Source organism: Vitis vinifera, chromosome 4 (assembly GCF_030704535.1).
Source record: "Vitis vinifera cultivar Pinot Noir 40024 chromosome 4, ASM3070453v1".
NCBI classification, from domain to species: domain Eukaryota; kingdom Viridiplantae; phylum Streptophyta; class Magnoliopsida; order Vitales; family Vitaceae; genus Vitis; species Vitis vinifera.
The window spans coordinates 7,754,394-7,826,482 of record NC_081808.1 but is presented as its reverse complement, the minus strand read 5'-3'; the positions used below and the strand labels follow the sequence as shown (position 1 = coordinate 7,826,482).

At 34.8% G+C, this 72,089-nt stretch overlaps 1 protein-coding gene and 1 pseudogene across 1 annotated transcript; both read right to left on the bottom strand.

The window, feature by feature from the left end:
* Nucleotides 1-18,325: 18,325 nt before the first annotated feature.
* On the bottom strand, nt 18,326-57,657 carry LOC100263954 (uncharacterized protein At1g32220, chloroplastic). The gene is made up of 10 exons (XM_002263783.4): nt 57,460-57,657; nt 43,153-43,270; nt 42,957-43,045; nt 35,922-35,977; nt 35,782-35,837; nt 33,720-33,813; nt 26,590-26,669; nt 19,620-19,662; nt 18,840-18,931; nt 18,326-18,688 (listed from the first exon to the last, which is right to left on the bottom strand). Exons 1-10 carry the CDS (start codon nt 57,513-57,515, stop codon nt 18,509-18,511), a joined length of 864 nt encoding a protein of 287 aa, XP_002263819.1. The 5' UTR covers nt 57,516-57,657; the 3' UTR covers nt 18,326-18,508.
* Nucleotides 57,658-68,946: 11,289 nt separating this feature from the next.
* The window catches only part of LOC100253537 (conserved oligomeric Golgi complex subunit 7-like), a 12,265-nt pseudogene continuing 9,122 nt past the window's right edge, over nt 68,947-72,089 (bottom strand).

Genomic DNA, 72,089 nt, shown 5'->3' with positions numbered 1-72,089 from the left:
TATACTGGGATTGGATATATTCCATGTTTGTCTTGTATATTGTACTCTCTCAGTTTATATAGACATCTTCCTTTTTGTGTATTTTAGCTATTCCTTTTTATTTCCTCTAATCATCACTCTTATGATTTTTCTTTTCTTATGCAACATGTGGTTTCTCCTCTCTATTCAGAGTACCTTACTATAAGGAGGTATCACTTCCTCCCTTTTATTACCATTTGCTTTTAGAACATTGGGGACAATGTTCATCCTAGTTGGGGGGAGAGTTGAGGAAGTAAATTGTTGAATTTTTTTGGTTAAGTTATTTTGCTAACAAATTTTTTGCAAACTCTCCTTGTTTTCTTAAAGTTAAATTCTCAAAAATAAATAGGAGAAATTAAATTCTTATCTTATTGCCATAGTCTTAGAGTTTGTATTATGCTTATTAAAGTTGATAAATTGTTGAAGCTCCTTTTGATTTCAATCTTAAGTCTTCCACTCTAATCTTTTCACACACTGAACACATTAGATTCCAGTTATAAGATGGAAAACTTTTTCACCCCCTAAACTTAGGAAATTTTTGACTTGGTGCCATTGACCTCATTCTATTAGTGTTGGGACACCTTATAAAAGGCCAATGTGTCTTATGAAAAAATTTTGCTTCACTTGCTTTGAAACCCGAGCAAGGTCCGAGGGGTATATGGTGAAAATCTTTAAAACCTGGTGCCCTAAGCCTTCAATGGTTGGGAGCCACCGACCTCACTGCTCGTTACATGGGTGGATGGGTGGAGTATATATGACTAAAAAAAAAAAAAAAAAAGAGGTGCGTTCTTAGCCTTCTATATATGAGTTAGTGTTGCTAAAGTTAGAGAAAAACCTTAGTTGGGGGGAGAATATAGTTTGACACACTATAACTGGAAACTAAGCATCTTAACACTTAGATTTTTGTGGAAGATTAAGAGTTGGTCCTTTGGGAGTGGAAATTATTTTGATACTCAAATTTGCATAATGCCCGCTTTTTGAATGTTGTGATAGGTAAGTTATTTGATGACTCTTGTTGATGATTGAATTTTATATCCTTGACTATTCACAAGAGAGTTTGATCCAATCATGCCACTTGGTTATTTTTTGGAGTGATCAGCATGATTTTGTAAAATATTATATTATCTATTCTTCTTTATTTTTCTTTCCTTCATTGCTCAGGGACTAGCAATGTGTCAGTTGGGGGGAGTGATTACTACCCAAAAAGTGCTATTTTACACCTTTAATGCATTATGTTTTAAGCACTTTTGTGTAGTAGTTCTCCATCTTTAGTCCAATTGGCATGTTAAGGACCTAGCAATGTCTTCTAATCATATTTGTGGCTAGTTTTAATGTTTTAACAGCTTTTTGGATCATTAAGACAAGTCAAGCAAAGGAGAGAAGCAAAGAGAAGCAAAGTGAAAAAAAATCAAGATGTAGCAGCTGCAGTCTTCTTTCACACTTTTGGAGCACTTCCCGAAGTCCATTTTTTACATTCTATATACCATTTCAAAGCTCTGGAAGTCAAGAATCCAACGCTTCAAACCGTGCACGATTTGGAGTTGAAATGAGGAAGATATGGCCTTCGGAAGCCAACTGCTCCAGGTTATGCGAAAATTTCGCATTCCACAAGAGGTTATGCGAAATTCGCATAACATTCGCATATGGTTCGCATAACCTATGCGTGTTGCGAATTTTGCTCTGCCCTTTGCCGACTCCACTTTAGATATTTTCCTTTGTATTTTGTGATGTAATTTCCTTTATTATCCTTGTAATTAACCAATCATAAGCTTTAGCTTTTGTAAAGACTTTATAAGGGGTGGAAATCACCTCTTGGAATATATGGAATACGTATTACGTTTTTACACTTAGAATTTTACAGAGCTCTCTCGTTCTCTTTTCTCTTTATTATTTTCTTTTTCTTGGAAGCCAAACAACCTCTAAGGATGTTTGCCAGGAGGATGAGAGGCTAAACTTTCGGTTTCTTGGAGTAAAGGAAGCTAGGTGAAAAGTCTAGATGAAAAGGTGGAAAGCTTCCATGCATTAAATTCAGGTAGTTGGAATTCATAAATGGTTTCTAAATCCAAAGTTTTGCTTTAAACCCTTTAGAATCACTTTGAATGACCAATACATGGTAAGCTTCAGGTCTTTATGGATGCTTATTGCTAGATTCATATTAGTCCATTAGTTATCATGTACGAGTCATTGGAAAGTGATTCAAGGTGAAGACCCATAGTGTCTTAAGCCATTAATGGACCTTGACTACCATTTCTATTGATCTTTTATGGATTAAATCTTCATTGTCAAACCTATACCGGTTCGGGAAATAACTATAGGTTAAATCCCCAATGCGAGGAGAAAAATCTGGAATTTTCCACTTTCTATTCTGAGCTTGATCCTAGCAACCCTTAGCTCCGGGAGACTTTCTTTCTTCCATTTTTAATTAGTTTATGTTAGTTTAGTTTCAAACACTTTCAAAACAAATTTTATTTTCTTTTAAACTTTAAGTTTTTGATTAAGGAAATCATTAAATACAATTTCTAATTTTGAGTATATCACTGGTAGAATGAAAACCCATCCCAGAGTTCGACCCTAGAGCCACTATACTATAGTAGCTTTGCTACATTAGTATGAGGTCATAGGTTTTATAAATGTTTTTGATTAAATGACCCATTTGGAGTTACACGCGAATCAGTGATGTTCCATGCAATTATCGGTGAAGTCATCCAGTCCTTCCATGTTGTTGAAATCTTTTGGAGGAATTGAGAGAACTATTGACCATTTGGGATCAAGTTGGTCTTCAACATAGAAGACTTGCTTGGCTTGTGATGCTAAAATAAATGGATCCGATTTATGACCAATTTTGGAGAAGTCAACTAATGTGAACCCGAGTTCATCCACTTTTATACCATTCTTGTTGTCAACCCAATCACACTTGAAAATTGGAATTCTGAACATGTTGTAATCAAGATCCCATATCTCATTAATGACCCCATAAAAGCAAAGTTCACCAAAAACTGGGTTCTTATCCTTAGAACTGGCAATTTGCATAGTCCCTGCTAAAATGCTAACACCACTATTTTGGGTGACGCATGTCATATCACGTTCCTTAGTATGGTAACGACACCCATTAATGATGTATCCAGGATATTTAACCACCTGGTGAGTAGGGCCATGTGCTAACCACCTAAGCGTGTTGGAAATATCTTGCCCGTTATGGATAGCCTCTTCAACCTGTGTGTAATCAAAACATAATTGGAAACTTGTGATGTTTTCAACATATTAAAATAATTTTTGAAAACTAAGAGATTACCTTTCCTTTAAGCCAATACGTAAAACAACGCATATGTTCTTCTTGCAACCAAATTTGTCTCTTAGATTGTCGAGGGTATTGAGACTTCAACCAATTCATATGTTCCCTATAACATTATAGACAAGGAATGCAAACTTATGATTTCATCATTATGTTATGAAATTATAAAAAAATAAAGGCATATTTTTCTTACTCAATGTATGGTTGGACAATAGTTGTATTCTCTAACACATAATGATGTGCTTGTAACCACGATTTATGATCAATGTTGGTTGAACGACCACCAGTTATAGGTCTACCAAATTTGTTGTCATAATTGCAACTTTTTGGAATTCCAATTACATGAGTCCCTGATAAATATTCAATACAAAATTCGACAGCTTCCTCTGCTAAATAGCACTCAGCAATGCATCCTTCAGGCCGATTATGATTGCGAACATATCCTTTAAGAACTTTCATATACCTCTCAAATGGGTACATCCACCTAAAGTAAACTGGACCACATAGTCGCACCTCCCTTATCAAATGCACTGTTAGATGAAGCACAATATCAAAAAATGAAGGTGGAAAATACTTTTCAAGTAAGCACAACGTGACCACTAACTCATTATGTACTTCATTCAATTTTGGCACATCAACCACTTTTGTACATAATTTATTGAAGAAGATACACAATCTTGATATAGTATATCTCACATGCTTTGGCAAAACAGAACGTAATGCAACTGGCAACAGTTGTTGCATAAGTGCATGGTAGTCATGAGATTTTAGACCAAACAACTTCAATTCCTCTAAGGAGACAAGATTTCTAAAATTTGAGCAATACCCCTCAGGGACCTTCAAATTAGACAACGTTTGACAAACTAATTTTTTCTCATTTCTAGATAGTGAAAAACATGCAGGGGGAAGGTAGGTCTTTTTCAAGTCAACTCTTGGGAAAAGTTCAGATCTTAAACCCATTTCAACTAGGTCAAGTCGAGCATTAAGTCCATCCTTTGTTTTCCCTGGGATGTTAAACAAAGTACCAATAATACTCTCACAGACATTCTTTTCGATGTGCATAACATCCAAGTTGTGACGGACATGAAGATATTTCCAATATTCTAACTCAAAAAGTATGGACTTTTTTTTCCAACAATTTGTGTTCACATCAGATTCAAGAGATTTTATCTTCATTTTTCCCCAAGAAATAGGAATGAGATCAACTTTTTCAAGTATTTCTTCCCCACTCAAAATTTTAGGAGGAATTCTAAAATCTTGTTCACCATTGAATGCCTTCTTTTGTCTCCGATAGGGATGGTTACGTGGAAGAAATCGTCGATGACCCATATATGAGTTTTTCCTACCATGCTTTAATCTTTTGGAATATGTTCCTTCTCCACATATTGGACATGCATAATATCCTTTCACAGTGCAACCAGCTAAGTTTCCATATGCAGGAAAATCATTGATTGTCCATAAAATGATGGCCTTTAAAGTAAAAACCTCACGCAAGTGTGCATCATAAGTCTCAACTCCTTTTTCCCACAAAGTTTTAAGGTCATCTACCAATGGACTCAAGTAAACATCTATATTTTTACCAGGTTGTCGTGGTCCTGAGATCAATAATGATAACATCATAAACTTCCTTTTCATGCACAACCAAGGAGGAAGGTTGTATATGACCAGTATAACAGGCCAACAACTATGTCTACTGCTCATAGACTTATGAGGATTTATACCATCTGTTGAGAGTGCTAGTCTAAGGTTTCGCGGTTCAGAAGCAAAATCAGGCCACATGTGGTCAACTAGTTTCCACGCTGAGGAGTCTGATGGGTGGCGTAGTTTACCATCACATTCTTTATCCTTGGCATGCCACATAAGATGTTTAGCAGTTTCTGAAGATTGGAACATCCTTTTGAATCTAGGGATTGGTGGGAAATACCACAAAACCTTTGCAGGAACCCCCTTCTTAATCTTCCCCCCTTCACTGTTTATCTTCCACCTTGACTTTCCACAAGTTGGGCATGCAATAACATCCTTATACTGGTTTCTATACAAAATACAATCATTAGGACATGCATGAATTTTTTTATATTCCATACCAAGAGCACTGAAAGTCTTTTTGGCTTCATACATGGATAGCGGCATCTCATTATTCAATGGCAACATATCTCCAAGCAACTGAAGCAATTCTGAGAATCCTTTGTCAGACCAACCATAACGTGCTTTTAAGTTGTAAAGTTTTACCAATGCTAACAACTTTGTGTATTTCATGCATCCAGGATATAAAGGTTTTTCTGCATCTTCAAGTAACCTTCCAAACACTTGGGGATCATTCATACAATTAACTTGTGCAGCATTAACCATATCTATTGTATCAGCAACATCATTATACTCGCATTTGTCATAACGTTGTTGTGAGACATTTGAAAATCCTCCACTAGGACCCTTTTCTCCATGCCAATACCATACTCGATAACTGATATCTATTCCATTAAAGAACAAATGCTCTCTAATGACTTGAGGAGTTTGACATAACAGATTTCCACAACGTAAGCATGGGCATTTTATAGAGGTATGGTTGGTTGAATGTGCTAATGCGAAATTGATAAAGTTTTCAACTCCTTCATCATACTCAACTGACCTTCTATCTTTTGACATCCAATCTCGATTTTCCATTTCAATTAAAATAATGGAATATATATCCTATACAAGAGAACTGCAAAACTTGTTAATATTAAGAACAAAAAAATTTAAGTACATCTTTTTTCAACACAATATTGGATATATTTAAATAACTAAATGTATAAACTTAAATAGGCAAGAACAAAACTTAATATGCATTAGTACACAACATAGTTGTCAAAAGTTTGTGAAATAATATACATCAGTATTATAATGATTTTTGTAGTAGTGTGGTGTAGGATGATTGATCATAAATTGGAGCACTAATTCTGATTATGAAAAAAAGGACAGATCCTATTTGTTTATATACCCAAGTCTGCAAATGCAGCAGTAGATGATTACTAAATAAAAAGGAAAGTTCTTGAGAATTAATGCTTGGAATAACTAAGAATCACTAACAATTGTGGTAACTAAAATAAAACATAGATTAATAAAATTCTGCAAAACTAAGAGAACATACCGTTTCTTTGACTCCAATAAATAAATCTACTCCAGCTAAGTTTGATGGTCTTTCAATCAATATCTAACTGAGAAAATGGGAATAGAAATTGGTGAATGTGGATTTAAGTATAGACAAATTAAAAACAACAAATTTTTAAACAGGGAATTCATTGAATAACTTGAGGCAAGTTTCATACTAAATGCACTAACTTGGAATCAAAAAACAATTATAACTGCATTAGATTCATCAAGAAAAAAAGAAAGATTATGATATTAATCTTTCTGCAGAAAAAAAATTATGAAAAAAGCAAAAAAAAAAAAAAAAAAAAAAAGCAGACAAATTGTTTTCAAATCAGATGCTGGAGCCCCAGAAAAGCCAATCATATTCCTTGTAGCTTACGACCATAATTTACCATAAAACATCTTGGAAAATGCCTCAAAATAAGAGAATGATCCAATATTATTGAAGTTCAAATATAATTTCAAATAGAAAGTTTGTAACTTTCCCCTCTAAATCTAATCAAAATTAAATGAAACTAAACCAGAATGTGTAAAACCTTGTATATAACTATGACTTCAGAATCAGTTGAGAAAATTGTTGCTACCGCCTCGTTATCATAAAAAAATTTGCAGCTTTTATGTCTCTTAAGAGAAAACAAGAATCTTCTTTTATTCCTCTAGAAAGATGATCGAAGCTTAGTCCAGCCATCCATCCATAGCTTTGAAGAGATTTGCAGTTTTTCGGGAGACTGTTATCTTGTACAATGTGATGTAATTAGCCAAAAACTGCAGGTACAACATAAATCCATCATTATCAAAAATTGAAAACAGATTTATGGTAATGGATTGGACGGAATACAGTGAAATTCTATCAGAAAAGAGTTCAATTGACTAATAAGTGCCTTTGTTTCTGAAGGTGGGAACAAGAACAGGCGGTTCCTTTGAGCAATAAGATAAGAACAAGTTTAAGTGCATATTGAAGAGAAATGTTGCTTTGTAGACCTGGAGGACATGGAATCCTAATTTGGGAGTTTTTTTGGACACAAAGAGAAGTTGGAGTCATAGGAAGAGGCAAACATTGAGAAAATTGTTGCTACTGCCACGTTATCATAAAAGAATTTGCACCTTTTATGTCACTTAAGATAAAACAGGAATCTTCTTTTATTCCTCCAGCAAAGATGATCAAAGCCTAGGCCAGCCATCCGTCCTTGGCTTTCATAGAGGTGCAGTTTTGGGATATCCCTTGAACTCTCTAAACCTGTTATCTTGTACAATGTGATGTAATTACCCAAAAGGTTGAAACAGAACTAAGCATTAGATCCTTTTGAATTTGAAAATTAGAGTCACATGAAGCAGACACTAATCTTAGAGAGAATGCCATCGTTTTAGTTTTTCCGTTACCGTGCCAAAACTACAGAATGGGATCGTTTTGCATTTTTGTGGGTTTTTCTCTTTTTTAATGCGACATCCATAACAACATTCCCTTTTGACTTAGAGACCCAGAAATTCAAGAAACAGTGTCCTACAAAAAGTGACATCCTTTTGAATAACCATAAATCATACTATTCCAACAAAACAAACTTGGATTCGGGGTCCTACAAAACACTTTCTGAGCGAAATCACAAAATTACAAAATCATGAAATCAAGATAAAGCATATTCCAGAGAAGTTTTCCCAAAATCACAAAATCACAAAATCAAGAAATCAAGATCCATTCAATTTTATACCCACTAATCCATTCCAATTTTCTCATCACATTTAGACCCATTCGGAACTTCCACCACTGGAAATCAAACCTATGATTCTCACAATTACTTATTAAAAATCATTCCTTTTTTCCTATTTTTCACTTTTTTTTTAATGACTTGATCATGTGTTTGGTTTAGATTACAAAATCAATTAATCTACGGTTTTTTCTTCTATGCTAGAAGATTAAACCTAAGTTTTTCTTCCCTACAACTCAAGAAAACACAATTCACAAAAACCATAATACAAAGATGTTGAAACAATTAATATAATGACATTAATAAAAGAGAAAAAAATTATACATCTAAGAGATTTTGGGTTACCTTGGAGTCCACAAAGTAAAGAATGTCGGTTGTGAACGTGAGAGAAAAGGTTGAAGAAGATCATGATTTTATGTATAGGGTTTATATATTGATATTTTTTAGATTGTTGGTGAAATATGGAAACAATGGGATTTTTATATATTATCCATCATTATTACTTCTAATTGTGGGTGCAATATGGAAACAATTGGATTTTTTTTATATTATTCATTATTATTACTTCTAAAAGTGGGCTCATTAAGTTATAATACTTAAAAAAAATTATTTTACATGATGTCACTTCCCAAAAAATGACACTATAAATATAAAACTAATATCATCTAACTACCTCAATTGAAGATTTTTTATATGATGTGTCACCTTTATTAATTATAAACCCTATGGTGTCATTATTTTAAAAGTGACACCATAAATAGTGACACCATAAACTATTTTTGTAGTAGTGATAATTAATTTGGATGTGAACTCTATTAAGTACAAATCCAAGTTATTCTGATAGGCTAGTCTTCATCAATTTTGTCCTATGTCTCGTGCAACCAAGTTACCCACAAAGTTTAGTGATTATGCAAAATAAAACTAATGATTTTATTTTTGTCTAAATTATATTTTTTTCAATTTTACAAAATGGGATAATTTCAAAGTTGAGGTTACCTAAAACTAGAAGAATATGAATGAGATTAAAAATGAAATGAAACCTATCAAGTATGGCCATGTTTTGAACAAAATAAAGAATTCTTTTTACAGTCACTCAAAGCCACAAATTCAACAACAATTTAATAATAAGCTAATTTAGAGAAGATTTAAGAAGGGTTTGATAAAAAAAATAGACTGAAAAAGGAAAAATAGATGGTTCCATTTATTAATTGTATTTCAAGACCAAAACCTCCATATGAGAAATGACATTTTCTATGGTATCCAAACATGAGAAAATTATTTTTTGGCATTTTTTTTTTCTTTTTCTTTGCACTCTTCAAGAACCAAACATGTATATACCTTAACAATCAAGGAAATAACCAAAAAAGACCCCATGAAATTTCATCTATCACTTATAATCACCAAATAAAAATATCCACTACAAGGAAAAATGGCTATGTTGATGGTATTTAACCATCAACATTAGCCTATGTTGATGACAAGGGTTAGTGTCATTGATCTAGGTGTCAACATATGTCTATGATACGTTGAAAGCATCCTACCATCACCATAGGCATATAATGATTTTCTTAAACTGTCAATGTAGTTTAACATTAAAAATATCCACTACTTGACGGTATTTAACCATCAACATTGGCCTATGTTGATGACGAGGGTTAGTGTCATTGATCTAGGTGTCAATATAGGTCCATGATACGTTGAAAGCATCCTACCATCATCATAGGCATATATTGGTGTTCTAAAACCGTCAATGTAGTTTAACATGTATGTGTGTGTGTGTGTGTGTGTGTGTGTGTGTGTGTGATCGCTTGATTTTTCGTCGTTTATCGCATCAAAACATAATTTATAACCTAATTTACTATTCTAGAGTAGCTTGTACCCAATCAAAATGTGGTTTTAGTACAAACTACTATAGTATAGTGGTTTTTAGGTGTCGTCCACTAGGATATATTGTTCTCAGTAATTAAGGCTTGAATGAGAGAAGAAGAAATGATTGTGATCAAGTGAAATTGATTTTAAAATTTATGGTGAAAAATCAATTTAACAATGGTCTCAAATTAAGAAGAAAAATGAAATGTAAAATAGAAGAAAATTAATAGGAAATGAAATTCTCAAAGTTAGGATTTTCTAGAAAACAATTTCCATGGTGAATAGATGTAGAGATCTAATTTTTATCAAGTTAGATTGAAAACCTAAATTTTCATCTAAACCGATTTTTTATTTAGCTTTAGGTCTAGATCTAATTTCTCTTGAAATTAGGTCACTTAATCCAAGATATCAATTCAAATCATATATTCAATTCATCTTAAATTATCTTCCAATGATTCACAAAATGCAACTATTCAATCTCATCAAATCTAGCTTTAAGAATTTAATGAATCTACCTAGTTTGCATTGTAGTAGTCATCCAAAATAATTTGAAGAGAAAAATCCTCAAATTCAATTAATCAATCAATTGGATCAAATTACCTTTGTAATTCAAGCTCATTTCTCTAATTCACCATAGATCTTGCCTCTAGATCCTCCCTCATCTGAGAAAAACGAGATTTAGCCACTCATGCTTGGAGATTTGGTCTCACAAGGCATGTTTGGTTGGCGAGAAAATGAGAGAAAATGAAGGAAAATAGAGAATTCTATTGAAAAAGAAAATCTGAAAAATTCTACAATTAGAAATGTCCAAAAAGTTCATTTAATGAGAAAATCAAGTTTTTATTTATAGGGTAAGGTCAAGTGGACACTTGCCATCATCTAAGAGGTCTTTCGGAAGCTTCTTCATCAAGAAATCTGGAGTTTAATAATATAATGGTCATTTCATATGAGATCCAGCACTTTTGCATGATTATGCGAAATCAAAAATGCAACAGGAGCAATTTACATCTTCCTTGAGCATTTTGCATGACTTTGCGAAATTTTCGCATGATCATGCGAAATCAGCTTTGAAATTTCCCTTTGCAAAGCACAAATCCACTTTCTGGTCCATTTCGCATAGTCATGTGAAATGGAAATATTTAATTTTTAAACTCCTTTTTGTCATTTCTTCCATTTCTTTCTTTTGAATCCACCTCAACCACCTCTAAATCAGCTCCAAATCTTGGTCCAAGTGCATTGATTCTTCCTCATCATCAACATTATTTGCCCTCCTCAATTCTGTTTCTCTTTTGTCACTCAATACTTCAAAAATCACCTTGAAATATCTCCAAAACTTTACAAAACCATTAGTATCTCTTGAAAGGGCAACAATGTATTACTTGGGCATATTAGGTATAATTACTGCTCAAAAGGTATGGAATTTATGAGAATTATTATTTAAAATGTGTTGTTTTTCAGTAGTAATTTGTGTGTGTGTGTGTGTGTGTGTGTGTTGATTGCTATGTTCTCATTAAGGTAAGTCTTTATTGGGCTTTTTTTCAACATCACTAGCAATAGAAGCTAAAATAATACATTACTAAATTTGTGTAATGAGTTAATTCCATGAAATATTTGTTAAATTGGTTTCATAGCAAAGGGCTAAGAACATATGGTATGCAAGTTGCATAAATCCATTTATGGATTAAAGCAAGCATCTCGCTCATATAACAAACTTTGTGATCAAGCAGTCAAGTCCTTTGACTTTGATCAAAATGAGAATGAACCTTGTATACACAAAAAGGTGTAAGGAAGCATGATGGTCTTTATGGTCTCGTATGTTAATGATATTCTACTCATTAGTAATGATGTAGGGTTATTATCATCAGTCAAGATCTGGTTGTCTACTCAGTTCTAAATAAAGGATCTAGAAGAAGCGCAGAATATTTTTGGGATTAAGGTCCTTAGAGAAGGTAAGAATAGGAAACTGACACTGTCTCAAGCCACCTACATAGAGAAATTTTTTGTTAAGTATGTGATGCAGGATTCCAAGAAGGATTTGTTATCCTTCAAGCATGAAATTCCTCTTTCTTAGGATCAGTGTCCTAAGACACCTAAGGAGATATCATTGTTCTACATTTCCGCAATGGGTAGCCTTATGTATTTGATATTATGTACTAGGTTAGATATTTGCTTTGTAGTAGGTATGGTAAGTAGATATCAATCAATTCCAAGCCCAAAACACTAAACAATTTCAAGCATATATTCAAGTATCTTAGGAGAACGAGGGATTATATGTTTGTGTTCCAGAGCGACAAGTTAGTACCTAGGGAGTACACAGATTTAGACTTATAGTATGATAAGGATTCTCATCAGTTTACTTTCGTTTTTTTTTTTTTTTTTTTTTTTTACTCTTGGTGATGCTGTTGTTGGTTGGACGAGTTTGAAGCAATCTTGTATTGTTGACTCCACTATGAAAGTCAAGTATGTTTCAACTTTTGAAGTAGCAAAGGAAGTTGTTTGACTCAAAAAGTTCTTCATGAGACTAGGGGTTATACCCTTGGTTGTACAACCCATGATATTGTTTTTTTAACAATAATGGAATCCTAAAACAATCTAAAGAACCAAGAAACCATCAGAAAGGTAAACACATTGAGAGGAAATACCACTTGATTCATGAAATAATTCAAAGAGGTGATATAATGGTTGAGAAGATACTCTCTATGGATAACCCAGAGGATTCCTTCACCCAAACAGAGATAAGAAGAGTTTTGATAGTCTCAAGGATAGCATAGGTGTTAGATTCATACTTACCTAGTATACTTTAGAGGCATGATGTTTTGAGGGCTAGTAGGAGATTGTTAGAATAAAATCCTTAAAAGCATGACATAATGTAATAAACTTTTAGATTTTATTATTAATTAATAAGGTTTCAGTTCACTTTTATATATTTCCATGCATTATACCTTGTAAGCATTCTGACTTGTATCTATTGCATTGTACATGACTTGGATGAATTAAAAATTACATAGAAGATCTAGGTCATGAGTTCCTAGCAAGTAGATGACTTGTTCATAGTCAGTTCATGGGTTTAGGCAACTCATTAGAGGTTCTAATATACTACCTTCTAATTGGAAGATGGTTGGTCTTGGCCATCGAGATAGATTTCCCATGAGTGAGTGCATTGATGTGTATGGTTGCACATTGGACAAGACTTACGATGAGTCATGACTTAAGGTTATCAAGTAGTCATGACTTTACCAAGTTGCTTCATTGTGTTATCTCTTAACCATGATAGAATATTGAGTTTACACTAAAGTTAGTGGTGGTTTTGACCTATAGGTGAGATTGAAAGTTGATTATATATTCCTATAGATTGGGTCACTATTGATGGAAGCCAATAGTAATAGGTATTTTCAATAAAGGTATCATGATATTTCATAGGATTGAGATAGAGTGTCTCCTTAGGTGATCCTAATAAGATGTATTCATATAAATTATGGTCATAGTAGTTCCTTAAGTGGAACTTGACATAGGCTCTTTGAGAGCTAAGATATGTCAATTAAACACATAATAAAATGATCAATAACTCAAGGATTGTAGTGTTGGCATCTTAGATCTAAGCAACAGAAGCAATACCAATTTTTAAAATACATTGATCTTTAGGGTTAAAGTATTACCCTTTAGGTTTGAATGTTCTTAAACCTTATATCCAAGTGTTGAAGAATCAATTGATGTCATTGAAAGTCTCATAGACCCATGATTTTTCATTCGATGACTCAATTTCATTCCTTAGCACACAAACAATGGGAAGTTTAAGAGGGTGGAGGCTAGGACTCTCTCTTCTCTTTAGGTAGTGGAAGACAAAAAGTGATGGAAACCCTAATCCCTATGGGATATTTATAAGGTTCTTGATTGGGTTTAAATCACTTAAGTCCACATGGGCTTGGGTCATTTAATCAAACCTAAATTATGTCCTAATTGATTAATTAACCCAATATGGTCTACTAATGAATCAAATAGCTCAATCTAGAGACCTTATTCACTTATCCCTATGCAACATTGCATAATTACCAAAATGCCTTTATGCATAAAAGTGAACCTAAAGTCAATTTAACCCTCATAACTCGTACCAATAAGGCATTTGAGCTCAAAACGGGGACCACTGGGCCCATAAGAGTACTAGCTCCCTTAGAATCCATTTTTAAAGTTTATTCAACATCTCATTACAAAGAATCAACCGAACTCCAGTATCCTATGTAAATAACAACGAAACACTATGTACTTGGGCCCATGACCTACTATCCATTGCATTCAGTCTTCCCATGAACTAGTGTCTATAGTCTAACAAAGTGAAAACTATCAAACTTTCAAAACTACCTCTACTATTGTTGTGTTACAAATCATTCTATTGTGTGTTCAATTGACATGTCTTAGCTCTCAAAAAGTCTAAGTCAAGTTCCACTTAAGAAACTACTATGATCATAGTTTCCATAAATACACTTTCTTAGGATTACCTAAGGAAACACTTTGTCTCATTCCCATGAAATATCATGGTGTCTTTATTGAGAATACTTATTGCTACTGGCTTTCATCAATAATAACTCAATATATAGGAAATATATGATCAGCTTATGATCTCACCCGTAGGTCAAACCCACTACTAACTTTAGGACAAGTTCAATATTCTTTCAAGGTTAAGAGACGACACAATGAAGTAGCTTGGTGAAGTCATGACTACTTGAGAACCTTAAGTCATGACTCACCGTAGGTCCTATCCAATGTATAACCATACACTCTAGTGTACTTACCATGGGAAACCTATCCTGATAACCAAGACCAGTCATCCCTCTAATTAAGAGGTGGTGCACTATAGCCTTTAATAGGTTGCTTAGACCTATGAACCAATTGTGAACAAGTCATCCATTTGTAAGGAACTTGTGAATTGGATCTTTTGTGCAAGTGTTAATGCACCCAAATCACGTACAATGCAAAAGATGTTAGGTGAGAATGCTCATAGAGTGTAATGCATGGAACAAAGATAGACAAAAGTGAAATTAGAATATCATTAAACAATAAATTTCAAATTTGTTACATCATGTCAGGCTTTTAAGTACCCTATCCTAACATGTAGAGGTAGTCTTGAAAGGCTAATAGTTTTCACCTTGTTAGACTACAAACACCAATTCATGAGGAGATTAAACATAATGGATAGTATGTCACAAACCCGAGCATATAGTATCACATTGTTAGTTACATAAAATATTGAAGTTCGGTTGATTTTCTATAGTGAGATGTTAAATCAACTTCATAATTGGATTCTAAGGGAGTCAATACTTCTATAGGTCCCAATGGTCACTTATACCATGATGGCACTGATTATAAGGGTTGGATTGGCTCTAGGTTCACTTTTATGCATAAGTGCATTTTGGTAATTACATAAGGTTGCATAAGAGTAAGTAAACAAGGTCTCTGGATTGAGCTAATTGATTAATTAGTAGGCTCTGTTGTGTCAATTAATTAATTAAAACTCATTTTGGACTAGATTAAGTGACATAAGCCTTTAGTGGGCTCGAGTCACTTAAGCCTAGTAGGGAACCCTATAAATACCCTCTTAGGGGTTAACGTTTTTAGAACTTTTCCATAGAACCGTCTTCTACCTCCAAAGAGAGAGAGAAAGTCATAGCCTTTACCATTTTTTCCCCTTTATCAAAAGTGTGACAAATCAAGGTTCGAGTTATCGAGCTAAAGAGTTTGGGTCTACAAGACTTCCTACAATAACAATCCTCATCTTCATTATCTAGAATTGTTTCGGGAACATCTAAATCTGAGGTACGATATTTGTTAACACTTCTTGAATCCTCTTAAAAGTTTAAAAATACAATTTTTCTACTATGCATATGATTTAAAAAAGCCTAAGATAGTTTCACATGTTCCTAACCTAATCTGCGTTTGGGAAATAGAGAGACCTACGTTTCCCTACACTTTAGTAGGGTTACATCTTAATCAAAGTACATCCTTGATGTACTTAAGAAAACTGCAATGTCAAATGCCAAAGCTAATTCTACTCTACTATGTTCCAACAAAATGTTTTCCCTTCATGATGGTATTCCATTCTCTAATCTCACTTCATATAGAAGTACAATCAAACCTTTACAATATCTAACTATGACACACCCGAACATTGCATTTTCTATCAATAAACTTATCCAATTCCTATATGATCTAACTAAAAATCATTGTAAAAGAGTTCTTCATCACTTAAAGGCACCATTGATCTTAATATTCTCTTAAAACCTGCATTATGTCATCTTAAAGGATTTTTTTTTTTTTATGTTGATTGGGTTAGTAGCATTGATGATCCTTACTCCACCTATGGCTATTGTATCTACTTAGCATGAAACTTGCTTACTTGAAGCTCTCAAAAACAAAAAGTTGTGGCTCACTCATCTATGGAGGCAAAGTATCACACCTTAGCTCAAGCCGCAACAAAGATTGTGTGGCTTCAATCTATTTTCATTAAACTAGGGATCACAATATCTCTTCAATCCCTGTTTTGTGGTGTGATAATCAAAGTGCTAGTTCCTTGGCTTTTAATATTGTGTTTTATGCTAAAACAAAACATATCGAGATCCATGTACATTTTGTTCATGAATGAATTGTTGCTAATAAGCTTAATGTTCAATATTAATATTTTCCAACTAATGATCAAGTAGTTGTATATATATCAACTCCTTTAGATTTGTACTTTGTTATGTACATTAACTTATAGGATAACATGATTAATGGAAGTATAAAATATAATTATCTACCTTAATTAGGTGATGTTGGATGCACTTTTTATTTCTTATTTTTAAAAAAATAAAAACTCCTACACAAAATATAACATGTCTTATACTTACCTCATACTCTTAAAATATAAGTTTATACAAAATATAGAGATTCTTATACAAAAAGTAAGTATATAAGTTGTGTGATTGAAAACACTTTTAAAATTTTTCTTAATTGAAGTAAAAAAATTTCAGTCAGTACATTTTTAAAGATTTTCAAACTGAAAGAAGTTCACTTCTTCAAAATTTAAAAATTTAAAAATAATTTTTAAGAGTACAAGGTAAATATAAGAATTTTTCTATTTAATTTGTGTAGGAGTTTTTTTTTTTTTTTTTAAATAAAAAATAAAAAAGGTAACCAAACACATCCTTAGTGTACTATAACATGATGTGATAAAGAAATTAAAAAGGAGGTAGAATTGGCATTAACTCAATGTATGCCTGGTTTAGAATGAAAATTAATAATGAGATAAATAAATATTTATATGGATATAGTTTAAATAAAATTATGAATTGGCTTTCAAATTGAATAGTTTGATTTAGAAAATATATTGTTTCTATTTGTTGAGATAAATATTTTTATTTGGCATTTATACATGAGAAAAAAATAAATGAAATAAAATTTGTGCTTCATATAACCATGAAGCACGTAACTTTCAATTATGGATAAAGTAGTCCTTGAGGCTAACCTCATCTCAAGTTCACGGGATTCTTGACCTCACTCTATTTCTCACATTTTGTCATGCAATTTTTCATCTGCCAACTTCCAATCTTTCAAATAACATTGCTTCTGCCATTTAGGTTAAGCTGCTACTCCTGAGCTCATGTTTGTTACATGGGAACATAAAATTGTAATGAAATTTTTTTTTTTTCATTCTCGTCTTTTCTTGAATAAAAATGAATTTGATTATTCTAATTCTTGTATTCAAATGTATACAAAAATGTGCGATTAAAATAATTATTTATTTTCATTTCAATGATAAGTAACAACCGAAACGAGAATGAAAAAATAAATAAATTAACAATAATATTCATACATATAATTGAAATTTTTTTTTTTTTAATTCTTATATTATATACAATTTAAAATAATCTTTTATTTTTATTTTAAAAAAGAAACATAGTAAGAGTTGTTTTTGCTAATTAAATAAAAACCCATATGGGCTTGTGATTTAAAAACAAAATTGATCTTTAAAAATTAATCCTACTATTTGGTTGTTATAGTTGAGAAACAATTTTTAAAAACAAAATAATAAGTTACAAAAATTTTAAAAATAGTATTAATAATTATTAATTTTAAAATATTACTATATATTTTTATAAGATGTTAATATCCATATTTTGATAATATTTATATAAAAATAATAATTTATGATTATATCATAATATTACTATTCATATTTTAGTAAAAATTATTTATTTACTATTCATAAATAATAATTTTATTTTGTAATAAAAAGCAAAGGATGAAGTTACAGCCTCCCTTAGGAGATACACAATGAGAACCATTAGTAAGAGTATGAATACTCTGTTTATTGCACCAAAAATATCAGCTCAACAAAACTGCTCCCTCCCCTTTATTTCAACCACCAACGGAGTTTTAAGGGTTCTAATCCAACCAGAGAAAAATCAACAGCTTCTATGGACACTTCTGTATTGATGAACAAAAGAAAAGAAAGGATTTGACGGATCTAACTTGACTTTGGCTGGGTGTATCGCAATATCCCATAGACGTCAATGATGCCGGGAGGGAAAACAGTATCAGTTGCAGCTCTGACAGCAACTTTAGCCACCGACTTTACATTAACTGGTGGAGTGAAGAGGGGTCCTACAAGTGGGACTTGGTTCAGTGGTTTTGCATGTTTGAGAACCTACATGGGTAAGTAAAATATGATTAGAAACTGACTAAAAACAAAGAACAGATGATTTCTTCGTTGCTGGCATACTAATGTTTCAGTGAAGGAAGCAAGATATTAATTGGCTTAATAAATAAATCACATAGAGGAAGAACATGAGATTTACCATTTCCAACGGAGAGCCAATCACTCCGAGAGGTAACTTCATGCTCCCAACTTGGCGAGTCCCATATATAAATCCAGGCCTCAAAATTACACCTGAGAAAGGAAAAAAAAAAATTCATGTATTCTGAGTGTCACATTGTAAAGAGAGCCATGTTATATTTATCACTTACCATACCTCAGGTTGTAATTTCAACTACACCCAATTTTTGTTTTTGCCAAAGATTAGAGCCAAAAGAAAAATTACACAGAACAACTGTAAGGCCAACTAAGCTTGATGTTTTTATTGGGCAGCAAAGAAAAATATTCAATGAATCTATAGTGAAAAAATGTATGATGTTAAAATGGATTAGCTGCAGCACATCTGAAGGCATAGCAAGAAAATGCACGCATTTGCTAGGAGGTAAAAGGCAACATAAATTGACAATCAGATGAGAATATGACGTTAAAGATGGTTTAGCCATCTGCAGTGAAGGCCAATGACGAATGGCTTGCACCAACATAGAGAATGAGTTTATTCAAATTGGAAGTCGAGGAAAAACAAGAGAAAAGTGGGTTGAGGTAGTAAGAGAGAAAAAAATGATTGCCAAGGATTTAACAGAGATTCTGGAACTTAATGGAGCTGAATGAGGACCTGGAATTCATGTACAGACTTTTCTAGTTAAGTTGTTCTTGGATGGATACTTCTTTCACTTCTCAAACTTTATAGTAGTCTCCTTTGCTCTCAATTATATCAACTGTCAATTGGTCTAAAATGTTAGGCAGTGTTTGTGAAGAAGCTCACCTCCATATGGAAATTTGGTCAATAGCTCCGTCTCAGCAGCTCTCTACACAAAAATAAGAAAACCAACATTTTCATGAGAACAAATTAAACGAAAAAAGGTAAAACTTCAACTGTCATACATCACTGATCTCTTTCTCCTTTACATGACAAAGATATTATCATGATTGATGTACAGTCAGAATAGAGAGGCAAGCGTTACCACTTGGTAAGAGAAACTAAGGATCTGTTTATAAACTCTTCTTGAAAACAGTTTTCTATCCTAAATAACAAAAAAATTATTTATTTATTTATTTTTTATTAACACAACTTTTTAATTGTTTTTTCAATAAAAATAGGTTGTTTTGGAACTAACTTGAAGTATTTTCATATACCTGTTGTAGAGTGTTTTGAGAAATAATTGAAAATATGAAGAATACTTGGAGAACTTTTATACTGTACATAAGTGCACACTAATAAGCTAAGAAAACTGTTACCTATATTTAAATTCTCTAAGGCTATGTTTGATTGCCGGAAAAGTACTAAGGGAAAAAAAATGCTAAGGAAATTGGTTATCTCATGTTCGATTTTATTATAAAAAATACAAAATAAAATCAAATATAATTAAAATTAGTTAGAAATTTATGCATCTTAAAATTATTTAATCTCTCTATAATCAAGAAAAATAAGTGAAATGAATTTGAAGAAGCATGTAAAAACAATTTATTGACTTTAAAAAATAAATAAATAAGATAAAGAGAGAGAAGCATCCATAATAAATGTGTGAGTCTTCATTTTATATTTTTATTGCTTTTTAATAGGCAAATAAGCATTGTCTTGATAAAAATACACCCAAGAAAAAAGGGGCCCATATTGAGTACAAGTGGGGTATGCAGAAGGCGCCAAAATGGTGAGAGAAAAATAAATAAATAAAACATCCTCAATGACAATCTACTATCTAGACCCTAACCAATAAATGAGGTCCAACAAAAAAATACTGTCAAGAAAAGTTTGTCAACATGAAGAACCATCAAAAAGAGGTCAGGACCATTAGAGAATGGTGCATTTGAGAGTATTCTTAATCAAATAATCTGAGTACACCACACCACCAAAGTATCTACCATTACATTCTTCCCATATGATCCAAACTGACATAGGGGGGCTGTCATCCAAACTTTCCTCTTCCTCCCCACTAAAACTACCATGTCAGCCCTAGAGAGTCTCCCCCACTGAATTGAAGAGAATCCAAGATATTTTGGAAAGAATAAACAAAAGATACCACAGTCCACTTGCTATTCCACACTGGCTAAGGATGCGATTAGCCGATTATTCTTCTCCCTTACGCTTGCAGCAACTAATTGCAAGAGAACACCTCCTTTTCTTAAGTCGATCTAATGTCAGAATCCTTCCCTTAAGCTGCTTCTCAAGCAAACAAGTCTATCTTGGAAGGTGACACAGAGCTACAAACCTCCTTCAAGGGGAAAGCCTCTCCAGCACCTGTCTCCATAGCATGATAGAAGGATCTAAAAGAGAACTACCCATCCATCCTTGGAACCTTTCCAAATCAACCTATCCTCATCTTCTTCAAGTCCCCCTTCCTTATAAAGCCTCCTAAGAAACCCTTTAACACTTTCTACTTCCCTATCTTTTAACTACCATAAGAAACATTGGTTCTTGAGATCCTACGCACTTGAAGGGAAAGCATTGTTAGAAGCTGCAATGGAATACTGAGAAGGGAAAGCCTCCCTCAAAGGAGAGTCACCACGCCAAATTGCCAAAACTTAAAAGTTTTCTCCCACGGCCCACCTCTAGCCTGGTTTTGGCATGGAATGCCCTTCCATCCTCTTCTTATTGCTTTCCACAAACCAAACCATAGCCTGCCCTCCCTCCATTAAAACACCAACCTCCCAACTCTACCACAGATCAAACAAAGACAATTAAAACACTAAAAAGGTTTTGGCATGAGTATAGTTAAATATCATATTACATTTAGCATAAAACTAACAAGATCAGTAAAACTAACAATATCATATAGTAATATAGCTATATATTGTAAGGAAATCCTTTAAAACACAAGGACTTATTGTTTCAATTTTAGCAAACTATAAGTTTCTATTCACACACATAAAATTTTAAATCAAAACTTCTAACATCTAACATATGAATACTTTAGAACAAGTGAAGTTTGCCAATAAAACATGTGTTCATATAACATATAATAATAATGCATCATCATCATTACTAACATATATATTAATATAATAAGAGAAAATCATATAACCATAAACCACCTAAAAAAATAGAATTTTTGAGAACTTTAACATTTTTAGGTTTCAGAACAAGTACAGGTTGGGAAAATAATCTCATCTGCATGCACTCCAACAGTAACATTACCACAATTCCAAGACTATCCACCTCTTCTACCACCAACCAATGAATTTTTTATTTTTTTTTTTTAACTTTGACATGATAAATCAATTGGCTCACATCATGCTTGTCAACTTTTTTTTCTTTTTTCTTTTTTCTTTTTTCACTCCTCCCCCATATTACCTCAAGTGACGCCTCATTTTTTTTTTCTTAATATGTTCTCTCCTATAACCTTCTTAATTTCATTTTTTTTACTCTTTCATCTTTTCATATTTATTGATTTTAATTATTTATGAATATTTTAATCACAAAATAATAATATATAATAAATAATTAATGAAAACAAATTTGATATCTACATAAAACATAATGAAAAAATTTAGAGATTTAAGATATAAGATTTTATATATTCATACTAAATAAAATATTTATTTATTTTATAAATCTTATCACATATAAATTAAATAAAAATATATTTATCATATTATTTTATTGTTTATATTATTTAAAAATTTAAAAATTTCATGTAAAAATCAGACTCAATAATCATGGTTTTAGCTTTTTGCTTACGGTTCTAACTTGATCATGATTCTAACCTTTTGCTTGGTTAAATGTTTTAATTTTCTATTTATATAAAATAAAATATATTTTTCATGCATAATTGTATTTAATATTTTATATTAATTTTCTCTTCTTTTTAATAGGAATTAAAATTTTTGCAGGCCGAAATTACACACCTATCAAGTGTGTAACTTTTAAGATACACAACTTAAATTCCTAACTACTTTAAGATGCACTAACTTAGTGTTTTAGGAGGGTGCACTATTTTTGTCTGACACAAAAAGGTATGCAACTTTAGTCTATATAAATTTTAATTTTAATAAATTTAAGAGAAAATTAATATAAATATTAAATATATCTTTTTATGAAAAAAAAAATATATATATATATATATATATGTATATATATTATTTTATAAAAATTAAAAATTAAAAATCTTAACCAAGAAAAAAATTAGAACCATGGTCAAGTTTTTATTTTATATAAATAAAAAAATTAAATATTTTAACCAAGCAAAAAGTTAGAACCATAGTTTAGTTAGAATCATACAAAAAAAACTAAAATCATAATCATTAACTCTGATTTTCACATAAAATTTTAAAAATTTAAATAATATAAATAATAAAATCATATGACAAAGATATTTTTATTTAATTCTTATGTGATAAGATTTATAAAATAAATAAATATTTTAGTTAGCACGAATATAGAAAATCTTATGTCCTAAACCTCAAAATTTGTTCATTTATGTATTTATGTTTACATTAAACTTGTTCTCATTAATTATTTATTGCATATTATTATTGTGTGTTTAAAGTGTCCATAAATAATTAAAATCAATAAATATAAACAAATGAAAGGGTGAAAAAATATAAAGTTGAAAAGGTTTTATGAGAGAACGTATAGCCAACATATTGAAAAAAGAAAAAAGGTGAAGCATAACTAGAAGGTAATATGAAGGAGAAAACAAAAAGAACAAAAAAGAAAAAAAAAAATATTCGACAAGCATGTCGTAAGCCACTTGACTTGTTGTGTCAAAGCTAATATGTGTGTGTGTGTGTGTGTGTGTGTGTGTGTGTGTGTGTGTGTGCGCCTTAGAATTATGGTAATGTTACTATTAGAGTGCATGTGGGTAGGATTATTTTCCCTAACTTGTATGTGTTCTGAATTCCATTTTTTTAGGTACTATATGGTTACATGATTTTCCCATATAATAATGAAGATTTAAACGCAATTGAAAATTTAAAAATCTATAATGAAAAAGGGAAAAGAACTGTTAACAAATTATTTGTTAGTAAAATTAATCTTCCAAGAAAAGGAAATTTTAGTCCACGGTAAAATTATTGTAAGAAGGATCGATATTAAAAATAATAATAATTTAAGGGTAAAAATCGAGTTTAAAATTGATAACAATTTTAGAAACCACTTAACTTTGTGGCTGTGAGCATTTAAGTCCGTGTTACTTAGGCTCCATTTGGGAAAATTCTTTGCTTTTGGCTCTAACTAAAATCTATCTCACATCTCAAATCTCAAATTTGAAGTACAAGAACTCACCTAAAAAATGGCCTTGAATGGTACTTGGATGACCTTTTTTTCCATCAAAAACTGAGGTAAATAATTGATTTCATTGATGCTAAACAATTTAGATTACATTGGTAAATAAAAACTTTTGTTAGTATATTCTAGGAAATTACATATGCTGTTTAGCCATTAAGCAGCATAATTCTAAGGTCAATGATAGCCTACATCACTACAATTAAAGGTAGAATACATACAAGGAAATAACACAAAAATAATTTGAAGTCATAGGAAATTAATATGGCAAAATGTCAACACCCCCATTCAAGTTGGCCCAAAAATGTTTTCTATTACCAACTTGCTTAGAATTAACTGAAATACAGACCTTGGCAACCCTTTAGTAAGGATATCAACAAGTTGATCCCTCGAAGCAATATAAGGAATGCAAATCTCTCCATTTTTAATCTTTTCTTTAATAAAGTGTTGATCAATCTTCACAAGCTTTGTTTGATCGTGATGGACAAGATTATGTGCAATGCTTATAGCATATTTGTTATCACAATATAGCTTGATATGATCTACTATCTTTATTCCCAAATCTAAAAGGATGATCTTTATCCAAAGAAGTTTGCATATCCCTTGAGCTAGTGATCTAAATTCCACTTTGGCATTTGATCTCGTCACCACAAATTGTTTCTTGCTCCTCTATGTGACAAGACCACCTCCAACAACCATGAAGTATCCACTAGTGGACCTTCAATTGGTGATAGTCCAAGCCCAATTTGCATCACTATAAGCTTCTACTTCCAATTTTCCACCTTTTCTAAATAAAATGCCCTTTCATAATGCTGACTTTAAATACTTAAGGATTCAGTAAGCAGCTTCCATGTGTTTTTCCTATGGTGCATGCATAAATTGGCTTACCACACTAACTAGATAGACAATATTGGGTCTAGTATAAGAGAGATAAGTATCTCAAAACTGACAGAGAAGTATCAGCAATTTGTTGCATGGTTTGAAAGATTAGCTCAATCACTCTTCAAATTTGGTTTTCATCTAAGTCAAGGAGATCGTGCTCTTTTCTTTAGAAGATAATCCATAGGGAATTTGCCGATTTGACTATACTTTTTGTTCGTGTAGACAATGTCATTATAATGGGTGATGATAGTGAGGAAGTTCAGAAACTAAAGGTCAAGTCGGCCAAAGAAAATTATAGATCTAGATACTCTGCATTATTTTTTAGGAACCAAAGTGGCTAGGTCAAAAGAAGAGATTTACCTATTCCAAAGGAAATATGTCCTAGATCTTCTCAAGGGAACTGGAATGCTTGGAAGCAAGCCTACAAAAACTCCTATTGATCTAAACCACAAGCTCAATACAGTTACAGATGGTGCTCTAATGGATAAAAAAAAGGTACCAAAGAATTGTGGGAAGATTAATTTGTCTTTCCTGCCTGAACAAAAAACTTACAAAGCCTATTATAAAGTGTGATTAGTTAGTTCATGCACTACTCTTTAGAAACTCACATGGAAGCAGCTGAAAAAACACTGCAGCAATCCCTAAAAGCTACTCCTGGAAGTGGATTTCTATTTTCTCAAAATGGTCATGTGGACGCGGAAGCATATGTGGATGTTGATTATAGTGGCTCTATGATTGACAGAAGATCAACTTTGGCTATTGTACTCTTGTTGGAGGTAACTTAGTAATTTGGAGGAGTAAGAAGCAACCTATGGTGGCCAGGTCAAGTGTGGAAGCTGAATATGAAGCCATGACACTTGGAATATGTGAGTTGATATGGATAAAGAAATTATTGAGGGGGTTGCACATAGAATCAAAGGGTCGCCCTATCAAGCTATATTGTGATAACAAGACTACCATAAGCATTGCATACAATCCGCTGCAGCATGATAGAATAAATGTATCAAGATAAATACACTTCATCAAAGAGAAAAATTGCTAGTGGAGTGATTTGCACTCCATTCATTTCTTCCAAGTTGCAGCTAGTGGATGTCTTCACTAAAGGAGTTCCTAATCCAGGGTTTGGCTCAATGATCAACAAGCTAGGAATGAAGGACATTTTAGAACCAACTTGAGGGGGAGTGTTGGAAATCAGCTACTAATTTGAACCTTGATTCTAGGGGTATCTTTTACTAGTCTAAGACAATTTAGGAAATTTTGACTTAATCAAACTTAGTAATTAGGTTGACAAATATTCCTAGCACTGGTTTAGGAAGTTTATACTTATTCTTTTCTTAGATTATTTCTTCTATATAAAGATGTATACTATATTGTGAATAACTCTATTGTGGATAATATAACATTCTTTCAATTGGATTCTAAACCAACAAGTGTTCTTTCAAATGGATAATGCTTCCACTTTTCCTAATACTTAAATGAATTAGGAGGGTATTGCCTTGCTACAGAAAACAGAAGAAATTATTCAACTTTTATGATAAATACCCTTCAATGTCAGGTTGATTCCATTCTCTTGTGCCCAAGTTTAGTTTCTATTTACTGACCGATAATTTAGATAGTGTTATGATAGTACCTTTCCCTCATAATATCCTTGCAGTAAATAATTTGCCACACCAAAGTCAGCCGCAGAGATATAAACAAATCTTTTCACACCTGTTGACAAGAATGAATTACTACCAATTACTCAAATAAATAATCAGGGGAATGCTAGAAATTGAAGTGACTAAAAAGAAAAACTATTCCTTTCACCATCAAGCCTAAACCACTCTCCCATCACCCTCTATCAAGCTTGAGGTAAGGTACTATAAGACAACAAAATAAACATCTACATTATGAAGAAGAATCTTGAGGCACCCAAAATTATATTTATAATTGTAGACAAAGAGCTGATATCAGGGAGCCAAACTTTTAACAAGCAAGTGGGGGAAATTATTAAAAATCTTTATGTCCCATTGAGTAGAGAAGGGAATGTAGGTATGGGCAACACAAGTCAAATGACACACGGCTGTGGCTATTTTGTTATATATATATATGCACTCTTTTTAAATTTCTCATGCTGGAATCTGCATGTAATATATCTATGCCCCAGGTCCTTGTTACCAGCCTTTAATGTTTAATATATTGAGAAATTACAAAGATGGTTTTTTTGGGGAGGGTAGATAAGAACAGTCTTGTGTAAAATTTCGTTTATCAGGTAAAAATTCTGGGCCAAGACTCAAAAGGTTTACACCTCTTACAGGTTGGATGATTACAACTACGGCTTCCTTAAGTGGTGCCCAACAGGAAGTTGGATGATTGCAAAGCAACCTCAGCTTGCTGATGACATGTGTACCCTACAAGGCTTATGAAACAACGACCTTAAGAGAGAGATTTGTGAAGAGAGAGAGAGAGAAAAGGGAGAATCCCTAATTATTGTTATTGAAAAACTGTAAGAAATACACATTGGACTTGGGTATATATATACATGCTAGTGGGACCCACAATACAGTAAGGAAAGAAAAGGAAAAGGAAAAGTAAATAACCTAAATAACTATACATTATCTAACACTCCCCCTCAAGCTGGAGCATATATGTTATATGCACCAAGTTTGTTACAAATGTATTTAATTCTAGGACCTCTGAGAGATTTAGCAAAAATATCTGCTAGTTGATCATTTGAATTGACAAAACTAGTCGCTACACATCCTGATGCGATCTTCTCTCTAATGAAGTGACAGTCAACTTCAATGTGTTTGGTCCTTTCATGGAAGACTGGATTGGATGCAATATGCAAAGCGGCTTGGTTGTCACAGATGAGCTTCATTTGTTCATCCTTTCCAAATCTCAACTCCCGAAGAAGATATTTCAGCCATATGAGTTCACATGTTGCCAGAGCCATAGCTCGATACTCGGCTTCAGAACTAGATCTGGCCACTACATCTTGTTTCTTACTCTTCCAAGATATTAGGTTACCTCCAATAAAAACACAATACCCGGAAGTGGAACATCTATCTGTGGGTGAGCCAGCCTAATCTGCATCTGTGTAACCAACAACTTGGGTATGACCTCTGTTCTTGTACAACACACCTTGGTCTGGTGTGCTTTTGATATATCGAAGAATGCGGATTACAGCATCCCAATGGCTATCACATGGTGACTGTAGGAATTGACTAACAACACTTACAGGAAAAGAAATGTCTGGACGAGTAATGGTGAGGTAGTTCAGTTTACCTACAAGTCGTCGATATCTCCCAGGATCTCCTAAAGGCTCCCCTTGTCCTGGTATAAGTTTGACATTTGGATCCATAGGAGTGTCTACCGGTTTACAGTCTAACATACCGGTTTCTTCCAAGATGTGTAAAGCATACTTCCTTTGGGAAAGAACCACACCGAAGCTGGATTGAGCTATCTCAATCCCTAAGAAATACTTGAGTTTCCCCAAGTCTTTATTCTGAAAGTGGGTGAAAAGGTGTTGCTTTAGGTTCTGAATACCATTCTGATCACTGCCTGTAATGAGGATGTCGTCCACATAAACTACCAGATAAATACACTGCCCTGAAGAGTTATGATGATAGAAAACGGAATGGTCTGCTGTACTGCGGAACATGCCAAACTCCTGAACAACAGAACTAAAACGATTAAACCATGCTCGAGGAGATTGTTTCAAGTCATATAGAGAACGGCGTAACCTGCACACTAAACCAGACTCCCCCTGAGCAACAAAACCAGGTGGTTGCTCCATATAAACTTCCTCAACAAGATCCCCATGAAGGAAAGCATTTTTAATATCTAACTGATAAAGAGGCCAAGAACGCATAGCAGCCATGGAGAGCAATAGGCGAACAGAAGCGATCTTGGCAACAGGAGAGAAAGTGTCACCATAATTAGAACCATAAACCTGAGTATAGCCTTTAGCAACTAAGCGAGCCTTAAGGCAATCAACCTGACCATCAGGGTCAACCTTAACTGTGTAGACCCAACAACAACCAACTGTAGATTTACCAGAGGGTAAAACAACAAGATCCCAAGTGTCATTGGAGTGTAAAGCAGTCATTTCATCTACCATTGCCTGTTGCCAGCCTGAATGGGAAAGAGCCTCAAGGGTGCTCTTGGGAAGAGAAACAGAAGATATAGCAGAAACAAATGCAGAATAGGGTGAAGATAATCGATGGTAACTCAAAAAATTGTAAATGGGATGAGGATTACGAGTAAATCGATTACCTTTCCGAAGAGCAATGGGTAAGTCAGCAGAAGGAGGCAGAACCAGGGCAGGAGAAGCTGAAGGGATAGGAGGTGAGTCAGCAGGTACCGCGGCCAAAGAAGGAGGAACAGCGACACGATGACGGCGATGATAAACCTGAAGTGGGCAAGAAGGCACTGCATCAGGTGGGGAGAGAATGGGAAGGGGTAAGACTTCAGAAACAGGAAGAGACTCAGAGGTGGAGAAAAACGGTGAGTCCTCAAAGAAAGTGACATCAGCGGAGAGAAAGTAGCGATGAGTCTCAGAGGAATAACAACGATAACTCTTTTGAAGTCTAGAATATCCCAAGAAGATGCATTTTGTGGCTCTGGCAGAAAGTTTGTCCTGTCCAGGAGTGAGAATATGAACAAAGCAAGTACAACCAAAAACACGAGGAGGAAGGAAATAAAATGGCTGGTCAAGGAAAAGAAGGGAATGAGGAATCTAATCGTGTAATACAGATGAGGGCATACAATTAATCAAATAACATGCTGTAAGAACAGCATTCCCCCAAATACGAAAAGGAACATGACTATGTAGAAGGAGAGTACGAGCTGTCTCAACAAGATGTCGATTCTTACGTTCAGCTACCCCATTTTGTTGAGGAGTATGAGCACAAGAAGACTGATGAATGATCCCATGTTGGGGCATAAATGAAGTAAATGGTGCAGAAAAATATTCCCTGGCATTGTCACTGCGCAACACACGAATAGAAATATTGAACTGGGTTTGGATTTCAGCATAAAATTTCTGGAAAATAGAGAATAACTCTTCTCGATTTTTCATTAAAAATAACCAAGTACATCGAGAATAGTCATCAATGAAAGTGACAAAATACTGAAATCCTAAAGTAGACGCGGTCCGACAAGGACCCCAAACATCAGTGTGGACAAGTTCAAAAGGAGACTTTGCCCGATTATTCAAACGCTTTGGGAACGCGACACGAGTATGTTTCCCAAGCTGACAAGACTCACATGCAAGCGACGACAAAGATGAAAAACTAGGGACCATTTTCTGGAACTTGGATAGACTAGGGTGGCCCAGGCAACTGTGGATGAGGAGGGGAGCATCAATGGAAATGCAAACTACAGGTGAAGGCGAGGTAAGGTGATAGAGGCCTTGAGACTCACGTCCTATGCCAATCGTCTTCCCCGTACTCCGGTCCTGCAAGGTCACAAATTTATCAGAGAAAGTGATATAACAGTTAAGAGTGCGAGTTATTTTGCTGATGGAAATAAGATTAAAAAGACACTCAGGGGCATAAAGGACAGAATGGAGAGGTAGGGAAGGGAGAGGATAAGCGAAACCAAAACCTTTAGCCATAGTTTGGGAACCATTAGCTAAAGTAACAATAGGTAAGGCAGAGGTAGTAGTAATAGAAGAGAAAAGATCCTTATTACCAGATATGTGATCAGAAGCGCCAGAATCTAGAATCCAAGGTCCAAGAGAAAATGTGTGGGTAAGACAAGCAGAAGCATTACCAGTCTGGGCAACAGATGCAACAGAAGCTGACTTGGTGGCCTGATAGCGGAGATAGTCGTCATACTCACTGTCAATGAGGAAAATACCCTGAGATGTGGAGGAACTGGGAGGCTGAGGCGACTGAGGATCAGATGACTGGGCCACGTGGGTAGTGTGGGGAGGCCGCCCATGTAACTGATAACACCGATCACAAGTGTGGCCAAGCTTATTGCAATAGGTGCAATGAGGACATTGGCCTCTACCTCAGTTACCACTGCGTCCTCCTCGAGAGTTAGTTTGAGAAACTAACACAGAAGAATCTGAAGTGTTATCAGATGGCAACGTCTGAGTGGAGGAGATACGGAGGAGGCGAGCAAACACATCATCCAAGGATGTAACGGAGGAACTGCCAAGAATCTGATCGCGAACGGTCTCGAGATCTGGACGAAGGCCAATAAGCGTAAGAACCATGAAGAACTTGTTAATCTGTATGCATTGATCCCCAACATCAGTAGTAAGAGGCATCACGGTCAAGAATTCCTCCTTAAGAGAGGCAATCTGGCCAATATAAATAGATAAATCCATGTCTTGTTGTCTGACATTAACAATAGAAGAAGCCACCTTATAAAGACGTTGGATATCATTCGTGTATAGCCCTTTCGCCTGATTCTAAAATTTAAAGCATGTTTTGTAGGCCCGAAGATGATGCAGAATCTTAGGATCAACTGATTTCCATAACACACTACATAACTGTGCATCTATCTTCCTCCATTGTACTCTGTCAACCTAAGGGATATCCGCCTCCTGCGTAACAAGGTGATCCTCATAACCTTGACTCATAAACCAAAGCTCCACAGAGGCAGACTAGGACAAATAATTTTCACTGCCAACCAATTTCTTTGAAGTAATCATAGGGGATCCAGATATGACAGAGGAAAAAGTGGAACTTTTAGTAGCCATATCTACTTATCTGGTGAATGAAATACGTTTGGATCGAAGAGAGCCCTAATACGGCTTATCGCGGACTTCCTAAGACACGTGCAGGGCTCGAGGTGGAGAGAAAGTCACCGGAGGTCGCCGGAAAGGCGGTTTAGAGGGTCGGCGGAGACAAAAAAAACCCCAAAAAATGCACTTTTAGGGCTCAGACGACACAAGCGCATATGGAGAGTGGTTAGACGGCGTCAGGCGAGGCTGGAGGTGGAAGCACGTGGCCAGAAAGTGCCCCAGGCGCCCTCCGGCACTGGCGCGTGAGATTCAGGCCGCAGGAGAAGAGTCGCGCGTGGCCGGCGCGTGGCTGGGATTCTTCCTCCGGTGCTTTGAGAAAAGTTAAAGATCTCCTCCTTGCGCACCTGATGGCATGGTCGGTGTCGGAAAAGGACTTCACCGGAAGTCGCCGGAAAATGTCGCCGGAAAGGTCGCCGGCGGTGAGGGTTTTCTGACGGCGATACGGTTGATCGGAAGCTTTAGGAGATGGGAAGGGTGACCGGAATGAAACACGGTCACTGAAAGATTTCCCAGAATGGATTCACGGATAAACCGAAAATAATTAGGGTTTTTTCTCCCTAGGCTCTGAGACCATGTAAAGAGAGAGAGAGAGAGAGAAAAAGGAGAATCCCTAATTATTGTTATTGAAAAACTGTAAGAAATACACATTGGACTTGGGTATATATATACATGTTAGTGGGACCCACAATACAAAAAGGAAAGAAAAGGAAAAGGAAAAGTAAATAACCTAAATAACTATACATTATCTAACAAGATTCTTAACTTTGAAATACAAATGTGAAGCATAAAATATGATTGGAGACAAGGTGTTGGATAAGATTCATGCCAAGTCTCTAAAGAATCGCTTCTACAAAGGAACATATTATTATCAACATTTATAAAGGAAGACGGGGATTTGTCTAATAACCAACTTTTGACATGATTAAGAGAAAGATAGAAGAACGAGTTTTGACCCTTTTAGGTGTTTGAACAATTCACCCTATCCAAGGGAGAATATAAAGGGTGCATGATAGAACAGTTGTCTGATAACCATTATTGGTACACTACCTAATAAATTAAGCTTTTGCTTTAATTACTGATTTAACGTGGTACAAATCACTAATTACTATTTGTTTGTCTGTGATTGCTTGATTGGTTCTCCACATAAGAGGAGGGGCCCATTCCCAAATAACTTCAACTTTTTGGGTTGGGTAATTTCACAAAAACCGCATGAGTGCCCTCTGCAGATATTTTGAAATGATCAATCCATTTTAAATAGCCTGGAAACAGAACTACTTCTCAGAAATTTGGAAATACCAGTTATCTAAGGGGTAGAAAATTTTCATATGGGCATTGGCGAGTAATGAAACCTCAATAGTTAATCTTCAAACTCATCCATCATTAGTGAGTAGCATAAAAAAAAAGGATCAATAGTCCCTTACTATATTACAGTCTTAATTGACCAGTTCATTTGCAAAGAAAATGGCTTTTTTGGTGAATGGTTTGGAATATACATATTTTATGGCCGATTTCATAGTCAGAGTTTCTAATGATGTGCTTCTTTTGCATGCAAAATGAAAGAGGGGAAATGTTCTGAATTCAGAACTAAAGCTTTTTGGTGACTGGGAAGTGCCTCCAGACCCCTGAACAGCTGCAAAAAGTGGGCCCAGTCAATGAGCATTTTGGATGAGTGGTGAAGCAATCTAGAATTCTTCCTTGTGCCCAATGTAGGGGATCCAGGGAGAGTAAACTAGAAGAAAATGAATGTTCTTTGAGAGTGATAACTTCTGATGATATAAATGGATATGGAGTTACTTTTAGTACACAGAAAATCGGTTTCATGTATGGAAAATTTTGAAGATACAGAGTGCATCAAAGTCAAGAAAATTAGTTTAGGTTTATCTTACACATTTATATATGATTTGTCTTACTCTTCAGACATTGTTTCTATCTAGGACAGCCTGAGTAATTTACTCACTAAACCAGTTATTCTTCAAGAGGTAAAAGAAATAATAGTTTATTGAACTGAAAAGGGATACCTTTTTCTGCAGCAGCTCTGATTGCATTTATGTTTGCAGTTCCATTGATCTTATACATGTATGAGCTTGAGCCAAAACCACCAACACAAGAGATCTACAAATTTGAATTGCACTAATTAAAATAAAAATAAAATAAATAAATAAATAGAAAAAAAGAAAAAAAAAACTGATATTAAACCAGCACACTTAACTTTTCTCCACTAAAAAATATCCCAGGGCAAAGAATATGATGACTATAAAATTGAGATCACGTAAGAGGAAAAAACAAGAGCCCAAAAAACTACATAGTAGCCTTGCTAAAGAAATTATTGCATTTCACATTGCTCCCCATGCAAGAATCATAAATAGAACCTTCTGCTCTAATGAAATGCCAAGATAAAGGCAACCCTAGTGCATGCAAAAGCATACCAAATACCTTATACCCCAGTCATCAACAGTGAAGATTCAAGTTAGGATCTCTTTCCTTATGGGCATAATGTATTGCCAAGATAAATTTAGCACCCATGTCAATGGGAATTCCTTTTAGTATGGAATGCATAATATCAGCGCAAAGGTAATCATAAGAATTTCTTTTTATAGCATCAAAAGCATGAATTGTCAAGAATACATTCAATTCAAGAATTTTTTTGAAGGACAAATATTTGAAAATGCAACCAGAAATAGTCTTTTATTTAAAACATAATCACTGACTGAAATGAACAAAGCTCCACTCCAATGACTTGAAGTTCAAGAAATTTAAAGGATTTCAATTTGCCCAAAAATTTACCAGTTCTACATTGAAAATATTGTCAGTAATCAGGGAAGGGAGAAAGGGAAAAATTAAAGAAAATGAAAAACCTCAACTCTACTACCATAGGATTAATTGATCAATGTAAATAGGAGCCACCAAAAGAATGTTGCATAATCCAGAATGGGGATAAGAATTGGGTAGGCGTAAGCCGAATTTTATTCAGAAGTCAGGAACACTATTTAAGAAAATTAAAATTTGTAACTCATTAAGATCACATTAGTAGACTCTTGGAGTTAGCAGCCCCACCAATGTGATGGAAGTCGCATATGACTCTACTGATCAGGGATCTCTGAATTGGAGCTAGATCGAGGAATATGGCAAATGATTGAGACTTGAGAACCTTCTAGAATTCTGATAAGTCGTGGAACAGCAAAATGACCAAGACCACCCACTTGAAACAATCCAAAACCTACAAAATTTTCTAGGCCGGAATACAATTGCAATAACCACTTAAGCTATGTTTGGTTCATGGAAAATTTGAGGGAAAATGCAAAGGAAAGAAAATAGAAAGAAAAAGTAAAAGGGAAATAAAAAATAGATTTAAAAAATCAATAAATTATTTTTATATATTACCTTATGCTCATTTCACTAATTTTAACTCTTCTATATAAAGATTAAATTATTTGAAAATGCATAAGTTTCTAACTAATTTTAATTGTATTCAATTTTCTTTCGTATTTTCCATCATAAAACCAAACATCTTATCTCTCTCTTTTTCTTTTTTTCTTTTTTTTGGTCTTTCTTAGCGCTTTCCTATGGAAAAAATTACTTGGGAGAATAAATTTCTTAGTCATTTGAGAAAATTACTTGTGAGGATGTAGAAAATAGACCAATGATAACCAAAATAGACATGTTATAATAGCAATAGGAAAATCACTGAAAATCATGGGAGAGAAAATAAAGTCACTGAACACTCTTCATCCTCACTCACCCCACCCCATCCTCTTTTTTCCTTCTCCAAAACTTAAAGATAAAAAACACAAAAAAAAAAAAAAACGATGACTATGAGTACTACAAAGGAACCTAAAAATCCTTTTTAGTATAAAAGGAACAAAAAAAAAAAATTTTTTTTTTTTGGGGGGGGGGGGGGGGGGACAGTAACAATTTCCAGCATTTATGGAATCAAAAACCGATTACAAAATAAAGACACTTGCAACAAAAGAAGTATATGGATCAGAAATACAAATAAATAAAAATATACATAACAAGTTTGCATCCATTCCATTTGACAACAATGCTAAAGCTATGTTGAAGAGTTAAAGGACTACATACAACAGAAGTCACCCCACTCAGCGCTTCCTTCCATGAATCAGATGAAAGAAGGTTTCCTGCCAAGAGGAAGAAAGTATGAGAGTTTTACAACTTTTCCCATGAATAGCATAATCAAACAATACATTGTAAAGACAGCAAACCTCGATGCCACTCTATGTTGTTAGCCCAAGGATCATTTATAGATGACCTACCAGACCTGAAAAAAACAAAAAAAAAAACAACCACTTCAGGAAACTGAAAGGAACAAGATTATACATATACACAAAATACTAGAGAGAGAATGGTGAGGACGTTGAAGGTCTCTGTGGAGAGGAAGACCTTCTTGGTTAGGTTTGAAGGTGAGTCCGGTGGTATTTGGTGCTCGCTTACAGAGCACAGTAAAGGCTTTGTTTTCACCTTGGGCTTTGAGAAGGAAGAGGCTGGCTGGTTGATTGAACATTTGACAAAGGCCATCGAGCTAAAGAGTTACATGGGTTTCAACAGAAAATACAGAGGAAAATCCAGAGTTCATTTAATGGAGGTATGCTTCAACAACCATGGTAGGTTTATAAGGCTTTTGGAGTTTGCCTCCAACAGAAAGTCAACTTTCCTGGTAATACCTGAGGGCGTGAAGGGCAAGGGATGGGAGCAACTAAAAAATGAGTTGTCTTCAATGCAAGTGGTCCCTCCTCGAATATAGATGAAAAGGGAAGGCAGTGCAGGGATGAAAGCATAAATCACAAACATGTAGGTCCCTTGTACTGGTCCTTCGCGAATTTAGTCAGGGAGGAAGGACCGAGGAGAGGAGGCCTTGTTCCAGTTGGGAGATGGGCGAGAGATGTGGTGTGCAAATGCCCCGCTGATTTTGTTAACTGGGCTGAGGTTGGCCGTGCTCTGGCGAAAAGATTAGGGCAAAAAGGTGTGGTGACTATCGTCCCTTTCTTTGGCAGAAAAGGTTTATTTTTTGTAGAAACTATAGAGGAAGCTTTCTCTCTCCAAGATTTAAGGTTTCTCAAGATTAAGGGAGGGTATACAACCCATTTGAGAAGGTGGCCGCCAAGGGAAAATTCAGAAATCGTGGGGAAGTTCAGAGGAGGATGGATTGAATTATGGGGATTGCCCTTTCATTTATGGTCTAAGCAACATCTAAAGAAAATTGTGGATCAGTGGGGGATAGTGATAAAGATCAACTGGCGAATGTTGAAATTGTATGATCTTCATAAGGCAAGGGTGAGAATTTTAATGAAGGAATGGTAAGTTCTTCTCGCATTGATTGAGGTGTTAGATGGGGGATGGGTTTTTACAATTTTAGTTGCAATGGTTGGAGTTGAAGACGATAAGCGAGGTAGAGAAATAGATGAGTCAACTCGGGAGGATTATGAGCCTCACTCGTGGACAGGTGGCAGAAGGCTGGTTGTGAAAGCTAAATCAACGACTAAAGGACGGTCTTCTGTTGGGGCAACTGGCAGAATGAAAGAGGGTGGAGAAAGTCAAAAGATTGAAGAAGTTTCCATGGGGACACATGGCAAGAGAAGAACGGAAGTGGGGAACAGCTGGTTCCAACCCTCCTTTTCGTTCAATTCGAATTCAAATAAACAGAGAATAGGACCTATTGGGCCAAAGCAGGTTGGTGAAGTTTGGGCCGGAGGGGACAAGGCCCACTCAAATGATGAGAAGTGGTATTGGGCCTCTAATGCAATGCAAGAGAGAAGGGCCCAATCTCCTCATAAACCCAGACCACTGGTGGAAGCAAATTTGGGTTGGGAAAGGGGTGTGAATTTAGAAGGCCTGTTACCGATGTTGGGCCAAGAAATGTGACGAAAACAGCCCATTTCTGAGAAGGGCTCTTTAAGCAGAGAAGACTCCTCTGTATCGGGAAAGGGGAAGGCAATGTCAGAGGTCTCTGTTTCTCAGTTGAGGGGTTCCTCAATGAAGTTCGGTTCAAAGAAGCTATGGACTACTCTTATTCCTCCAATTTCTAGAGGCTGACAAGGAGTTCAAAGTCGAAGCGAGCCTCTAACGTATGAGATTCCAGCTTCTGATTTTGTTGCTCCTCCAAAGGACGATGCTTTCGAAGCAGGAACACAGACGAAACGAAGGTTTAGTGCGAGTCCTCTTACTTTCAGTAGATTGTCAGGGTTCTGAAAAAGTTGTTCGGGGAAAGGAGCTTCGTCGACAAGAGGAGACACGGATAATCAACAAAGGTCTTCTCTTAAGGCTTCTATACTTTCAAAGGGGAAGGAGAAATTGTGCAAATCCTCTAACATTGAAGAAAGAGCAGGCTCTAAGGGTTTCAAGGGTTTTGTTCATCATGGCTCTTCAGTCACGGTTTTTCCTTCTAATCCAGTAACCAGAGAAAAAGGGCTCAACTCTGTGGGGACTCGTGGAATGATCGTAGTGGAAAACTTTGAGGTATCTTATTCTCCACATTCTCACTCTTCTTTGTCAATTCCCCTCACCCCCCTCCCCTCCCTTGGCTTGGCACTTCCACCTCTGAGTCCTTCTGATCCCATTCTTCTCAATTCAGTAATTCAGTCTCAGTATCCTACGAAATCTCAAGTTATTTTTGAAATGTTTTTCAAAAAAATTGACGATGGTGCTTTATGTCAAGATTCTGTTGGCAATCCTAACCTAGATGTTGTGGAGTCCCAATTAGCTCGTCTGAACCAAATGTTTGAGGGTATTAACTCCCTTAAGACCATGCCCAGCACGCCTATTGAGGCCCCCAACCTGGTTACAGTTAGCCAGGGTAAAGCTGAGTTTTCCCCTTTGGGTGGGTTCCAAATAGAAGGCTTTTCTCCCAACAAAATGGCTAAAGTTCGTGAGGTCTTAAATTCTCTGGATATTAAGGTGTATTCTAGGCGGAAGAACAAATTCTCCACTGGTATTTGAGACCTGTTGGAACTGGTATGGAGGTTTAGGGTTAGAGAGGTTTATCCATGAAAATCATTAGTTGGAATACTAGGGGTTTGGGATCTAGGAAAAAATGAAGGGTGGTTAAAGATTTTTTACGGCTTCAAAATCTGGATGTTGTGATGTTTCAGGAAACAAAAAGGGAGGTGTGTGACAGAAGGTTTGTTAGTAGTGTCTAGTCGGTTAGGAATAAGGAGTGGGCTACTCTTCCAACGTGCGGGGCTTCAGGTGGGATTTTGATTATTTGGGACTCAAAGAAACTGTCCGGTGAGGAGGTGTTAATAGGCTCCTTTTCAGTCTCAAGCAAGTTTTTGTTGGATGGATGTGGACCCCTGTGGCTGTTCTCAGTTTATGGCCCAAACAATTCCTTACTTAGGAAGGATTTCTGTGTGGAGCTATTAGACATTTTTAGCCTTTCTTTTCCTTTATGGTGTGTGGGCGGTGATTTTAATGTTATAAGGAGAATTTCAAAAAAATTGGGAGCCTCTAGTTTAACTTCTAGCATGAGGGACATTGGTGGATTTAGAAAAGATTGCGAATTAGTTGACCCCCCTTTACAGAACACCCCTTTCACTTGGTCAAACATGCAAGAGTCACCTGTGTGTAAGAAATTGGACCGGTTTTTTTACTCAAATGAAATAGCTAACATTGATGCCGTTGAGCAAGAAGGGGTTCTTTCTTCTGAACTTTCAGCTCAAAGAGCTTTAAGAAAAGGGGAGTTGGAGGAATTAATTTTGAGGGAAGAAATCTATTGGAGACAAAAAGGTAGGGTGAAATGGGTAAAAGAAGGGGATTGCAATTTAAAGTTTTTTCACAAGGTGGCTAATAGCAGACGAAATAGGAAATTCATCACGTTTTTAAAGAATGAAAGAGGTTTAGTGTTGAATAATACTGAGAGCATCATATAGGAGATCTTACTTTATTTTGAAAAGCTCTACTTGAGTCCTCCTGGAGAGTCTTGGAGAGTAGAAGGCTTAGATTGATCCCCTATCTCAAAAGAGAGTGCTTCTAGGTTGGATTCCCCTTTTATTGAAGAAGAGATTTCTAAAGTCATTTCTCAATTAGATAGGGATTAATGGATTTACCATTGTAGTATTTCAAAATTGTTGGGATGTGATCAAAGAGGGTGTTCGCAGAGTTTCACAGAAGCGGGATTATTAATCAAAGCATCAATGTCACATTCATTGTTCTTTTGCCTAAAAAAAGCCAGACAAAAAAAGTTTCAGACTTTAGACCTATTAGCTTGATCACTTGTCTCTACAAGATAATAGCCAAAGTTCTATCATGACGATTAAGAGGTGTACTACATGAAACTATCCATTCTACTTAAGGTGTTTTTGTTCAAGGGAGACAAATTTTAGACGCAGTTCTTATAGCCAATGAGATAGTGGATGAGAAAAGACGATCAAGGGAGGAAGGAGTTATCTTCAAAATTGACTTTGAAAAGGCTTATGACCATGTGAATTGGGATTTTTTGGATCATGTGTTGGAGAAGAAGGGGTTTAGTCCTAGATGAAGGACCTGGATGAGAGGTTGTTTGTCTTCAATCTCTTATGCAATTTTAGTGAATGGAAGCGTTAAAGGGTGGGTCAAGGCAACTAGAGGATTAAGACAAGGTGATCCTTTATCCCCTTTTCTGTTTACTATCGTCATCGATGTGTTGAGTAGGATGTTGTTGAGAGCAGAGGAAAGAAGTTTGTTGGAGGGCTTCAGTGTAGGTAGGAATAGAACAAGGGTGTCCCATCTGCAATTCGCAGATGATACCATCTTCTTTTCTAACACTTGTGTGGAAGAATTGCAAACTCTTAAGAGTTTATTGTTAGTGTTTGGGCAAATTTCTGGGCTTAAGGTCAATCTAGACAAGAGTAACCTTTTTGGCATCAACCTTGATTAGGATCATCTCTCTAGGTTGGCCTTGATGCTTGATTGCAAGGCTCCTGATTGGCCTATACTCTACCTGGGTCTTCCTTTGGGAGGGAATCCAAAGGCTTGTGGCTTTTAGGATCCAGTGATTGAGAGAATCTCGCGGAGATTAGATGGGTGGCAAAAGCCTTATTTATCTTTTGGAGGTAGGCTAACTCTTATCCACTCATGCCTATCTCACATTCCTAGCTACTTTCTTTCCTTATTCAAGATTCCCACTTCAGTGGCTGCAAAAATTGAGAGATTGCAAAGAGATTTTTTTTTGTCAGGAGTTGGGGAAGGTAAAAGAGATCATCTTATTAGTTGGGATGTAGTGTGTAAACCGAAGGCAAAAGAGGGATTGGGGTTTGGGAAGATTTCTCTAAGGAATCTCGCTCTTTTAGGGAAATGGTTATGGAGGTATCTTAGGGAGAGTTCAGCTCTATGGCATCAGGTCATTCTAAGCATTTATGGGACACATTCTAATGGTTGGGATGCCAACACTATGGTCAGATGGTCACATCGTTATCTTTGGAAGGCTATTGCACAAGTCTTTCAGGATTTTTCCAAGTATACTCGGTTTGTGGTAGGAGATGGGGAAAGAATTCACTTTTGGGAAGACTTGTGATGGGGAGACCAACCTTTGGGATTCCAATATCCAAGACTATTTAGAGTAGTCACTGATAAAAATATTCTCATATCTTCAATTCTCGGTTCTACTTGCCCCTTCTCTTGGAACTTTAATTTTTGTCGTAACCTCTCCGATTCTGAGATAGAAGATTTAGAAAGTCTCATACGTTCACTTAAGTGTTTGCATTTATCCCCATCGATTTCAGATGCAAGATCCTGGTCTTCATCTTCTTCGGAGTTATTTACACTCAAGTCTTTTTTTCTAGCCTTGTCCCACATTTCCGATTTATCTCCAATTTTTCCTACTAATTTTGTATGGAATTCTCAAGTCTCTTTTAAAGTCAAGTCCTTTGTCTGGTTAGTGGCACACAAGAAAGTAAATATTAATAACTTGTTACAATTGAGAAGACTCTACAAAGCTCTTAGTCCTGACATTTGTAAGTTGTGTATGAAGCATGAAGAATCAATAGATCATCTTTTCTTACATTATTCTTTGACGATGGGATTGTGGCACAAATTATTTCAGTTAGCCAAGATGGATTGAGTTCCCCCGAGAAGCATTTCCGACATGATGTCCATCAATTATAAAAGTTTTGAAAAATCCAAGAGAGGGATAGTTTTGTGGCAAACTGCGTGCATTGCTTTAATTTAGGTTGTGTGGCGGGAAAGAAATGATAGGATTTTTTAGGATAAAGCTAGGAACTCAAAGAATCTATGGGATTCCATTCATTTCCTTGCTTTTCTTTGGGCTTTTTGCTCCATGGTTTTTAAGGGCATTCCCCTTAATGTGTTACAACTAGATTGGCTAGCAATGTGTAGCTCCAATGGGAGGGTCAAGCTAAGAGAGATTGTTCATTGTTTTTACCTTTTAGCTTCTTGTTTTTGTATTCTTGTTGTTTAGTTTTCTTTGGTGGGAGGATTCCTCATCCTTCTTTTGTACATCTTAATTCTATCAATATATTTCTTTGTTGTTTCCTATCTAAAAAAGATTATACATATACACATCTACACTACAGGCCCTCTATCCTGGCACACAATTTAGTCTTGTCTACGGCAAACACATGCATAAAAATATATTAATCTGATACAACACAACATGGATCTTAGATATCAAAGATACAAAGACCATGAAGAAGCCAGAAACTTAAAACAAAAGGTATCTGGGGTCTTTTGCACTGACACTAAAATTGATGAGTAAATTTCAAATCTCACACCTTGTACTAAATAATAATTTTGAGTTCAACCTACTAAGAGCATAATAAGGGATCTATTGGAAGTGGTCATGGGACAATCAGTAAAATTATCAAAATGAAGTAAGAAGACATACAACTAGCAGCAAAGAATAAAAGATAATGGCTAGCTTCAAATGGTAAACAAAATGCTGGTGATTTTTCAGAGTTCCACAGTTAAAGTTGAGTTGATGTTATTATTAGAAGGCCACATTCACTTTCAACACATCCTTTGACCATTATATGATCTATGATCAAATAAAAATCGGAGTGTCCTTATCAGAACCTTTTTTCAAATGACTCTTGACCAATAAAATGTTAGTAGAGTACATTACTCAAGATATGACACATTATATGAATCCACCAACCAATAACTCAAGATTTAAGACATTAGATGAAGTGACCAAAGAATCCAAAAGCCCCTTAGCCTCAATAGATGGCCTAGGTTGACACATCTGTTCAGACAACCACCACCAACTAAAGAATCTTAGAAATGACTAGAAATTATTATAAGTATAGTACCTGCTAAGGCTAGCAACAGCGATACCTCGACTTAAAGCTTCTTTGCAAATATGAGAGCCAACAAATCCATTTCCACCCAACACAAGCAACTAAATTGAAGTACATAAAAGCCATACATTAATAGCAGAAGAACACATCCAAGAAATCTATAGGATGAAAAAAAAAATAGCAAATGATAGCCCATTCTGCTGATTACCTTCTCAGTTGGAGGTGGCGGTATATCTACTGTCTCTGCTTCCTCAACTTTCAAGGGTTCATCAACCTTATTAGAATCTGTTGACAGGCATCTCCCATTTCTGAAAGCAGCCATTGCGCTGTTTCAATAGAAAAATCACAACACACCCCTCTTATAAGCAGATGCACAAAATAAACTACAAAGTTCATGCCTTAAAGACAAATCCAAAAAGAATAAGCAAGGGGGGAAAACACAAATATGACTAATTTGGAATAAAGGAAACTGGGGCACCATCTATGGCATCAAACTCTTAGCAAACTGTAAGCATGATCATACATTTAATTGATTTTCATTTTCCAGGATCTCAATCTTCAAACTTGCTTATAGCTAGGGAGTCTAATTCCTTACCTGATATCCTCTTAATTTCCTTTTCTAGCCCTGTACTGTGTACAGGTAACATTTGCTTAAAAAGAAGGATGTTATCAGCCATAACATCATAAACAATAAGCTTCAGAGAAACAATTATACAAACAGATGACATCAGCTCTTGATTAAAGTGCAAATCTAGAAAAATAAAAGAAATAAAAACAGAAAAACTGGTAGGCTATGGCCAAACTCCTTCACCTATGTCAACATCCAATTTCCCACTTTTCACATAGACTATCCACTTATGGCACACACTCCACTTTAACTTGTTAGTTTCTCACCAAATACCTGTAGGTGCCACCATGTGGACAGTGACCCAATGGCATGCATATCAAATAACTCACTCCATGGTTGTGGCTATGTTCATAAAAAAGGGTTTACCGCCCTTTCCAAGCGAGGGTGGCTCCCAAACTTGTTTTGTGACTGTTTCTGATCATCTCTATATTCCCTCAAATGTTACCTCTTTCTTGAGATATAGCAGCTTGATGCTATTGCATAAGCATGAATTATGAGTGAAGATCAAGAAGCCTAACCTGCATTTGGTTCCCTTTTTGAATCGTCATGTTACAGCTCCCATCACAAAGTATTTGGAATTGGTTCAACGTTTTTGGTCTCATAGATAGTGAATATTCACTGGGGCAGGATAAATCTAAGCCTGTTTGACCAGCTCAAAACAAGGGATCCATCATGTTCATCATCAACACATGATGCACACATCACAGGCTGACTCATCCACGTGGCAGGCCAAGGTCTCCTGTTTCAGCAGGCTTAAAAAGGCCTCCAATTCGTAAGAGAGGCCTCCTAATTCATCAAGCTTAAAAGGCCTCCAATTGTTTAAACTAGGCTCTGTTAAGTACAATTTCCCCTTGTGATCCAATATTAAAGACCAAAAGGAGCTCACTTGAAAGGAGAATGTTTTCAATCTTGAAGAGCTCTAAGCCTGATGTGAGTTTCTGTAAACTTCTTGAGATCTCTTCTAAAGGCTCCAACCTCTTTTGGGCCACTGCCAACTATTTACACTCATTTCTCCTCACTCCACTCTACTTGCTTCTTAAAACTTAATAATTCATCATCCTCATGGCAGGCCTCTCCTACAAAGAACCGATAATAAACAACCTATTTGGTATAAGTCATTTTGGCATAAACTATGTCCATTTGACTGCAGCGAATCACTATGTCTTTTAAATTTATTTTAAAAGGATTTTGGTCCTTGTATTGGCTTATGTTCTTGACAAATTATAGTTGCAGCAATTTTTTTTTTCCTGAAAAATAAAAGAGTGTATAAAAAGGAGCATCACAAAGTATATAGGAAATATACACCAATTGTCAAAAGGTGGAATCAATCGAAAAGAGGGGCTACAAAAAACAACATCTGCCCTCACCAAGAACCCAAGTAATCAATAAAGCTTATTAAAGACAAGGATCATCATCTATAAACACCTTAGCCCACAACCACAGAGGAAAGAACCTAAGACACACCAAAGAGAGCAAAAAGCAATTTTCATATAACTCGTCTTTACACAATGAACAAGGATGTGGTCAATGAATTTTTCTTCATTATGAAAAAAGAAACATCTATTTGCTACAGACCACTCCCTCCTCTTAAGGCCTTTCCCAACATCACCTCTCATGCAAAGAAGCCCACCTTAGGCGACACGCTGAAGTTCCAAATGACGCTCATCGGAAAGGAGACTAACCTCCTGGCTCCAAAGCATAATAGAGGATTTTAATTGAAAACCTTCCACTCTTTGACTCTATCTAAAGCACCTTATCTTTCTCATCCTTAAACACCCTCTTCTCCTGAAGTCTCAGATCCCTTCCACATTTTCCACCTCCCAGTCGTTGAAAGGCTTAGAGAAGCAAGGAGTCCAACCACCCCCTTCAACCGATCAATTCCAAACATCTACCATCCACACCTCTTTTGAAACAACTAAAGCAAATAAAGAAAGGAAGGTAACACACAATGGTTTGTCTTTGCACCACTTGTCCTTCCAAAACCTCACCCTCCGAACATTACCCACTAAGAAAGAAACCATACTAATCAAAAGATCCCAATCCTTCCTTATGGCTTTCCATAACCCAACACCATACCCATCCCTCACTTCATGAGAGCACCACCCTCCTTCTTCATCCCCATACTTCCCACTTATAACTTGCTTCCAAAAAGGGCCTCCCTTTCATCAGCAAAATGTCAACTCCATTGCAGAATAAAGCCTTGTTATGCGTTGATAAGACACCTAAAGCCTAAAGCCCCCCTTCCTTTTATCTAAACAAACAATTGGTCACCTTACTAAGTATGGCTTTCAAAAGAGAGCCCTACCACTCCAAAGAAAACCTCATTGAATCTACTCCAACCTCAATTTGATCGACCTTGGCATGCAAAACAAAGACATAAAGCATATAGGCATACTAGAAAGAGTGCTTCGAATAAGAGTAATTCTCCCTTCATCTGAGATATATTGTCTCTTCCATATGGCAAACCTTTTATGAAACTTCATTTCCACCCCACCCCAAGCCGCCACTGATTTAAACAAGGCTCCCAAAGGAAGACCCAAACCATGTGAAAGCCTTCACTTTAAAGACAGCTTTAGATTTCCACATGAACTTAGCCAGATCGTAAGGAACAAGAGGATGAAAGTGAATGTAAAGGGCTCTAAAGAAAGAACTAATTGAGAATAAGCCCGATGAGGTCAAAGACCAAACCCTCACATTAGAGTAAAAAGGTAACAGATACACATGGGCTACTCAAGACAATAATTGAGCTAATTTCTCACATTCTTGATTCTTGAGATTTTAGCAAAAGTGAAAATTCCAAGATGGGGTGGGGAATAACGACACCAAAAAAAAAAAAAAAAAAGTGGAAATAGAAAAATCTCTCAACCTCAATACCTTAAAAAGATTTGTATATTGACTATAAATGGATAAATCATCACACCAAGTATCCTCCCAAAAATGGATTTTTTTGCCATCACCTATGCAAAAATGCATGTAACGATAGAAATCAGGTAAGATTTGGGCAACCACCTTCTATGGACAATAGTGTGACCACCTAACACCAATATTAGCATCCTAACCATTAGAATGTGGCCCAAAGATTCTCAAATGGCCTTGTGCCATAACGCATGTTCTCCCTAGGAAGCCTCCATAGCCACTTTCCTAAGAAGGATCTATTTCTCAAAGAGATCTTGCCTACACCTAAACTCCCCTCCTTTTTGGATTTACACACCACATCACACCCAATAAGTTGGTGGTCTCTCTTACCTTCCCCCACCTCCGACCAAATAAAATCTCTCTACAATTGCTCAATCTTATCAACCACCCTAAGTGGAACTTTGCATGCTGAAAGGAAATACATAGGAATAAGAGACAAGCAAGAGTTCACAAAAATTATTTAGCCCCTAAAAGATAGATATGTTTTCTTCCAACCATCTAATTGTTTGGAAATCCTATCAATGATTGGATCCAAAAGGAAACTTCTTTTGGATTGCCCCTTAGGGGGAAACCAAATAGGTTATGGACCATTCAAACACCCCACAATCTAACAAGGAAACTAAAGCCTAAAATTGGTCCTAATTCATATTGATACCCAACGGAGTGCCCTTGTTCAAATTAATCCGGGGCCTAAAGACCCACCCAAAACCAATCAAAATTAATTTTAGATTTTGCAAGTCGAGTAGTTTACTATGTCAAAAAAAGATGGTACACCTGCAAACTATAAATGGATTACCCTCACTCTAAATCCACCCCTTAAAAATCCATTTAAAATCCCACATTGCTTTGCTCTCAATATCAATCTACTCAATATATTAGCCACTAAGGTTAAAAGAAAACGAGAGAGCTAGTCACCCAATCTTAAGCCTCTAGAAGCCTTAATCCATTCTTTTGCACACCCATTAATTAATATGGGAACATTAGTTGTCAATAGGCATCCATACATCAAAGATCTCCACATCACTCCAAAACCTTTTCTTTCTAAGACATTATTTAAAATATAGCATTCCACATGGTTATAAGCTATTTTAAAATCAATCTTAAATTGCACCCTTTTTTCTTTTTCTTTTTTTTTTTGATAGGAAACAACAAAGAAAATCTTAAATAGCACTCTTCTTCCCCTAAATGTCTTGTTTCATCTTCCAATTCATTAGCCACTAATACTTCATCTAGTATTTGTATACCTTCAATGAATTCTCCCTAAGAGAAGTGAATGGTCTCATGAAGAACTCCACCTAAGCACCAAAACAACACTTTAGCAATGATCTTACAAATGCTAGTTAGCAAGTTGATGGGTTTGAATTCAGAAAATCTAAAGGCTTGACCCTTCTTAGGCACAAGAGCAATGAAAGTAACATTAGTGCTTCTATTAATTGTCTTACTATCAAAGAATTCTTGAAAAACATTCAATAATTCCTCCTCAATAGAGTCCCAACACTTTTGATAAAAAGCTATATTAAAACCAGTTGGGTTTGATTCCTTTTCCTTATCCATTAGAAAGATTGCTTCTTGAATTTCCATGTCTATAAAAGGCTTCTCCAATCTATTAGCACTCATCTCGAAAAAAAGGGCCCAATTCAAACCTTCAAACCTCCAAGTCTTCATTTGATTTACCATATTTGTTGAAGACTCATAAAATCTCATCTAAAATGTCATCTTGGTCATTCAACAAAACCCCATCCTCATTCAACAACAATTTAATCACTTTTCTTGTTCCTTCTATCTTTGGCTCCCCTATGGAAAAATTTTGAATTACAATCACCTTCCTAAGCCCATCTAATTCTAGATTTTTTCCCCAACTCACCTCTTCTTTTAGCAACAACTCTCCAATTCCACTTTCATAATAGCACTTCAAGGGGGGACTGCCTTGGTCATCTTCACTCCTTTCTCCACCTCCTGATAGCCAACCATCAAAGTAATCACCTTCATGATCATCCATGGTGGTAAAAGGTAGTAAAAGGTAGAAAACAATGTTAGTAGCTTCTCCTGGGGGTAAGTGTTGGTTTGGTGTTGAGTTGAAGACGTTTGAGATTGGCATAGAGGAGTTCAAAGGAAAGGTGTGTGGGAAGATTTGTGAAAGATGTCCCAAGTTCTCTTCATGGATCAGATTCGGAGGGAAAGGTTTGTCTTTACACTAGAAGGGGTGGAGTCTTGTTGTGGTCTAAAGGAGAGAGCTCCTTTCTGGAAGTTTTGGTCGGAAGGAGATAGAGACTACAGTCTGGAAATCCGTAGTAATAAAGCAGGGAGATTCTTGTTTTGTGTTGTGAGAGATGCGAAGAACAAAAGATTCACCTTGGCTTTTCCTGAAGGAAGAGGACTTGTTGGGGGCTGGAAACTTCTTGCTAGCAAACTGAGAAGTTTGGGAGTCTCTCCCCTTCAGGGGAATGGAGCTCTGTTGGAAAATCTCATGCCATCTCAAGCTTCGCCTTGTAGATTTGAGGAAAAAAAGTGTCAACTGGACAAAGACATGGCAACTCTTCGGGATCGTTCTACGCCTTATGATGTTGTTTGGTTAGAAATTGAGAAAGAGGTCCTTGATAGAAATGAGGAGTTGCTGGGCAGGTGTCTCGTGGGTAATTGGGAAGGAGACACCGGCCGCCTCCTTGACCTCGTCTCCTTTGGACTGTGGGCGAAAAACTCTTGGCTTTTGGAAGGGAACCTTTGGCTGTCAAACATGGGAGGAAACCTTTGGTTTCTGGAGTTTGATTTTGCAGATGAAGCGGAGAGGGTGTCTAAGTCAGGGGTGAGACATTTCAGAGGAAGAAGTTTCTGTTTAGAAAGATGGAATCCCTCCGTTGGATGTCTTGAGGGAGGAAGAGGGGGTGCGCGCCTTGTGTGGGTCAGAATTTTGGGCCTTCCTCTGCATCTTTGGGGAAAAAATCTCTTCAAGAGGTTTGGGGATTCTTGCGGGAGATTCATGGTTGTGGATGAAAATACGGCTGAACGTCGGAATCTTCAGTGGGCCAAAGTCCTCGTCGAAACTAGAGAATGGCAGCATCCAAGCTCGCTGTAGGTGGTAGCTGGTTCTTCTTGTTTCGCTTTGCAACTGTGGTGGGAAGAAGGGCCTGCATCTCCACTGTGCTTCCCTCTCATGGTTTTGGTGCGAGGAAGCTTAGGCATGATGAGGTGGCCCTTGCACGCGCTGAGGGGAGCATGGGAACCTTGCCCTCTGCTTCAAAAGCCTCTCTGCCACCAAAAAAGTTGTCCCCGCCTATCTTGGGGAGTGGTGCCCTAACTCGTACAAGACCGATGTTGTTGAGAGCCTTGCCCAGGCCTGCAAAGGTGCCTCTATGGACTTGGGCCAACGTCCAATTGCAAGGGCCCTTTCAAGCTTAGCCTGTGCTAAGGCTTTCGGACCTGGGCTGGAAAAGGCCCTTGTCTCCGCTAAGTTTGGGCCTCCTTTTAAGCCTAACGCCCCTACCCCTCCAGCAATTTAGGTCAAGGAAGCCCTAAGTGCCCGTCATGTCCGAGGAAAAGAGCCTTCGCACCAACTCCTTGCATCGTTGGGACTCCTCGGATGGAAGCGACGACGTCGCCTGTAGCGGAGATTTCTTTCCCCGCCGAAACCCACAGCTCTCAAGGTAAGCCATCTTTCCCACCGAACTCTTCGAGAGGGGAACACTCTTCTCCTTCTACTCCTTTCTAGGCTCTGGGGATTGAGAGGAAAGGGGGATCCTTCTCCGATCTTATGGAATCGTCGCCAAGGGAGGCTAAAGCTTCGCAAAATCCTCTGTCCATGATGCTCAGAGATGGGTCAACGGTGGTATTGACTGATGCCTCGGGTCCTGTTTTGGAAAATGAGGCGTTGGATTTGGTGGATTGTGATGTGGCGAAGCAAGGGGAATTTTCAGCAGAACTTCCTTGCACAGAAGGGTGGTAAGAAGAGGATTTTTCCAAACTAACCCACTTTAGCAAAGTCTTGGGAATGTCTGTCGAAGGCATGAAGTTGAAATTATGGCCCTGCTAAAGAAACTGAAGTTGAAGACTGGCAGTAGTACCCTTTGCAAGAGACGTAAGAAGAAAAAATCATGCTCTACCCGTTTTGAAAGAGAGTTAAAAAGATTGGAATGCTCAGTTAGTTATGGGGGGACATCAGGGCTAGCTAAAAGAACCGGTCAGAGCTCTTGGGAGTTGATTCCAGTTGATTAATGAGAATTAAAATCCTTTGTTGGAATGTTCGAGGGCTTAATGATATTGAGAAAAGAAAGTTGATCAAGGGTGTGGTGAGGAACCAGAAACCAGATTTAGTTTGCCTAATGGAGACGTAGGTGAAAGAAATGTCAGTGCAAATGGTAAACTGTGTGGGTGTAGGAAGGTTTCTTAATTGGGCATCAGTGGATGCTAGGGGTGCGGCAAAAGGCCTTCTTCTATTTTGGGATAATAGAGTCTTGGAGAAGTTGGAGGTGGAAAGTGGAGGGTACTCCATCTCTGTTCGTTTCAGAAACCGTGATGATGGTTTTACTTGGATTTTCTCTAGAGTGTACGGGTCAATGATTGGTAGTGAGAAGGAAGATTTTTGGGAGGAGCTAGAAGCCATCTGTGGTCTTTGGGAGGATCCTTGGTGCATAGGAGGGGACTTTAACGCTATAAGATTCCCAGAGGAAAGAAGGAATGCCCCAAGACTCACGGTTGAAATGAGGAGATTTTCAGAGGTGATAGGGGATTTGGGGCTAAGGAATTTTCCTCTGGCTGGAGGCCCTTTCACTTGGATAGGGGGTTTGAATTCTCAGGTTGCCTCTAGATTGGATCGCTTCTTGATTTCGGACTAATGGGAGGACCACTTTTCTACCATTACTCAGTCCGCTCCCCCTCGTCTGGTTTCTGATCACAACCCCATAGTCCTAGAAGCTGGAGGGTTCTCATCAGGAAAAAGCCCCTTCCGTTTTGAAAATATGTGGCTGAAGATTGAAGGTTTCAAAGACCCAGTAAAGAGTTGGTGGAATGGTTACTTTGTTGAAGGCTATAGTAGTCATTGCATTGCTGAGAAACTAAAAGTGCTCAAGAAGGATTTGAAGAAATGAAACAGGAAGGTGGTAGGTAATTTCTCGTACAATAAAGCAGAGTCCTTCTCCCCCCTGCAGAGTTGGGAGGCCAAAGAGAATGAGAACTCTCTTATTCCTAGGGAGGCTGAGGCTAAAAGGTTGGCTCTTGAGGACTATAAGAAGTGGGCCCTTCTGGAAGAAACTTCTTATAGACAAAAGTCAAGAGAAATCTAGTTAAGAGAAGGTGATAAAAATACCAGGTACTTCCACAAAATGGCCAATGCTAGGGCAAGGAGGAACTTCCTGTCAAAATTTAGAGTGAATGAGGTGTCTTTCTCTTCTAATGAAGAAATCAAAAAAGGAGTTTGCAGAGCCTACCAGTCCCTCCTCTCAGAATCAGGGGATTGGAGGCCAAGTATTAATGGCCTAAACTTTAAGGTGCTGGGGGAAGATTCGGCCAGCAGCCTAGAGGTGATGTTTTCTGAGGAAGAATTTTTTGCAGCCTTGAGTAGCTGCTGCGGTGATAAAGCCCTAGGCCCGGACGGTTTCACAATGGCCATTTGGTTGTTTTGTTGGGATGTTGTTAAATCAGATATTTTGGGGCTCTTTAGAGAGTTTTATCTCCATGGGACCTTCCAGAGAAGCTTAAATTCCACATTCCTTGTGCTCATTCCGAAAAAGGAAGGAACCTAAGACCTAAGAGATTTCAGGCCAATCAGCCTGGTAGGGAGTGTGTACAAATTGCTTGTCAAGGTTCTTGTTAATAGGCTGAAATTGGTGATAGGGGAGGTGATTTCTGATTCTCAGCAAGCTTTCATCCAAGGAAGACAGATTCTAGACACTGTTCTAATTGATAGCAAAGCCCTTAATTCTAAATTGAAAGACAACACGTCGGGCCTCCTCCTTAAGATGGATATTGAGAAGGCATTTGACCATGTCAATTGGGACTTTCTTATGGTTGTGATGTCCAAGATGGGATTTGGGCATAGATGGATCAATTGGATGAAATGGTGCTACTCTACGGCTACCTTCTCGATCCTCATCAATGAGAGCCCTCCAAGATTTTTTCATAGCTCTAGGGGATTGAGACAGGGCGACCCCCTTTCCCCCTATCTTTTCCTTTTGACCATGGAAGCTCTTAGCCAATTGTTGTCAAGTGCAAGAAATGGTGGCTTTATTTCCGGTTTCAAAGTGGGAGGAAGAGGAAGAGAGGGGCTGATTGTGTCCCATCTCTTGTTTGTCGATGATACCTTGATTTCCTGTGACACTGATGCAGAATAGTTGCAATATCTTAGCTGGACTTTTATGTGGTTTGAGGCGATTTCGGAGTTAAAAGTTAACTTGAGCAAAAGTGAGGCCATCCCAATGGGTGAAGGCGTTCCTATGGAGACTCTTGCCCCGGTCTTGGGGTTGTAAGATTGGGAGTTTACCCACCTCCTACCTGGGTCTCCCCCTTAGGGCCCCTTACAAATCCACTAGGGTGTGGGATGTAGTGGAAGAAAGATTCAAAAAAAGGTTGTCTCTGTGGAAAAGGCAATATCTCTCCAAAGGTAGTTGACTTACCTTGCTAAAACGCACCCTCTCTAGCCTCCCAACCTACTTTCTTTCTCTCTTTGTGATTCCCAAGAGAGTGTGTGCAAGGCTCGAAAAGATTCAAAGAGATTTCTTATAGGGCGGAGGCGCCTTAGAGAATAGACCTCACTTGGTAAGTTGGAAGATTATTTGTGCTGCTAAAAATGATGGAGGCCTAGGCATCCGCAGCCTAGCTGCCTTTAATAAGGCCTTACTTGGGAAGTGGTTGTAGAGATTTGCTAATGAGAATGATCCCCTATGGAAGCAAATTATCACTGGAAAGTACGGCCTTCAAGAAGGGGGAGAGGGGGGGTGCTCCAAAGGTGTAAGAGACAGTTATGGTGTGGGGGTTTGGAAGGCCATCAGAAATGGTTGGGAGAACATTAGAACTCACTCCCGCTTCATCATAGAGGATGGTACTAGAGTGAAATTTTGGAAGGACTTATGATGTGAAAATCAATCTCTGGAAGATACTTTCCCAAACTTGTTTAATTTAGCAGTCAACAAAGAAGGATGGGTTGTTGAGGCTTGGGAGGAGGATGGAGTTAGGGGCAGCTGGGGCTACGTTTTAATAGACACCTAAATGATTGGGAGGTGGGGGGAGTAGAAAGCTTGTTAAGTAAGCTTCATCCTTTGACCATTAGAAGAGGAGTGGATGACTTGCTTTGGTGGAGAGAGAACGAGAATGGGACTTTCTCAGTCAAGTCTTTTTATGACTCGTTCTCAAGGAGCACTAGACCTCCTTTCCAGGCTAGAGTTATCTGGACGCCTTGGGTTCCAATTAGGGCTAGCTTCTTTGGTTGGGAGGCGGCTTGGAGCAGGCTACTCACCATTGATCGCCTAAAGAGAAGTGGTTGGAACATCCCCAACAGGTGCTATCTATGCAAAAATGAAGAGGAAACCACATATCACCTTCTTTTGTTTTGTGAGAAGGCTAGAATGTTATGGCTTCTAATCTTCTCCCTTTTTGGGGTGCAATGGGTGATGCACTCCTCTGTTAGGAGGAACCTCTTGGGATGGCATGGTTCTTTTGTGGGCAAGAAAAGGGAGAAAGCTTGGAGAGCTACCCCCCTCTGCTTGTTGTGGATCATTTGGAAAGAAAGGAATAGGGGGCCTTCGACGATGTTGAGAGGAATGACCAATAAATTAAATCTATTTTTTTGTACACTTTTGTGAATTGGGCTAGAGTGTATATAGAGGAACACACTTTCTCTTTGATTGATTTTGTAGACTAGTTAGCTACCAAGTAAGGGATAGGCTTGTTGCCTTGTTGTTTTTTGTTCTTTTGTTCCTTGGTATACTCCGTGCATACTCTTTAGCCTCTTTGGCTTTTAATGAATTTTTCCTTTACCTATCAAAAAAATAATAGCACTTCAAGCAACCAACTTAGAAGATTAAACTCCTTCCCCCTCCCAAGAGTCAATTCTTGTAATGTTTCTCAATATGGCTTCCTTTCTCTCATTGATATCCCCAAAAGAGTCTTTGTTCCATATTTTCTATTTGGTTTTATTCTATCACTTATCATATCTCATGTTCAACCAACCATGACATAGAACAAGTGGTAAGATAACTTATCCAACCTCATTTCTATATATCCTATATATATGGAATATGATAATTCTTAGTTGAGATAAGGGATATACACATCCCATGAATCATAAATTTGTTTCTATCTTCTATTTTCTTCATTTTTTTTTTTTCTCAATTTTTATATTAGTCTTTATGGAAAACCAAAAAAAAATGATTAAAAAAATACATTTTAATTTGAAAAAGAAAAGAATTAAAAATATATGAATAATACAACCTAAAATAATGTTGTTGTATAGTAATATTTAATAAATAAATATATATATATATACAAAATGCTTTTATATATTTACAAACAAATACAATTTTTATTTATATATTTCAAATATTATAACCATAAAAATTGTGGACATTTTTCCTTATTTCTTTTTTCTTTCCTTGATTTTCATGTTGTATGGGGAATTGCATGAAGAAAATAGAGGAGGATAGCGTTAGGCGAAAACAGAGCACAAATAAAAGTTTTTGGTGAAATCACATTGTATGGTATAAGAAGAAGCCAGCTTCCTTGAAGATAGATGGTAAGAGGAGTTGATCCAAAAGACTCTTTCTATGCTTAGACAACATTCTTAGGCAAACAATTGAACATTAGCCACTTGTTTTTACTAGAGAAAACCATCCCAAATTGGTGTTACATGCAAGCACAATGAGGAGATGTTAGATCATTTTGATGCATTGCAAAGTGGAGCTATGACACTTTCTTCTCAATTAGGTTGCATTTCCATGGGCTTGTGCCAAAGATAGTTTTGGAGATTGTCATATGAGATGCATTGTGCTAATATACATGTGACCTTGGCATCTTTATTGAATTTTATTACCTATTGAAAAGAAAGATAGTGCCCTTCATTCTATCACATTAGTCTGCTCCTAGAAATTATAGGTTCTCATTCCCTATGAGAAAGGTAAAAAAATAAAAATAATACCTTATCAGGTCCATGAAAGAGAGAATGATCCAAGGCCACTAGCATAGATATGTTAATATATTATGTTAATCAAAATTTTAACACAGTCAAATAACATAAGAACAAAAATATTCTAGTAATATAAAAAATTTAGAGAACCCTGGTTCGGGGTTGAGCATAAATTTGTACCTATAAAAAAAAAAAAGGTTTAGCATAAAATTAGTTGAACAATGTCATCCTATTCGTCAATGTATACAAACATATACTTAAAAGGACTCATCACAACTCAAAAAGCACTAATTCCAATTACTTGGGGGTCGAATACAAATTTACAAGAATCCATTTGCACCATTCAGCTCCAATGAGAATCACATTTCTCAGGATCTTTGGTTACAAAATTATTGTTTGCTACCTCTACCAATTTCTCCCTTTTGTCAATCATCTTGTCCTTTTAGACAGATGCCTTTCTCTTGTCCTTTCAAACAAATGTTTTGAAGGTTAAGTGTACCAACATGTGCAACTAAATTTTTTATTACTTAATTCTCTGTTAGATGGTCAGATATGCTTTTGGGTAGGGAGAGATTTTCTTTTCCAGTATTATCTGACCTATAGATCTTAACCTAAGGCTGGTGGGGAGGAGGTTTCTACTCTAATTTTGTTCTTTGGGTGATTCTTCTATGCTGCCCATGTATTGATCTTACCTCTATCAGGCTACCTTTTATGACTGCACTCTCATTTCTTATTCTATCTTCCTCTGTAGAATGAACAAGATCCCTATCACAACAAAACTACACTTTTATCTGAAGTAGTAGTTCAATCCATGTGGAAAAATTAAAGAAGTTAAACTACTTGGAACCGGCATAATTGTTGTAAGACCTAAAATTTTCAATTAACTTCCTACACCTTTCTAAAAAAATGTAGAAGAGCACAAGCAAAAGTTCAAATCTAACACTCTATTTGGTTGCTGACAAAATAGGTGAAATAAAAAACTACACAAAAAATAAAGTAAAATATATATATTGAAACTCATTTTTTATTGACTTGTTATAAAAAGTATTGAACATTTCAACTCCGCCAAATGGTTTCATTAGGCTCACCTAGCTAGAGTTTTCATTTCCAGATATACTGTACAGAAACATGTTATCTTTCAATTTGTCAGTTTCCCTTTTTTTTTTCTCTGACATTTTATCAGCAACTAACAGAACCGACCAACACTCCATTTGCTATTCTTCAAAATGTAGTAAAATATGGAAAATTAAAATGGTGAATTACAATTTCAATGAGCTTAAAAGTTTCTCTCCAAAATAGAAAAGGAAAACACACAATAATTTGGTTTAATTTAAGTAGGGCTTTCATCAAACTAAACCTCAAAAAAAAGGGAGATTTTTCTTTTACTTCTCCACATTTTCCCAGCAACCAAATAAAGCCCAAAATAAAAACATGGCCACCCTCCAATGTAACAGAAAATCCACAAAATTTCATGACAGGAATAGTTAAAAAATAAATTAAAAACGAAAAAAAAAAAATCGTTTTATTTTCTTTTTCTTTCCTAAAATTTCACGGCAACCGAACAAAAACAGGGTCACAAACAGTTATGCAGTGAAAAACAAACAAATTCAAGCAAATTTTCAAGAGGAATGGTCCAAAAATTAAAATTAAAAAAAAGGGCATTGTTAAAACTTTAAATAAAAAAAGGACACTCTTACATTCTTCGTTTCTTTTCTACATTTTCTCAGCAACCAAACAACTAAAAGACCAAAAAAAAATCACACATCAATGAAACAAAAAAACCCACAAGATTAAAGTAAAATTAAAGTCGGTAATGTTTAAAAGGAAAAAATAAAAATAAAAATAAAAATAAAAAGTCTTACTAGAAACGAGACAGGGACGATCTCGAATGGATCAACTGCGAAATGATCGTCTTCATTTGAGTTCTCTTGAATTATTTTACGGGTCTTGTCCGAATCAGTTCAAGATTGTGTGGAAGAGAGCTAGGGTAGAGAGAAAAAACGGTGATCAAAAACTGGCGTTTGGAACAAGTGAGGGATCCAGAGACGGGGAGAGGGGAAGAGACTGGAGAATTAACAGGACACATGACGCGTCATGCTAGTGACACGTGTCGGTGCGTACGTGGCTTTTTGCCAGCCCAACAAAATAAAAAAGTGAGAGGAGTAATAAAAAAATAAAAATGACCTTCTGGAATGTGACCCCAACCATGAGGGCTCAATCAATGCACAAATGTCTTATATATTTGTTGTGCGCTTTAATGTATTTTTTTCTTCACAAAAAATAGAGATTTTTAATTAAATTCAGTATTTTTAAAAAGAAATTTGCAATATAAAAAATTAAAAAATAACTTTTAGATTGATAAAGTTTGTTAAGAATTAAGTAAAAAGTGTTTTTTAGGCAAGTGATTTTTATTGAAATAATGAAATGTGAAATTGTTACTTTTAAAAATGGTTTTATCTCAAATTACTTTTATTTTTAAAAGTAATTTTATTAGAAAAACAAATATATAAATGATTTTGATGTGATGGGTGATGCTCAATGCATTTCTAGATCTATAAATTTTACTGATTCAATACTTAGCATGATAGATTCAAACCTTGCTAATGGTCCTATTTATTTTAATTGTTTTCCAAACTTTTCTATGAATATAAATGATCCTAGTATACTTTTTAGTTTAACTTTAAATATTAAAACTAAAAACATGAATTTTGTAGAAAAAGCTCAAACTATAGCAATAATTTATAGAATATATTATAAAGTCATGACTACTCAATTAAATCCTAGAGTCATATGTCAATCTGTTAAAGATGAAACATTATTATTACAATACAATCCTAATAATACTCAAGCTTTTGTTCCTAAAAAATTAAAATGGAATGAAATTACTCAAGACTGTCAATGGGAATTAAAAGATTTAACCCATCCAAAACCTATTAAACCTTTAACAACTCCTTCAAAAATTATTCAACATACTGATGGTACTATTCAAATAGAATTTTCTTCAGCTTCTAGATATTATTTCAATAAATTTTTTCATGTCTTCAAGACCTTCTACTTCAAATGCTAGTTTAAATAGTGTCAATTTTGCTCCAAAAATTCCTATTCCTGTTTATCAACAAAATGAATCTCCTCCTGCGTCTCCTACTCATTCAGATATGTTTCCTAATCAAGTCAACATAATTCATAAGAAAAATTACAAAAAGACTCCTTTTACTCCTAATATAGAATGGATAAAATCGGATTATTTTTCTCCTCAAAATGATACAAAAAGAGCCTATTTTCAAACATTTCCTCCTCAAACTAGAAATGCATTAAGAAAACAATATGAAAAATATATGAATCAAAAGAAAATTACTATTCCCTTTTTCTATTGGTTTTTCAAACTTAAAAAACAAAGAAAACAAATTATAACTTTAAGAGATAAAGAAGGACATCAATTAGCCTTAAAACACTTAGAAAATATTCAAAAAAGAATTTTAACAATAACCACAGAATTAGGTTCACAACCACCCTTAAATAATCATCAATTCAATTTTGACAATAATTCAATTTCTGCATCACCCTTCAAAATTCCAAGAACCAAAGATGAACAAAATCCCATAATTTATAAGGATATTAGACAAATTCAACAACAATTAAATTATACAAATCATTCTCTTTAATATGTGAATCAACAGACAACAAAAATTTCTCAATTTTTGTTTTCGTCTGCCCCGGGAGAGAGGATAGGAGAAACAACAACATCAAAATTACAATTTTCTTCAAAAGTTTCTTCAACTTTATCATCATCATCATCATCTTCATCATCATCATCTTCTAAGTGTTTAGACCAACCTTTTATTATTCCTATATTTTTTTCTGCAAAATCAAATATTCAATTAGCAACACCAACAGAAATAATGTTAAAAGAAATACAAATCAGATTAGATAAACTCAATATTAATGGTATTAATCAAACTAAGAATCAAATTCAAACTATAACAAAAGGAAAATCAGAAATAAATAAATTAGAAGAACAATTCAAAATGTCTCCTGATTCAATAGTAAAACCTCCTGCAACAGTCAATGCAATTTCTAATAATTTTGTAAGTAGAAAAAATTATTATTCAAAACCCTCTTTTCCTGATGTCCAATTAGAAGAAAGAAATTATCAATTAGCTGCTAGTTATGATGGTAGTAGTTTTTATGAATGGAATATAGATGGAATGAGTGAACATCAAATAATTAATTTACTTCATGAAATGATGATGGCTGCTAATGCATATAGAATCAAGACTAGTAATTCTGACTTTCATGCTGCCGGTGCCTTGGTCATAGGATTCACTGGTTTGCTTAAAGGATGGTGGGATAATTATTTGAGTCAAAATGATAGAGAATATATATTAAATGCAAAAAAGACAATAATCAAAGAAGAAGGAACATCAGTCCAAACTTATGAAGAAGATGTTGTCAATACTCTAATATTTGCAATAACAAAACATTTTATAGGAGATCCAATCTATTTTCAAGAAAGAACTTCTGAAATCCTTAACAATCTTAGATGTCCAACATTTCAAGATTTTAAGTGGTATAAAGATATGTTTTTAGTCAAAGTTATGTCAAGACCTAATTGTGGAAATCATTATTGGAAAGAAAAATTTATATCAGGATTACCCACCTTATTTGCAGAAAAAGTTAGACAAAGAATAAGAAATATTCATAATGGTAGGATTCCTTATGAGTCATTAACATATGGAGAATTAATTACTTTTGTTAATAATGAAGGTTTAGCACTTTGCACTGATCTCAAATTAAAAAGTCAAATGAAAAAAGAAAAACAAGATAACAGAAAAGAATTAGGAAAATTTTGTTCATATTACGGTTATGATACATTAGTTGCCCCTTCAAAAAGAAAAAATAAACAAAATAAAATAAAAAGTAAAAAACCTTCAACAGAATCAAAATTTCAAAAGAAGTTTGTAAAATCTATTCCTAATAAATCAAAACCTCCAAACAAATCAAATTTAAAAAAGAAAACACCTACTTGTTATAAATGTGGAAAAGTAGGTCATTATTCAAGAGATTGTCAATTAGAAAATAAAATCAATTCATTAGAAATAAGTGATAAACTTAAAAATCTAATAATAGGATTAATGATTGATAAAGAAAATGAAGAATCAAGTGAAAATTATGACTCAGAAGAAGACAATCAAATACTAATAACACAAGAAATATCAAGTGAAGAGTCAAGTCTAGAAGAAGAATCAGATAATCAAAAGGACTGTGATGGTATTTGTGCATGCTCATATAAATCAATAAATGTGATTTCAAAATATTCAAAAACTCATTTTAACATCATTATTCGAAATTATGTTCCTCTCATAAACTCAATATACTTTCAAATTTGGTATGATAAAGACAAAACTATTAGATATTTGTTCTATTCTTCAATAGAGATACTAAAATTTGAATTTTGTTTACAGATGGAGCAAGAAAGAATTACATTTGGGAAATTTACTCTTCCAGTATTTCCTAAATGTAATCTGTCCTTTCAGATTCATAAAGATATTGAAGGTTTAGACAGATCACAAAAATGCATTTTAGACAACCTCTGGAATGCAAAAAGTGATATTCAAAAGTTGGAAGCTTTAAATGCCTTATCTTTCCATTTTAAATAGTTAAATGATAAATTAGAAAGTTTTTTTAACCCTTCAAGTTTTGATATACATTGCACCCCAATGGATACAGATCTTGAAAATTTCATTTGCAGGGAAAAAGCAGAAGAATCCAAAGATGCATTTTCAAAAGATTTTCAAAATGAATTTCAAAAAGGACTTTCAAAACCAAATGAAGATTCAAAACTTTCTGAGGAAAGCCAAGAATATCAAATTTCCAGACTTTCATTTTTCAAGTTGAAAAATTTGGACCTTCTTGAAAACATTAGACAGATGATCTGTGAAAAGGCTAAAGCTACAGGGGAAGCAAAACAAGAGCATATTATGCAATTTCTTGCTAACTGTAGCACTTTTGGAATTATTATTCAAGGGATGAGTTTTACTTGGATTTCTCACTATGACAGCAATTTCAATAATTGTCCAAAATTAGATCCCTTGTGTAAGGAAATTCCATTAGAAAGGCATGACTGTAAATGTGCTCTTACTTACAGTATATGCAAAGCCAACATTGACCTACACAGTTATAAACCAATAGTCATCAAATTCAACAATGAGTCGATAGAGCTAACTCCAACCCTCCTCATGGACTATGGAGTTCTTTATCAATTGATTTTCTCTCATCCTGATTAAACTGATAAATTTGGAAGAAAATTAGTTGTCTGTGTTTTAAATGCCTTCATCAATTATTTCAAATCTGTTGAACTTATCATAGAAAGTAAACCTCCTGAATGGTCGAATGATGGAGGAGTTTACCCTGCTCAACATCTCATTTTACTCAAAGCCAATCAGAGAAAATATCAGTTGTTTGGTATAGAGGACCCTTGGCCCTATACTAAATTCAGTCTCAAAAAACAAATCAGAAATTGGAGATCAAGAATGATTGCAAGAGACCTTGATTATGAGATTTATAGTTCTTCTAACTATAATCTCATTACTAAGACAATATTCAAAAATCATCTTGGCAAATAACTTTCCTGAAGTCCCTCTTTTGTTTCAAACTCAATTTACTTATCTTGTTGATAAGTACAAAAGAGAGTATGCCTTGGAAAAAGAAGCCAGACAAAAGTTTGAAAAATATCTCTTAGAAATGCTCAATTAAGAGATATCATGAATCTTTTGTACATTTGTAATTTTGTACAACTGTTCTCTTGTATTTATCCAGTAAAAAAAAAAAAAAAAAAAAAAAAGAGAGAGAAAAGTATGTAAAAAAAAAAAAAAGTGAATACTGTTTTTGAATAGTAAATTTTGTCTTTTACTATGACTCAAAAGTAAAAAGCAAGAAGGTGACTCATTGGCCATGTGATAAAAATGAAGAGGAAGAAAAGAACCTTACATCCTGCAATCTCCATACACGTGGAGGGAAATCAAAACATTAAAGCCCAGAGACTCACCTATAAAAAGGGCTTCAAAGCTTCTTCCTGGAGCAGAGTTGGGAAGAGTTTGGAAAAGAGAAGAAGAGAGCAAAAGTCTGGCAAGGGTTCGAGAGTTCAAAAGAGATAGCTTCAAGAGCAGAAAAAAATTAGAGAGTGCAAAAATTCTGAAAGTTCAAAAATTTTCTCTTGTACTTTTCTTTGAGTTAGAGTCATCCCTCTGCTGTCAACAACCTGTATTCATCAACTCTCTGTATTAAGATATATTTTCAATAAACAATACTTTCAGATTCAAATATTTGTGTTATTATGCTTAAATTTTTGCAATAAATTAGACAGTATTAGACATTAAATATTTCTGTTTTTATGCTTGGAGATAATTAGACAGATTTAATTATTGCGTGTACGAACTGTGACTTAAAAGTTAAAAATAAATTTAAGTAACAAGTAAAAATAATTAATTTATTTTAAAATTCATATCATTATTTTACCTTTTTAGTTTTATTTATATTAATTATCTCCACGTCTTTTTTACAATTCCACAATTTCCACTCTTACTCGACCTCTTTTATTCTAATTATAATTTATAAGAATAAATATATCAATTTGTTAATTTAGAATAAATTTTAAGTTAATTTTATTAAATAACCTTAATACTTAAAAATAAAAATTAAGTAATAAGTTTTAAATCAATAATTTAAATATAATTTAATTTAAATTATTAAATAATAAGTATTAAATTTTATTTAATACCCTGATATATAAAAAAAATACAAGCTATATACATAAGAAAATAAAAAATAAAAAAAGTTAAAACAAGTATGCATTTTATTATCTTGGAAAGAGGTTACACGTGGCATTTGCCATATCCTATCTTTTAAAAAAAGCTAATTTCAATAAGTTTTTTAAAGTGTTGCATTCAATAGACTTTACTCCTCAACATTTTATGTGTTTTACATTTTTGCCCCCATATATTCAATACCTATCATCTCATAAACTTGAAGAACAATATTTTGCCTTTAATTACAAGTCCTTTATAATTTATAAAGGAGGTTGCTCTTTATTGCACTCTAAGATTCCAACTTAAGATAAAACCAATTTTGAAGTGAAATTTTTTTAAATGCTTTTAAAATATAGTAGCCACCAATTTTGATTTTTAATTTTAGAAAGACTTTATATGATTATTCGTGATTTTTAATTTTAGAAAGACTTTATATGATTATTCGTGATTTTTAAAGTGTGACAATTTTCAATTTAGATTGTAGTCGTTTTTATTTGCATTTCAACATTATCTCTTCACTTAATAATTTGTTTATTGATTTTTTTTTTGAAGTTTGGGCGATAAATTATTATTCTTTATTAAGTTTGAAGGATATGATGTTTAAATTTAATCATGAAAGAAAAAAACTGCGAAACACCCCAAAGTTTAAAGGATAAGGTGTAATAATTCTAAAGTTTTTTTAACAAAGGTTAGAAGTACTATTAATTTATTTTTTCAAACTTATATTTAAAAAAAATGAAAATTATGATAAGATGTAATAAAAGAAAAATATTTAAAAAATTATGACTAATTTTTTACTTTTTCAATAAAAAATTACAATATGTGCTAGTTTATTTAAGGAAACTAATTAATACTATTGTAATTTTAATAGTTTTTGAAATTGAAACACTATAGATTAGGTTAAGGCAATTATTTTTTTAAAATTTATAAAAATGGTAAAATAAGGATGCTTTAGTATATTTTCCTATTTAATTGTAATGATAAAAAACCAAAAAAAATATAATAAATATACATTATTTGAAGCCCTCTATTCTTTATTTTAAAAGTCAATGATGTTGTAAATAATTGAAATTTATATATATATATATATATATATATATATATATATATATATATATAAATTGTTTTGTTATAATTTATTTCAATATAATATTGCTCAAAAATACTCTTTTTTTTTTAATTATGCATATTTACAACTATAATCAATGACCTTTTTTAACTATTAAAAATAGAAAAGACACACTAAGTTCTATTAGCTAGTTTAAAGAGAGAAAAAAAATCAACTCACCCACATAAATTTTATATGAAATAACCAAAAACACAACATTACCAATATTATAAAAAAAAACATAAAAATCAAAACAAAACAAAATAAAAATTTATGTTGAAACAAAGAACAATTTGAAGTAAATTATGTTATTTAATAATTTTGGTAATTTTTTCCTTACGAGGTAATAAATAAACAAATAAGGAATTTTTTTAGTATATAATTTATCAACTAAATTCAGAAATATAACATATAAATATAAAATGAAAAAAAATCATTTTGAGGAAAAAGATAAAGTTGAAAGGGACAATAATTTGAATTAACATATGGTATTTAAAATTGGGATAAAGGTATTTAAACAACATGAAGGTCATTAAGAGGATTAATGAAAATAAGTTATGATTTTATAATTTCATATTAAAGAATTAATTTGTAGATAGTACCCATAGATGAATGAGCTTTTACATCTAGAAAATAAAAAGTTTTTTTTTTATTTCCAGTAAAATGTTATAAATATAATTTTGAGTTATAAGTTCTGTGTGAAATAAAATATATTTCAATTTTTTATATTCAAAAAGTGAAAAATTACTAATATTTTTTTAAAAAAATTTCCTTGTTATATACTTTCTTAGAGTACATATGATAATGTTTCTACTTGAAATAGTTTTAATAGAAGTGTTTATAGGAGAATCGCCCATCAAGTGTTTCTTCTTAAAACACTACAAGTGATTTTCTAACTTTTTCAAAATTTTAAGTGTTTCCTAAATTTTACTAAACACCTAAATTTTTTCACAAACACTTTTTAACCTAAAAATGCATCTTAAAAGTACTGTCAAACAAACTATTATAATGCGTTTCATAGTATTTTTACTTATAGTGTTTCTAGTAGAAGTATTTTCTTCAGAAGTAATTTTAAGATAATTACGTATTAAGTGTTTCTTTAAAAAATATTATAAGTTATTTTCCAATACTACAAGTGATTTTCCAGAGTTTTAAAAGTGTTTTTGATATTTTGTCAAACATGTATTTTTTTCAAAAACACTTTTTACGCCAAAAGAGCTTCCTAGAATCATTGCCAATGGGACTTTTACTTTCTCTTTCATAGTGTCTTTAGGCTTATTTTCTAAAATCTTGAAAACAAGATGTGTGGAGCCATATGTGGGGTTTATCATCCTATTTTCTTTCATTTTTTATATTTCTCCTTATATATAGCATCATCTTTTTTCAATCTTCCTTTTATAGGTTACAAAAACTTCATAAAGAAAATGTTGAGATTAATGAAATGTAGAAAGCCTTTTTCATTCCTCAATTTTTTAATTATGGGATCAAAGTAGCTCTAATTTGAATCCTCTCATACCTGACGGCTTGTTTGATTGATGATCCATCAAATCAAAGTGTCATTACAGTTGCTCTACACCCTTTGTCAAATCCATAGACATGGACTACTTTGATAATTTGATTGTCATTCTTCTATTACTACCACTTAATGGAAGATACTTATTACAAATCAATGTGTATGGCCTCCAGGACAAAAAAAAAATGGGTTTTATGATAGGCTCGAGCCAATGACAAAAGGATAGAAAAATTATGATTTTGATAGAACCATTTATACCTCTAGAGATGTTTTATTTTATAAGTATATTTTTTGTATCATTATTCTCATGTTTAATTATCGTTTTACAGCACTAGTGGAACTTTTCAACTTTAAACTTAATGGGCAGAGTGACAGGGGCAAACAATGAACTATGCTTCAGTTTGTCCAATAGTACATATGAAAAGGTGAATCTCAATAATGGACTACACCTAGAAGGGGAGGTGAATAGGTGTTGTAGAGCAATTTAAAAAATCTTCCAACAAAGATTATCTAACCTTAGATTTTCTCAATGTCAAGAAATTTCTCTTCCAATAACTATTTAACAAAGCATAATATCCACAAGCAAGAATGTATGCAACAACACTCTCCCAACAATTTATAAATGCAAACCACATGCAAATGCTTCAACAATCCTCAATCATTAACCAAAATGAGCAAAAAAATTATTAAGGATATTCCATGGATCATCACACTTGTATCACCTCATATTTCTTTCATTCAACATGTATACCCAAGTAATCAATGATATCGAAAACAGAAATTAAATCAAAGTGTAGAGTAAGAGAAATAGACAATTAACACCAAATTTTAACGTGGAAAACCTCTGAAGATATCAAAAACCACAGGCCTACCACCGATTGAAAAACTCCATATGAAGAATAAAAACTGAGTACAAGGTTTTACCTAGCTCAAGCCAACCAATCCTTCACGGACCACTTAACTAGTACCTTCACTTTCAACTTCTCACCTTCATCTTCCGGAGCACACTTGGAGTCCGCACCAAGTTCAATCTCGACCTCTTCTTGAATCCACATAAGAAGAAAATAGGTTTTTGCACAAACTCAAATAGAATGAGAGATTGAGATATGAAAGAAGGAATGAATAAACCCATTTATTGCTCAAGAAAATTCATTAAAAATTTGCTTGAAAAACATTAAGAGAAGTGAATTTTCTTTGCAATCAAAACCCCCCAAATTAGGAAAAGAGAAGAGAAAATAAAGAACACATGGAGTGGTTGATCTCTCCACGTTTTCTGCAGTCACTCTACAGAAAAATGAGAGAAGATTGCTTTTTAAAGAGTAAAAAGAAGCCCTTAATCTAATGGCTGAGATTTGATCTAAAAAAATTAGTTGGATCGATCTACCTCTACACTTGGATTGATCTAGAAACAGGGGAATAAAAGTTTTGCGCCAAAAACCATTTCTCCTAACTTTCTAACACATTTTAAGATTAAAAACCGGGTTGATTCACATTCAATCACCACACACTCGACTACATACCTCGGCCTCTTAGCAAAGTCTTAGTCTTCAAAGTCAAGTAGTTTAAAGAGGAGTTGGAAAGTCGAGTTAGGGGACACTTATGAATTTTGTTTGGAATTGCCAACCTAGCTAAACACTCACAACATAGGTAACCTCTCTATCTATGCAGAGGGATGCTTACAACTGCTTACCCATATATCTTTCAAACTCGTTTTCCGAAGCACAACCATTGTTTCCACATGTAGGAATATCTCCATGGATTAGGGTGTCGAGTTTCTCTCTACTTCAAAAAATAGAAAAATTGCAATAGTGTGGAGGTACCTGGAGGTAACTGACTTAATTTGTAGAATATGATATTTTCGTGTGGAGTTTGCAGAAAAGGCACCAAAGCAGGTACTTTTATTAGGGCCTTGATAACATGGATTTGTTGCTCATAAAAGTGGTATATATATATATATGTGAAGAGTGACCTATGTAGGGAAATTAATTTTATAAAGTAAGTGCTGCTTGGTGAATTACATATGATGAACAAAGTAGAGAAATTGAGGAAGTCCTTTATGTAATTGAAATTTAAAGGAACATGGCAAGTAATGCTTGTAGAAATATATGCCCCTCGTAATTGAAGATTTTTGTGCACTTGCTTGTCTTTGATATTTGAATTGTAACAAAAGTGTTGATTGACAATGATCCTTTCAACTTGTATACCAATCTATTAGGGCTAAAGTTTTTGGATGAAATCCTAATGCGATTGAACTTAAGGTTAATATTAGGCATACCCCCTGATATGATCCTAGTTTGGGTTGCGATTTGGGGGGAGCTTTTTCTCAAACATGTGATTGCTAGGATTACCTACAACATAATCCTCCTTGTTTAAAAAGGATAAAAAGAGAGACTGGATGAGCCGCTCATGTTTAATTATAATGGTAATTAACTAAAAATTTCAAGATCCTTATTCTAGGAACCAACCGTGTTTTCGACTTCCTATAGATCTGTATAAGTTGCATTTCCTTCAATAGGGAATCCAAAATAGACCGTAGTTAGCAAAATGGAAGGGATTATTCAAGTGCTACCTCAAAATCATCATAGCAGAAAATATAAAACAATGAGGAAAAGATGTATTAAAAATTAATACAATGTCATGTTTGCTTGATTTTCTTTCATAGGGTGTGGAGGACAAAAGATGAAACACACTCTACAAATGAACAGTGGTGGCATTTCAACTACCACTTGCCCAACCCCTTTCCCCAGCAATTTCAAAAACATTATATTTATCCAAAACTTAATGCAAGTGAGTCAGGCAACATAACATGCATAAAACACATAAAACACAGGCTGATTTTACCACAATGGCTACCCATTGAGATGGTTTGATGGGAAAAATTACCCTCTATTTTCAACAACAAAATTTCCTCTAGAAAAAAACACTATTCTAAATTTACACGTTGGATCTTACATACAAAGTTGGTTGTTGGAAGATCAGGCTGATTTCCTACATCTGATTTTACAAAATCCTTCAAATGATCTCTTAGAGTTGAAAGGCATGAGTGGAATGCAGCCAGGATTGGAGGGATCAACATTGATAAAGCAGAAAGTACATTACTCAAATACTTTATGTCAGCTAATAGCTGTTGTGCTCCACGATCTATTATGTATTGAATCCTCCACAATTGCTCCATGTAAAGAGCAGTAGCTGTTGGAAAATTTTTATATGGGCTAACATTAATTGAATAATTTGTATTTGCAAAAACGGGTTAATAGATAGTCTATTATATAATGAGCCTAATTAACTAGTGATCACATTTTGGATTGGGTTTTGCATCTTTTGAGTGGAAGCTTAGTTGAGTGGCAAGTGTAGGCTATGGGTCTCATTGAAGCCCATTATGGGAGGGGCCAATGAGAACCCAATATTGAGTTATGCTAAGTCTCCTCTCTAATCTAGATAAAGGGTTTTCCCATAGAGCCACCATAGTTGTTATCAAGATCATAGAAAGGAAAACTTGGTTGCAACAATCAATCACTTTTATTTTGTGATGGCTCAAACAGGTATGTTCTTTCTAGTGATTTTCTATTGTTAGTATCCTTTAATCATGTATGATTAATCTAGGTGATTATGTAAATATTCTATATGTGGTATTAGAGCCAGATTTACATGATTTAGGATTTACAATTGGAAATCGAAAATAAAATTTTTAGTTTCTTATTTTATTTTATTTTATTTTATTTTATTTTCGGAGCCAAATGTGTGATTCATGAATGTGTATGGTTTTTTGGTTTCTTTTGATTGTGAAACTTTAGGTCTTTTGTTCCTCTTGTCATAAGCTTCAAATTGATATATCATATGTGCAATTTCGTTGTTTAAATTGGGAGTAATTAAGTTTTTAAATTTTCAGAATTTTCTTATTTAAAGATTCAAGAAAAAATTTATTTGTTCAAATTATTGTGTTTTACTCAAATTAAACTCTTAGATTTTGTTGTTTACATATATTATAGTTGATATGTAGCATCAATTTTGGTTTTTTGGCTCAATTTGGTGAAATTTGAAAATTCGAAAATATGGGTATGAACCCTAGAAAATTTGTTTTATATTTTTTTTAAAGATTGAGAAGGTTTTTTGTTTAATTAATTGTTGTAGAGAGATTTCTTATATTGTTAAGGTAAAAATACATGTAAAATGAGGCCGAAATAGGTGTTAAAATAGAATTTTTTGATCTTGGTTATGGAGGTATAAAAATCGAATTTTGTTAATCAATTATGGAGATCTTTAAGTTGTTTTTTTTTTATGATTAAATGACTTAGAATTGTTAGAAACAACCTAAAGTTTAAAACCCCTCAAGATCTCGATCGAAAAACCTTTTTTTTTTCAATTGTTTATAATCTGGGTAGCAATCTGGTCATTTGATCCGAATTGCAAATTTTTTGACCCGCTGCTGGAGGTTGAAGATGACCTCCAGCATATGCCACACGTGCCACATGTGCCGCACATTCCCCACTCGTGAGTCAAGTGTGTGAGGTGCGTGTAACCTCATCCAGTGTCTTTTTTTAGCCCCGTTTTTTCTTGTGAGCTCATTTTTTTGTCATCTATTTTTCTAGATATATAATTTTATTTTTTAGGGGTCAAAAATATTTATTAAATAATTATTACTTATTTATGTGTTTTAATTAGCTTAAAATTATTCTTTGGTATAATTTTCTATTGAGAATTTACCAGAAATTATGCTAATATATATGGAATAGAAGTGTAGTACTCACTCTCTCTAGATTGAAACTTTTTCAAGCATACTCTCCTACTTGGTCTAAATCACATAAACTAGTTAAATAATTAGTTTAAAGTGTAATAAAAAAAAAATTGTTGTTCAAATTCTTGCAACTATAATTGATCATTGATCATTGAAAGTACATTTTGTGACGTACTTCATCTTGTTTGATCATATGCATATATATCGCTAATATGCACTATTGTTGTTGGGCAATATTGTTTTTTAATTTACCCAATTTTGGAACGTTGCATGTGAATTGTTGAGGTTATTTCACCAAAGTGATTTAACCATCAAAATTTGCAAGTTTATGAGTTCTTATTTTGTTGATGGGGAAACTTTTAGATTAATTTGTATAATCGCCTGCCCAAAGGGGGTTATTGTGCAAATTAATTTAACAACATGAGGATATTGAATGAAATAAATAATTTGATAAATTTATTTGCCCAAAGGAAATAAATTTTAATGAATTATTTATTGATTTTCATGCTTAGAGAATAGTTGTTTATTGTGGACTCTGCCCAAATGGGAGTTTATGATAATACAATTGATTCTTGTATTGTATTTCTTATGCTTATTTAAGCATTTTACCTATTGCCCATAATTGATCTAGTTGCAAATTTTTGTCAATCAGTTTCTTTTGTTGTGAACAATAATAATACTACAATTGAAATTCCAAGTGGGTTGAACAATAAGAAATGGAGATCAGACATAGAGTTTGTTTTAGGAATGATGGACTTAGACATGACTCTACGTGAAGATGAACCTCATAAGCCCACTAATGAAAGCATTGAAGCTATGAGAGCTCATTATGCGAAATGGGTAAGATCGAACTGTTTGAGTCTCATTTCAATCAAGAGGTCCATTGTTGAGCATCTCCTTAGAGGAATACCTGAGAGCAACAATGATAAGGAATTTCTCGTTGTTGTGGCAAATAGATACCAGACATCTGACAATGCCGAAGCTGGGTATTTTATGGATGAATTGATGAATATGAGGTATAATGATATAAAAGGGGTTTGTGAGTATATCCTAAAAATGGTGCATCTTCAGACTAGATTGAAAGCACTAGACATTCCCATTCCCAATAAGTTTATTATTCATCAAGCCCTCGATACTCTACCATTTTCTTTTAACCAAATCAAAACTTCATACAACACCCTGAATGACTCTTGGGGTGTGAATGACCTGATCACTAAGTGTGTGACTAAGGAAGAAAAACTGAAAAGAGAAAAGAATGAATCTGTTCATCTCGTTGCTCTTGGAAAACCGAATAATAAAAAAAGAGTTGAAAAGGCTAGAAAGCCCAACTT

Bases quoted from the DNA above. Each gene is read 5' to 3' on its own strand.
- LOC100263954 (XM_002263783.4), bottom strand. From the start codon at position 57,515: ATGAAGACGATCATTTCGCAGTTGATCCATTCGAGATCGTCCCTGTCT. The intron at 43,271-57,459 runs GTAAGACTTTTT...CTATTGAAACAG, and splicing joins TCGTCCCTGTCTCGTTTCTA to CGCAATGGCTGCTTTCAGAA. The intron at 33,814-35,781 runs GTATGTAGTCCT...TCAAATTTGTAG, and splicing joins TGAGTGGGGTGACTTCTGTT to ATCTCTTGTGTTGGTGGTTT.